Consider the following 67260-nt stretch of genomic DNA (forward strand, 5'->3'; position numbering starts at 1 on the left):
ATAAGAAATGTCAAAAACAAATATATGCTGATCTACAAATTTAAGTATGCCATGAAGAGAAAACTAATAATTACAACTTACACATGTTAAAGCAAACATATGAGGAGAAAGTACTCTTCAAATTGCTAATCTCACATTTTCCACTAAGCTAACCACAATAAACTCTTCTACCACAATTCTTAGCCTGCACGTATGAATAAAGGTTAGAATTCACATCTTATTGTAAACAGAAATATACAGTGATTCTGCTGAATTGTGAACTGAGAGAGACAAATACATAGATGTAGGAAAAGAATGATAAGACCTTCAAAAATGTAAAATTAAAAAAAAAAGAAAAAAGAAAAAGAAAAAAAAAAGGGTAATCATCCTTTTATAAATGCTTTATTATACTTTGTACCTCATATTTTCAATACAAATTTAACTTTTGGTCTCAAATCTTTCATTGGCAACCATTTTTTTTTCTTCCAAAGGTTGTACTGCAGTAACGTATTTCAAAATATCTTGCAATTTGACAATTAGCTTTGTAAGATTTGTTTAAAATGTTTAAAAAACGTTGATAAGCACATGTTGTCAATAGTTTGGGAACCGAGAAAATAAAACTGAGATCATAGAATCTGTTGATAAACAAATGAGCGGCTAGTAAGACAATTTTGTGTGATGTTTTACTTCGCCTGTATAGAAATGTGTGATCTCATAAACAAATCCATGTTTTATCTTTGGAGCAACTAAAAATATAATCATCTTTCTACATGATTGAATGAAAAAGGAAAAAGTTAGCAACAAATAGATTATCAAGTTAAAAGACTGGCGTCATGTTTGAGATTGCTTACAAAATGGCTCAAAGCTTTTTTTATTGACGAAAAGCGATTCTAACAATATTTCACAGAAAAACTTAAAAACTCGACCAGTTTTCTAACCTGAGAAAGAATTATAGGACCTCCTTGAGTTTGAAACAGCTTCTCTGCCTTTATCATAACAGATAATTAGAAATTAAATTTAGCTTCAAAATTATTTATTAAAAAAATTAAATTGCATTGGAGTAAACGGAAGATTTATAATATCCTACCTTGAAAGGTTCATTGTCCTTCGCTGGGAATCCCCTGTTTCAGAAACAGAACAAAAAACAGAGTAATGAATATAAGCATAATTACATAAGATCAAAAAAAAAAAAAAAAAAAAAAAATCACAAAATATTCTTAACAAAAATAATTACCCGAAGTTCCATTGAGCGCAAACATAAAGGCCAATCTGGAGACTAACAAATAGACCTGCTTGTTGCACCAGCTTGTTGAACTTGACCAAATCATATTCGTCCCTCAAAATAATACTGCAAATTTGAAAAAAATAAAAAACCAACGAATTAGCAAAAATATATTTACATTAGAGAGGGCAAAGAAAATGCAAATTTTAAATGTGAATTGCTGATTGCATTACTTTTCCCGGAGAATGTTCATGGCCATTCCAAAACACAAAGGATGACAATCCCAAAACACAGAAGAAAAAAACCCTAATACACAATCCTAAATTTCTAGTTGGGGTTTATCAGAAATTTGTCAAATTCAAATTCCTATCCAAACTCAATAACCAGACAACCAATAAACGTTTGATCGTATCCTCTCTTCCTGCAATCAAAAATCAAAACACATAAGAGAAGCACAAATTATGACGTTGGCTCTCTCCCGCTTGGGGAGACCATAGGCAGGCACCCCTTCTAAGTGCAATCTCACCGACTAGCCCAAATACGTGCCTTCTTGATTAACCATTGACCCCGTCCCAGTAAGTATATGTTGTTTCGTGCTTTCGAGCAAGGAGAGGGCTTACCAAAGAGGCGGTCAAGTCTCAAGTCTCTCTGATTTAAATTGTACTTCATCCTACATAATGAAATGCATGTAAAAGTGGATGCGGCCTAATTACAGATGAGCAGCTTAAACATCACTCATGCTACGCGCGCGCGTGATTACAATTTACAGCTTGATTTTGTGTGTGATTGCAAAAAAAATTTACTGCTTGAGGTTGGCCTCAAACCAATTGGTAATATCCTTCAAGTTAGCAGCGTGCAAATGTAGATGTTGCAATTTAAAGTTTTTCTATCGTGAGGTGGGTGGGTCGGGCCTTGTGTTAAATCACGAAGATTGCAATGTATCTTTTATATTTCATCCCTTTTTGTGTAGACGTGTTGCTTTTTCTTCATTCTTTTTTTTTTTAGCTTGTTGCTCAACAAATATTTATTTTGCTTTTGGAATTTTCCTAGTCCTATTTGAAGAAAAGACCCCCATAATTCTTTCGTTACAAATTGGATGATTATATTATTCAATTGGGGTCGTGCCTTTCTTTTTTTGACCTTTGGTCTAAATTTTAAAATTTTATTTGAGAGGAAAAGATAATATTTGTATTTCCCATCAAACTATTCCCTTGTTTTTTGTGTCAATTGTTCAAATTATCGGGCTTGATCATGAGATTTTAACCTTGCCCTGGTGTATCAATGTCCAAGTTTATGAAATAAAAGAGGAATTTCAAGATGCCACAGAACTTGTAATAAAGTTTTAAAAACTAGAGAAGAATTAAATGGGTTTGTTGGACCTTGTCTTGAACGGACTAGGATTCTCTCCCCTCCTCTTTCCATCTCCTCCTCTCACATTCTCTATTTTGTCTTTCTCTTTCTATAAAGACTAATATAAGATATTGACTATGGATGCAAATTTCTTCCTCCTTGTTCTTGGACAAAATTGCACCTAGAAACAAATAACACCTTACGTCAAGGCTAAGAGCTTCACGCACCCACGATGAATGAGGAGGGGCTTTGGGCGAAGAACCTTTGATACCAAAATTAGAATTTAGAGAGAAAAAAATGTTTGGAGAATTTTAAGTATTTAGCAAGAGTGTAGACCTAGGTTTTTAGAGAAAATGGGGTAGTATATATAGGGCATGGGGGAGAAGATGGCCGGCCCTTTGTGGTGTTTTTGAGTGTATTTTGTAGTTAACTGGTAGTTTAATTAGCTATTAATAGATTAATTAGGTAATAAATCTATTAATTAGCTAATTAACATAATTTAAAAGGAATGTTTTGGGGGTTACCTTATGGAGAAGATGGATGAAATAGATTTTGAATCTATTTGAATAAATACCTATTTTGGGCACTTTTGACTTGATTATGGGATGATTGTCCACTGCTCGCGCGTGAGAATTTCGGTGCTCCTCAAGGGTAATTTTGTCCTTTCTGCCCAAAAATCCACGTCTCGTCTCTTGATTATTTTTGGCTCCACATTGACGTGGCTTAACCGTGACCGTTGAAATAGGAGGGGAGGGAAGGGGAGGAAAAAAAAGAGGGGGAGAGAATCCTACTTCGTCTTGGAAAAATGATGCCTTGAGACTATTAACTTGGAGTCGGTGCATAGAATTTTATTCAAAATCATGCTTTATATCACTACACCCAAATAAATTTTATTCAAAATCATGTTTGGGCCGAGAATGGGCTAACCAAAGTTGAAAGCCATAATTCTTGGCTCAATAATGATTCCTCAACCCGATGGGCTTTCAGCCCACAAAAGGACCTCTTTCGCCTAAAGAAGTCTTTAGCTTCTAGCAAAGTGAAGTGTTGAATAATCGGTTACTCTCAAGAACCACGTTCACCATAAAAACAACGCTCATCTTGTTTGAGTACTTGTGCCCTTACAACTTGATACCAATTCGGCACACCAATACTTGCGTTGTAGTGGCCGAACCTGGTGTATTAGATCTTGAATTTTGCAATGAACTAAGCAACGTTGTCTTCAAGTTTTAGAATCCAATTACAAGTCTTGTTCTTTGCTCGATCGAAGTCACTCAAGTGCAAAAGCTAGTAACACATTCCACACCACCACCGCCATATCTATTATACTCGCCCAGCTGAGCTTAATCACGAGTTGTCACAACCTCATTCACAATATAAACATAATTAGTTCATTTACTCAGCCGATAAACATTCTAATTTTTAGGGCAACACCTATTAAACCCAATACTAGTTTTTAAATTAACTTTTCACGCCCAAATTTTATTCGATGTGTATTCCGACGAGCCAATTTGGACCGTGATGGCCGGATTAGTAGCAATGAAGCCGTCGCTCTCTTCCAGGGCTCCGGTTTCCCCAAACAGGTCCTTGCGCAGGTACTCTCTATCTGTATATATGTATATTCTTGAATATATGTGTATAATTGTATGTGTATGATTATATTTGTGCAAATATAGTGGTTGATCGGGATTTGATGCTGGTGGAAATGTGTGCGAAATCAGATTGATTTGAATTTTAAGTCTAATTGTTGGTGAAGTGGTTAATGTGAGCTCGGGATGTCGTAATTTTCTGATCCGAGCTGAGCTTTTTATTTCGTGTTATTATAAATGTGGAATTCATGTTCATTTATTTGAAACTTAATAGTTTGATGGAAACAAATGGTATAAAATAAGTAGATGAATGATTTATACTACAGTTAGTGAGGGTTAAGAGAGCTATGTTATCCGGTCCATCTTTGGTGGTAAGAAGACTTCAGAATGGTGATACATGGCATTACAATAATGTAGTAATGAAAACCTACAGCATAAGACGACTATGGAATAGTTAGGATTGTAGCATATGAGGGATATTTGTTTGGGTTATGATCATATTGACAAGTAGGTTTTTGAAGCTGTATATTTGTTTGCTGAAGGAATTTCCGTAGAAGATGATAACCGAGGGCATAAGATATTAAATACTGATTAAATGAAAGAATTTTCTCATTATGTTTTGTAACATAAGTTTGGATGCCCAACCCACCAGGGTGTTGCTTCACAAGGCTTTCCCAGGGCAGGTTCAGTGGTTGAGCTTCATCCACAAAACTTGAACATTTCAAACGATTGGGTCGGTGGAGCAACGACCGGGGTTCCCTCGCAAGTTGTAAACAAGGGGATCACTCCCTCTGCAATGCAAGATGTACTTGGCCTCGCAACATCAGGACCAACAACTTCCCTACCACCTAGACCACAGGCAGGTTTTGGAATCAGACCATCAAGACCACCAGCTAAGGATTCCAAACCATTAAATATATCTGGGAATGGCTTTGCTCCTGACTCATCTCTTGGAGATGATGTTTTTCTGCAACTCCATCTCAACCAAAGCAAAATTTTCCTCCTAGCAGCGTCCCAGTCTCATCAGCCATTGTGCCAGTATCAGCTGGGATCCAGTCTTCAACTAGCCCAAGACACAGGTTGGTCGCCAGCCTCCGCAGGCCCAGTCATTTAAAAACCCAAACCAACAAGTCTCAGCTCAGACTAGCCCTTCTGGAGTTTCACTAGGAGCTGGGAACTCTGCTTCTAGTTAGTCCCATATGAGATGGCCTAGGATGACTTGAACTGATGTTCAGAATTACACCAATATCTTTGTGAAAGTTGACACAGACATAGATGGGAAAATCACTGGTGAACAAGCCCGCAACCTATTTCTGAAATGGGGACTACCAAGAGGTAGGACAATTTTCTTTGAATTCATCTTTTGGCTTGTGTTTTACAGTTACAGGTGCCATGTGGTTTATTGAAGCTCTTTTCTTTTGTTTGTTTCTCTTCTATGTTAGCTTGTATCTGAACTGGTGCATCTTTGCACAAGTTGTATTATCCCTATCCCGGAGTTAAAGTTGTTTAATTTTCCTCTTCAGGGTGGTGGCACTGGACGACTCACAATGTTTAGTTGATGGCATTTAGCATGAATTCCTGAACATAACAGGCTAGATCAAGCATATTGGGAGATGCTTTGCTACTGGATGTTCCTTTTTTGCTTGATGTGTTGGTAATTTGATGTAAAAACTTACTTTATGCCATCGATATTTTGTAGATATAAACATTTGTAATTGGGAGTAATTTTTTGCTGGACAATTGACATACAAACATCCATAAATACTATAAAATTGAGTCATGTCTGAATGTGCAGTCTAGATTGATAGAATGCATGACATTCATTACACTTTTTTTTTAAAGTTCACGATCAGTTCTTTAATATTAGCAATTTTAATGATTGGCATTTACATGTTTTTAACGCATGGCATTCATCACACTTTCTTTTTGATATAGCATTCATTATAATTGTTCAGCTTCTCTTTCTTCAACAGTTCAACTTTTTGACGTGATCCTCTTTTTTTGATGTGATTCTGTTTGTTCCTTGCAGGTAGAAGAACTGGGGAAAGAAATTTTGGATGCTAGGGAGAAAATTGAATATTTCCGAGTCAAAGGCAGGAACTTGTGAGTATCTCTTGTTCGTTTCTGACCTTTTTGTGCATATTGAACATTGTACAGTAGTTTTACATTTTTACGTTTGAATATAATTGTTCTACGAGTGATAGATTTTTGGATGTCATAATCATTTGTTGCTTTTAAATAATCTGCACTTCTTACTATTTGATTTTGCAGTGTTGTAAGATTTTTTTTTTTTTTTTTAAAATTTTTTTTAATTTTGGATTTTTGTGGTCTGAATTGGTATTGATACTTGAATCCACAAGTACTACTGGGAGAAAGTGCAGATCATCTGTTTTATCATTGTCCTGTAGAATTAAATGTGGCTGAGATTGTTTAAGGAAGGAAATGTAAGTTGGGTAATTCAGGCGGGGTACATAAGTAGTTTTGTGGTGATTTAATGGCTTTTCTGATGGTGCAGTATGCCAGCAATGTATTTTGTTCACCGTGTTTTCTCAAAACTTTGGCTCCGTAGTTATGGAATAAAGTTGGATTTTGTTCTCCACTTTGGCTCCGTATTTTCTCAAAACTATATTTCTTGGCCATATTCTTTGATTGGAAAGATGCTGTTTTTGGATATTCTAGTTTATGTTGAAGGTCCTGTATGTAGGAAGAAATTGTATTGTTCTTGCAGTTTAGTTTTCATAGTTTAGTTGAAGGTCCTTTGCTCAACTTGTGTAAGATAATCCCAACTGAAATTTTCAGGATCCTGTTGATCGCATCCATTTGGATCTTGATGGGCTTGTGAAAACTCTCAATGAGCGCTGCAAGAAGTACGGATTATGCGGAAAGCCTACAACATTAGCTGAGCTACATTGCATTTTATTTGAATTCTATGTAGTGTTTCTTGAGTGCATCATTTTATTTTTCGTTATTGTTCACTGCTGTGGTATTTGTGCTACATTGCATTTTATTCGAATTCTATGTAGCGTTCCTTGAGTGCGTCATTTTATTTTTCGTTATTGTTCACTGCTGTGGTATTTGTGCTATATTGCATTTTGTAATCTAAAATTTTATTTTGTTCTTATAGAGGCTGGTAACCTGGCATCCAAGAAGGAGCCGCTGACTTGGATGTGGATTGGGATAAGTTTGAAGACGAATGTATGCCAAAAATGAGTTTTTATAGATCCAGTATTGTCTCTGAGATAATAAATTTCTGGTAGCACTTAAATTCTTTTTTCCTTTTCACCTTGAGGTAAATGGAGCATATTGCCTGCTGCTTATAGTTCCTTTGTCGTCTGGTGGTGGATTCCCACTATGTTCAGGAGTTTTAACTATTCGATGTGGCTGATTTAGAAGTTTACTTTTCAGGATTCGTTTTTGTCAAGAGCTCACTTTTGATGTGTCAAATGTCTTGGCGCCTCCAAAACAGAAATCATCATCAGTTCAGAAAGAAAAGCTCCCCCAGTTGAGAGTCCAGCTGCTTCTTCTCCTAAAGTTGATGTTAAGTCAGAGAAGCCTTAGTGCAGATGACAAGGTTGTTAAAAATAGAGCAGCATAAGATAAAAATGAAGAGGATTCAGCAAAATGTGCTCCCAACAGTCCATTTGCCAGCAGTAATGTCGGAAGCCCATCTAGAGAATTTTCAGATTCTAACTATGGAAGGACAACTGGCACAGGTGCCTCACCCCGTGATATTGAATCTCAAAGGTATAATTTAGATCTGCAATTTTCTACATATTTAAGATCACCCTAATACCTGCAAAAATTGTTGAAATTCTAAACTTTCATGTGCAGTGATGATCACGGGGGTGCTGTGTCTGTTTTCTGGCAACAAGGGTTTTGATGAACCAGCATGGGGGACATTTGACACTAATGATGACGTTGACTTGGTGTGGGGTTTCAATGCAGTTAGTACCACCAAGGTAAGCTGATATTGTACATTCAATATTCTTTATTATTTTATGGAACTCAATTCTTTGACCTTGTGTTTATGCTAACCGGATCTTGCTCCATGATTGCTGTTAATACCACCAAGTTGTTTGCGGCGGTGATCATGTATCCTTTGTTTCAAGAGTAGCCTCAAGTGTCCTCATGCTTGCTGCGTTTAGTTATCAGAGAAGGATCTAAAGAATTTTAACAATAATAGTTTCTATCTTCACCAAGTTTCCAATTCTGATGGTTTCATCATGTAAATTCGTTAGTAGTACGGATCTTTCGACCAAATATGACGAAATCGAGCTTCCTGATTTTAGTCTTGGTTCACGGTAGGTATAAAAAGAAGGGGATGTGGAATTGTTCTTGGTGCAATTAATTTCACATTGAAGGGGACTCTGGTTTTGGCGTTAGGTCTTGGTTAATCAAGACCATTTTTATGTTTACATTGACAACAGAGGGTGCTGTATTGCACATGGAACATTTTGTAGTCGATGGAACGTTTCCATTATCTTGCACCTTTTAAGTAGGCATGGATTCTAGGTTCCACTGAATCCACTTTCTTTTCTAATAGCTTGGTTGCGTAGCACTTTCAAGCTTTCTGTTTTTGCGGTTTTATATTTGTTGTTATTACTGGCATGCTGGACTGTCCGATAACTGCTCTTAATCATGTGTGATGTAGGATATGGATTGGGAGAGTAATAAGGATCACTATTTTTCTGGCCCTGGGGAGTTTAGGTCTCAACCCTATCAGGACTGGGCCATCAGAAGGAGGTAGCTTTTCCCAGAAGAGCCGCCCCTTTGCTTTTGATGATTCTGTTCCCAGCACACCAATGTCTGCCTTCAATTCAGGATATTCACCCCCAAGGTACAAGGATAGTTCAGAACCTTCATTCGACACCTTCTCCAGGTTTGATTCGATTAGAAGCACCCAAGATACTGGATACTTCCCTCAACCAGAAATGCTTGGAAGATTTGATTCTATGCGCAGCAGTAGAGATTTTGATCAGGGTCATGGATTTCCAACATTTGAAGACATCCCAGACACTTTCGGCTCTTCAGCGCCATTTAGGCCATCACTGGACAATCAAACTCCAAGAAGAGACTCGGACCCCCTTGGATCTTCAGGGTCATTTTGGAAGTCACTTGACGTCAAACCCCAAGAAGAGAATCAGATTTTTTCGAGGCTTCAGCAGCTCCATTTAGGACATCATTCGACAGTCAAACTCCAAGAGGAGACTCGGACGCATTTGGGTCTTCTCCATTTAGGGCATCATTCAACAGTCAAACTCCTTGACGAGACTCGGACCCAATTGGGTCTTCAGGGCCTTTCCAGACGTTAATGGAGACTCCGAGAAAAGACTCTGCTCATTGGAGTGCATTTTATGCCGTTGGTTGGGCATATTGAACATTCTACAGTAGTTTTACTGTTTGCATTTAAATATAACTGTTCTACGAGTGATGGATTTTGGACGTCCTAATCATTTGTTGCTTTTAAATAACCTGCAGACTTCTTACTATTTGACTTTTGCAGTGGTGTAAAATGTTTTATTTTTTGAACATGTGGATGTTTGTTGTCTGAATCAGTATTCGTTCTTGAATTGACAAGTACTACTGGGAGAAAGTGCAGATCATCTGTTTTATCATTGTCCTATAGCTTTAAATGTGGGAGAAAGGTCACAGCTTATGCTGTATTTCAAGGTGGCTTCATTATGTTATTGTAGGCTCGGAATATTTTAAAAGGCATTAGACTAAAAATTGTAGCAATTTTACATCTACTTACTAATATAAGAAATGATTGTTTTTAACTTTCAGCTTTTGAATTCTAATTCGCATCATTGTGAATGCTAGTGCTTTATTTTAGATCTCACACATATAGGGTGTGGTGTTGAAACTGTGATGTATGCTTCTACCTTGTTATATTTGCTCTGATCTATTTTCCTTTTTGGTATAAGGTCTTGTACAAGAGTAGTTGTGACAATCGCCTTAATGAGATCACAGAAGGGGCATCTGCTGATAGACGTGAGGTATGCTGTAGGATACTTGAGCCTAAGCGCATATTTTCATTAATCTTTAGCAACTGTCTTGGCTTAATGAGTACTACATAAATCTAGGCTGAGTCCCTGGCTAAGAAATATGAAGAGAAATACAAACAAGCTGGAGATGTAGCTTCCAAGTTGACTATTGAAGAAGCCACGTTTCGTGATTTACAGGTACCTTTCACCACATAGAAATTGTGGTCAATTAGTGGCCCATGTGTGTGTTTGCTTTTGCTCATTCGAAGATCAAAGTGTCAACTGCTTGCTGTTCGTTTTGTTCATCTGAGTCGCAATTACCTGTACTTGTGAGATGGCATGCCTTTATTTTTTATATTTTAACTTTAAGTATTACATTCTGGAGAAAGTAGGGTGGGAAAATAGAATCAGTTGAATGGTCATACCCCTAGTGGTGTATTCTTTTTATTATCACCGGACTGATTGTCTTATGTGATTTATATGCAGGAGAAGAAAATGGAGCTATACAGGGCAATTGTCAAGATGGAGCAAGAAGGTGATGCTGATGGCACCGATACCTTTTGCTCAACCTTGTTGTTTAAAACATACTTTTGCTCAACTTGTCTAAGATCATTTCCAACTGAAATTTTCAGGATCACGTTGATCGCATCCAATTGGATCTTGATGGGCTTGTGAAAACTCTCAATGAACGCTGCAAGAAGTATGGATTACGCGGAAAGCTTGCAACATTAACTGAGCTTCCCTTTGGTAAGCTGATCTCATTTGTTGCTAATTTCTTGGGAATCTAAGAATCTTGTATGAATAATGATACGAGTACTTCCATGAGCTTATTCTTTATCAAACTATCTGATGGATTTTACATTTTTTTATTTTTTTATGGACTTTGGCTTTGGGTAGTCAATTTATTAATAGCGTTGCCTTTCTAGAAGCTGAAAGTCATTCTGTTGTTAAATCATGAAAATCCTACAGAGAAACCCTTGTTTTCACCATTGTAATCTTTTCCTGATCACTCTGCTTTGTTTGATTTTATCATTTGAATTCTGTGCAGCGTTTCTTGAGTGCGTCATTTTATTTTTCGTTATTGTTCACTGCTGTGGTATTTGTGCCACAATGCATTTTGTAATCTGAAATTTTATTTTGTTTTTATATAGGCTGGTAACCTGGCATCCAAGAAGGAGCTGCTGACTGGGATGAGGATTGGGATAAGTTTGAAGACGAATGTATATGCCAAAAATGAGTTTTATAGATCCAATATTGGTTCTGAGATGATAAATTTCTGGTAGCACTTAAATTCTTTTTTCCTTTTCACCTTGTGGTAAATGGAGCATATTGCCTGCTGTTTGTAGTTCCTTTGTCGTCTGGTGGTGGTTTCCCAATCTGTTCAGGAGTTTTAACTATTCGATGTGACTGATTCAGAAGTTTTACTTTTCAGGATTCACTTTTGTCAAGGAGCTCACTCTTGATGTGTCAAATGTCTTGGCGTCTCCAAAACAGAAATCATCATCAGTTCGAAAAGAAGAAGCTCATCCAGTTGAGAGTCCAACTGCTTCTTCACCTAAAGTTGATGTCAAGTCAGAAAAGCCTCAAAGTGCGGATGACAAGGTTGCTGAAAATGGAGCAGCATATGATAAAAATGAAGAGGAGTCCGCAAAAAGTGCTCCGAACAGTCCATTTACCAGCAGTACCGTTGGAAGCCCATCTAGAGAATTTTCAGATTCTAACTATGGAAGGACAACAGGCACAGAGGCCTCGCCCCGTGATAAGGAATCTTAAATGTATAGTTTTAGATCTGTAGTTTTCTAACTACATATTTAAGATCACCATGATACCTGCAAAAATTGTTGAAATTCTGAACTTTGATGTGCAGTGATGATCATGGGGGTGCTGGGTCTGTGTTTTCCAGTGACAAGGGTTTCGATGAACCAGCATGGGGGACATTTGACACTAATGATGATGTTGACTCGGTGTGGGGTTTCAATCCAATTAGTATCACCAAGGTAAGCCGATATTGTACATTCAATATTCTTTATTATTTTATAGAACTAAATTCTTTGGCCTTGTGTTCATACTGACCGAGTAGTGCTCCATGATTGCTGTTAATGCCACCTATTTGTTTGTGGCTGTGATCATGTATCCTTTGTTTCAATAGTAGCCTCAAGTGCCCTAATGCTTGCCGTGTTTAGTTATTAGAGAAGGTTCTGTGAATTTTATCAATAATAGTTTCTATCTTCACCAAGTTTCCAGTTCTGATGGTTTCATCATGTAAATCAGTTAGTAGTAGTATGGGTCTTTCAACCAAATATGACAAAACCGAGTTTCCTGATTTCAGTCTTGGGTCACTGTAGATATAAAAAGAAGGGGATGTGGAATTGTTCTTAGTACAATTAATTGCGCGTTGAAGGGGACTCTGGTTTTGGCATTAGGTCTAGGTTAATCAAGACTATTTATGTTTACATTGACAACAGAGGGTGCTGCATTGCACATGGAACATTTTGTAGCCGATGGAAAGTTTCCATTATTTTGCACCTTTTAAGTAGGCATGGATTCTATGTTCCAGTGAATCCACTTTCTTTTCTAATATAGCTTGTTGGTTATGTAGCACTTTCAAGCTTTCAGTTTTTTGCAGTTTTATATTTGTTGTTATTACTGGCATGCTGGATTGTGCGATAACTGCTCTTAATCATGTGTGATGTAGGATATGGATCAGGAGAGTAATAAGGATCACTACTTTTCTGGCCCTGGGGAGTTCGGCCTCAACCCTATCAGGACTGGGTCATCAGAAGGAGGTAGCTTTTCCTAGAAGAACCGCCCTTTTGCTTTCGACGATTCTGTTCCCAGCACATCAATGTCTGCCTTCAATTCAGGATATTCACCACCAAGATACAAGGATAGTTTAGAACCTTCATTCGACACCTTCTCCAGGTTTGATTCGTTTAGAAGCACCCAAGATACTAGATACTTCCCTCAACCTGAAACGCTTGGCAGATTTGATTATATGCACATCAGTGGAGATTTTGATCAGGGTCAATGATTTCCAACATTTGATGACATCCCAGACCCTTTTGGATCTTCAGCGCCATTTAGGCCATCACTGGACGGTCAAACTCCAAGAAGAGACTCGGACCCCTTTGGATCTTTAGGGTCATTTTGGATGTCGCTGGACAGTCAAACCCCAAGAAAAGAATCAGATTTTTTTGGGCATTCAGGACATCATTCGACAGTCAAACTCCAAAAGGAGACTCGGACGCATTTGGGTCTTCTCCATTGAGGACATTATTCAACAGTCAAACTCCGAGACGAGACTCGGACCCATTTGGGTCTTCAGGGCCTTTCCAGACGTCAATGGAGACTCTGAGAAAAGACTGATCATTGGAGTGCATTTTAGCCGGTTAGTTGTGCTTCATTTTGTGTTTGCTATTCAATCGCCGTTCAAAGCCTTTCTATTGTGGCGTGGTGGGACGGGCCTTGTGTTTTATGCTTTGAAATCACTGAGCCTGTAATGTATCTTTTGTATTTCATCCTTTTTTGTGTATGCAGGTTGCCATTTCTTCATTATTTTTCCCTTTAGCTTGTTGCGCAACATATATTTCCTCCTGAATTTTGGAATTTTCCTAGTCCTATTGAAGCGAAGACCCCCATAGTTTTTTCGTTTGTTACAAATTGATGATCGTATTATTAAACTTAAGGACTTATTTTGTTGTAATTTCCATTTCCATCTCAAATAAATTTTGTGTTTGCTGATTTTGTTGTTCAGTTCAAACGAGAACACAAGATTTGGCATTTTTAGTCCAACTAGGTCATTCATATCTTTTGCTCATTGCAGTTGAGCTATGGAACTATTTGAGTTTTTATTCTTTTGTCGAATGTTCAATGTCAACTACGTGACTCGTCACTTCCACTTTCACGACGTCACATTCAACTACGTGACACAGCCGCGGGGTCTACCACCAAGAACTGAAGCTTAAGAACCTCCACCTCGATGAGGACGGCAACTTGAAGGTCACCGCTATCGGAGTCAGTGCTTTCTCAGCACACTTGAAGCAGGGTCTCACCTTTGTCGCGGACCCCTTTGAGCTGGGGACTTGTTTGCTCTTGGTGGTTTGGTGGATTTTCTGATTTTTGAGCTATTTTATTAGGTACTTTCAGAGTTAATTGAGCTGATTTTGTGGGTTTAATTGTGTGTTTCTTAATTTTATTTACTTGATTATGGAACTGGGCATGCAGATGAACTTAATTTGGTAGACGGATTAAGCAGGTCGAAGATCTCGAACAGGGGAGGTGGAGAAAAAGCAGGTTTTGACTTCTTCTTTTCTGATTATTATGGCTGGAACTTTGGAAAGAAGAACTTATTTTTGCATTTACCAAACATTTTACACTGGTGATTTTTTCATAGCTGTTTTTACAAAATGTTAAAGCAATCCCAAACCCGTACTGGGCTTAGGCAACAAAGCCTACATATCCAAAGGGAATAGACAAATTCAAAATGATGTGGCACTCAGGCAAAAAGACCCATTCAGCCAAAAGGATCCTTCGGCTTCTGACTCATCATCACTTTCATTTAACTCAAACTGATCATAACTTTATTCACTGGCTTCTGAATCATCATCACTTTCATTTGCTTTATTCTTATAACTTGATCCACTGGGAGCTCTGGTAATGATTGAAGCCGCTTGCACCCAATTAAGCTTAGTCTATGCAACTGAGAAGCTTGTTTGATGCTTGCAGGTATGCTCCTGATCGTGCTTCTACTTAGATCCAAATCTTGCAATGAGGTTGAGCCAACGAGACCATCAGGGATTTCTGATATGCGGGTGCCATGGAGGTCTAGAACTTTCAAAGATAGCAAATGAATAGAGCCAGACGGAAATTCTTTGATTTCGTGACAGCAACAAAATCTGAGAGTTTTAAGGTTGGTTAAACTGTAGATACTTCTTGGGACAACATCAAGGTTCCTGCACATATCAAGATCTAATGTTTCAAGCCCAATTAGATTTCCAATAGACGAAGGGAGCTCTTTGACCGCTGTCTTTTTCAAACTAAGAAAGTTCAGATGTTCCATTGGCTCCAAGATTTGAGGGAATTCCTAAAATGCAGAGCAACCTTTGAGATTAAGTGTGCCAAGAGATTTCAACTTATAGATGCTCTCTGGGATACTTGAAAGCCTTGTGCAAAGTTGTAGTTGAATGCTTGTTAGAGCAGGGAGAAACTCGATTGATGAGTGTAGCTCTTTAACCTCTATTCCACTAAATGTAAAGACTTCAAATGTTCCATTGGCTCCAAGATCTCTAGGAAGTATTCAAGGTTAGAGCACCCAGAGAGATTGAGTTCCTTTAGAGATTTCAACTTACAAATGCCCTTTGGGATACTTGATAGCCTTTTGCAAACATGTAGTTGAATGCTTGTTAGAGCAGGGAGAAACTCGATTGATGAGTGTAGCTCTTTAACCTCTGTTCCATTTAAATTTAAAGCCTTCAAATGTTCCATTGGCTCCAAGATCTCTGGGAAGTATTCAAGCAGCATGAAGATGGCTGGTAATACCAAGGCGGGAGTCCTCACCTCTGAAACTGATGAACACATCATACTTTTCCTGATGAGGGGGGATATCAACATCTTCAGCATCACCAGCTGCAGGATCAACAGCAGTAGACGACGACGAAGATGAAAATGTTAAGGATCTGCAGCACATCTGCAAGAGAGTACTGATGCACTCCATCTGAGTGCAAGATAATAATATATCAAAGAAAGAGAATGAAGCGAGTGCTTGATACTATATCGAAGAAAGAGAATGGATATATCAGAATGAATGAGATTTGCTGAGTTGCAATTGAGAAGAAAATCCAATTAAGCAAATCAAGACAGAGAGAGCTTGAAAGTGGGAAGCAAGCAAGAGAAGAGAGAGCAGTAGCCCGCAGAGACTCAATCAGATTTTAGTTCAGCAATTGTACTTGTTGACTTGACTGAGTTGACTACTTACCCAGCTCATTCACCTTACCTTCCAAGAACAAAAATTTGTTACGGATCTCTTCAACCAAAACCATAAATTAAGTGATTTGGATTGATTTAAATTTTTGAAATTTGATACAACGGATTACTTAATTTAGTGGTTTTGATCTCTTCCTCAAAAATTTAAAGCGTTCAGACACATTGAAAATGACAGATGAAGGGCACATCATCACATGGCAATGGCATCATCAGTTCACACCTTTTATTAATATAGCTGATTACTCACAAGAGACACAACTCACCAGTCACTAGTGCATGGTAGCGGCAAACACACAGTAGCCAATAGGCCCCCCTTCATGGCCTTACGCGCTTTATGTACAAATTTAACTTTGATGCTGCGTCCACTGATTTCATATTTCATCAGCAAATGCAATTTAATTTCTACAAGGACTAAACTAAGTTGAAAATGTACACGATGAAGAATTGAAATATAAAACTTTATTAATTGAAACTACATAACTGCCAAGAAGGCTATATACATTAAAAGGACTACATCTTCACTGACTTGTTATTCAATAAGTTACAAAGCAACCTATTTATAGAGAAAACGAATTCAAACCCTAATCTCTAACGGACAAGTAATCATAAACTTAACAGGCAAAAAAACCTAATCCTTGGCCCACAAGAAAACCCTGTTAAAATAACAATAATACTAAAAGTAATTTTCCAACAACCCACACCAGCACGTCATGTTATGTCGTGACCGTAACATCTAAGTGATATACTTACTAATGCATTATTAGTCTAGGATTTCATGGTGGCAATACTAGGTGTAAGTAAGTCTTCAATTGAAGATAAAACCAATCTAATGCATTTGAATTTTTAAATCAACGAGCGCAATAGCTTGAAATAGAGAACGCCCACCTCCAAATCGGTTTTGGTCGAGTCTGATTTTGAAAAGCAAGGTCCTCTCCATTGAATAGACATGTTTTCAGGAGTCATCGACCCAATAAAGGAAGAGTAAAGTGAAGAAAGAGAGAGATCAGGGTGAGGCTGTCAGTGTGAGGACATGAGTTGGCTGGGTCATGGCTGCTGGCCTTCCAAGCTGTTTTTGTTTTTTTGGTCGAAATGATTTTTGTTTTTTGATATAAGCAATATTGGAGGAGAAGGAAATTAGACATGTTCATAGATATAATTCATGTTAGTGACCATACAAGCAATATTTGAGTATAATAATTGTACTTGATTTTCACAGTTTCTTGGTTATGTTACCAAATTATATTTATATATATTAAAACATAAATTTAAAAAACACTGTTCATTAATAGTGAAAGGACGGACATACCCTCGGGTTTCTTCTTTGTATAACGACTGTTTCATATTTTCTACAGATAAACGTCAAGTTTGCCCTTCCCGGCCACGCGTCTTTCATCGTTTCTTTCTTCCTCTGCTTCCACCGCATCGTTTTAACTTTACCTTTAATAAAGAAATTATCTTGTCTGGAAGGTGGGGAAAGGAAAGAGAAGAGGGATAGTGGCTGGAGTATTTTATTTTCATTCTAAAAAGGCAGATGTGGCTAGAAGAAATAAAGGTTTGTGGGTCGGGAGAAGGAAGAAAACGCCACCCTGTGCCTTTTTTCACCATCTACTTTTTCTGCACGTAGGCAAAACAAGTGCAGCTTTTCAATTGTGATGAAGAAATATTCTGGCACCCTTAGTGTTCTGATTTTTTTTTTTTTAGAAAGTTTTGACGAAAAATTCACAGTACTGTACACTTTAACGAAAAATCATATTTTTATATTAAAAAGTTAATCTTGATACTATTCATTTTACCCTTTATTTTATCTTTATCATTAAAACTCAAAATTTTCAAAACATTTTTATTAATTTTTCTTTTTTTCTTAAGCAGGACAAAATATGAAAAATAAAAAGAGGGAGAAAGTGAAGGATAAAAATAGGAAATCGACAGCAAAAGGGCATCCGTCTACCACCACCAAAGAGGTGCAGAGCCATGTACGAATGTCGATGTTAAATAGAGAAGTTTTGTCGTGGAAGGTGATGACTGGGGTCCAGGCTTTACTTATCATCCCACCCAACCGCCAAAATCCACCACTATCACCAATTCACCATGGTCCATGACTGATATCCAACGAACGATTTGAATAACGTTAAGGTCATTTTCAATCGATGGCTAATCAGAGAGCTTGTTTTAGTCCTCTCGTCTTTTAAGATATTAATATTTTAATAACCAGTACAGAGCCACATTTGCCTCCGTCTCTAACCGAGAGCCAAAGGATCATATGGCTCGTTTTAGACCTGTCACAAAAAATCGTCTCCAACCGAGGACCAAGAGGCCAAACATAATTTATTATTTAAAAAACTACAACGTAAATTCAAATTGTTTAATGTTTTTTCATGTTACTTAATTTAATTTAATATTGTATAATGGCTTAGGAAGTTATAGGAAAAAAATATGAAACAAATTTTGTGAAATAGAAGTTATAGGAAAAAAAATATAATTTAAAAAAAAATCTGAAACAAATTTTATGAAATAAAAGTTATAGGAAAAAAATAAAATTTAAAATAAAATGAAACGAATTTTGTGAAATAGAAGTTATAGGAAACAATGGAATTTAAAAAAAAATATGAAACAAATTTTGTAAAATAAAAGTTATAGGAAAAAGATAAAATTTTAAAAAAATATATATGAAAAATAGAAGTTATAGGAAAATTTTGTAAATAAAAAATAATAGGGTAAAGTACAAAAAACTACCTCAACTATTGGGGTCACATTAGTTTCATACCTCATCTTTTAAAATTGACAATGTCATACCGCATCTTACGAATTTGTGACAATGTCATACCTCCGTCAATTTTTCTGTTAGTTTTTCTGTTAAGTGCTGATGTGGCAAGAGACAAGAACCACTCACTAATCCAGCTGGATTAAAAAATAATTAAATATTTAAAAAATTAAAAATAAAAAAACAAAACAAAAAAAAATTCCTACAGGTGCGGGGACCCTTTTCCCCTCTCCTTCTTCTTCTTCTTCCTTCTTCTGGGTTCTTTTTTTTTTTTTTTTTTTTTTTTTTTTTTTTTTTTTTTTTTTTTTTTTTTTTTTTTTTTTTTTTTATTTTGGGACCACTATGTTGCCATTGATAGATGATATTGATTGATATGTTTCCTGTTTTCTTGAGATTTTCTGTGATCTCTGATTTTTTTGTATAATTAAATCATTCATTTTATGTATTTCTTATATAGCAATTATACTTGTAAATCAAGCTATTATACTCATGTAATTCAATGATAATTCACCCTCAAGACCATCGAGGTATTTAGCCACTTACCTACCAAAGCATGTTGTCTTGCGTGTGAGGTCCAATGACTACAAGTGCTCTAAGTCATCCGATTTGTGCCGTACACGTGTTAGGCTTGTAAATTCATCACATGTTAGGGGGCGTATTGAAAGTATCAATCCCACGTCGGGAAAACAAAAGACCTTGCATGCACTTATAAGTCATTTGGCTACTCCTCATATTGCCATTGGTTTTATTGTGAAATCTCAACTTTCTTTGTCCACAAGCTAGTGATAAGTCAGACCATGACATTGTTTCCATTTGAATGGCTTGGGTTGAATGCTTTAAAGGTTTCAACGTTTTGCGACTTTCTTGCTTGATTGGTTACATTCATCTATAATCAACCACTCGTTCCACTTCATTCTCTTTTTTAATTATACTCACAAACCGTATCAGGTTATTAGCTTGTGCGTTGGGAGGAACAACAAAAGACATGGAGTGTATCATGACTCTGTTGTCTATGTGCCGTAGATCATTAACATTTACTTCTTCTTCATCTTCTGCCACTACTGCCGATGCTGACGCTGGTGGTGATGTTGATATCTCTCCTCATCGGGAAAAGTATGATGTGTTTATAAGTTTCAGAGGCGAGGACACCCGACTTGGAATTACCAGCCATCTTCACGAAGCCTTACTTCGGAAGAAAATCGAAACCTACATAGATTACTGGCTTGTGAGGGGAGAAGAAATTGGACCTTCCCTGCGAAAAGCGATCGAGAAATCTAAGATTTCGGTGATCATATTCTCACAAAACTATGCTTCTTCAACATGGTGTCTGGATGAACTTGTACATATACTAAGATGCAAGGAAGCATATGGCCAGCTGGTTATACCCGTATTCTATGACATCAGTCCATCAGATGTACAAAAACAACAGGGGAGCTATGCAGTTGCATTTGCTCAACTTGAAAAACGTTTCAAGAACAGTATCGACAAGGTGCACAAGTGGAGGGCTGCTTTGACAACTATAGCCAATCTATCTGGGTTTGATAATTCAAACAAAACTGGGTAATTAAGTAACTCCATAATTTGTATAAATTTTTTTTCTACTTGTTATCATTTGATTCATACAAAATTAGTTTAGGCATACTTATTACTAACTATTGTTTGTCCTTCATAATCATATTATACTTGCCAGGACAGAAGCCGATTTAGTCAAGAAAGTGGTTGACGATATTTGGAACAAATTGATTCGTGAATCATCATGTGATTTAAAGGGCCTGGTTGGAATTGAAAGACGCATTGAGCAAATAGAATCTTTGTTATGCATTCATTCACCAGATGCTTGCATCACTGTAGGAATTTGGGGGATGGGTGGTATTGGGAAGACCACCCTTTCTGAAACTGTATTTCACAGACTTTCTTCCAAATTCGAAGCCAGTTGTTTTCTTAGAAATGTTAGGGAGAACTCAGAACAAACAGATGGACTATATCGCTTGCAAAATAAACTTCTAAAAGAGATATTAAAGGAAGAAGGTCTATCCATAGGGTCAACTTTTGTTAGGGAAAGCCTCAGTCGTACAAAGGTCCTCATTGTTCTTGATGATGTGAGTGATTCAATGCAAATTGAACATTTAGCTGGCATTCGTCTTCAGTATGGCACTGGAAGTAGAATCATTATCACTAGTAGAGATAGGAGCACACTTAGGCAAACTGTTGAAGAGGATAAGATCTACAAGGTTGAGGGATTAAAACCGGATGATGCTCTTCAGCTTTTCTGTTCGCGTGCTTTCAAGAATAACAGTACTCGTAGAACAGATTATAAGGAGTTGGCAGACAAGGCGGTGGATTATGTTGGAGGCATTCCTTTAGCTCTTGTACTTTTGGGGTCCTCATTCCTAAATTGTAAGAGCAAAGAAGAATGGGAAGATGAATTGAACAAATTGAAACAATTTCCCAATGAAAATATCCAGAGAGTGTTGAGACTAAGTTATGATGGATTGGGAAGAAATGAGAAGGAGATATTTTTGGACATAGCTTGTTTTCATAAAGGGAAGCATGTGGATTATGTAAAAAAAATGTTAGCTATTCGTGGATTCTTTGCAGGGGCTGGAATTAGAGTTCTCGTTGATATGTCTCTTATATCAATTCATTCAACAAAGAAAACCATAGAGATGCATGATTTGCTTCAAGAAATTGGAAGCACAATTGTTCATGAACAATGTATTGACGATCCCGCTAAACGTAATAGGTTGTTCAATGATGTCGATATCTATCATCTACTAAAAAGTAACACGGTAAGGGCCAAATGAATTCAATTTCCTGTTCTTTTTATTTCCTTTTTTAAGTAAAAGCAAATAGAGAAACTTTAGATGAAAACACACAAAAGAAAAGCTCATTTATATAAAGACGTCAGATTACTACAAATTTAATTATTAATTGAATTTTGTTGTACATGCATTTAAACTTCACTCTTATTGTCAGGGAACTCCAATTGTTCAAGCCATATTGGTTAACTGGTTTAAGATTGAAGAGCAAACATTGAAACGTGCAAACTTCAAAGTGATGTCTAACCTAATGATGCTAATTGTGGTTAACTCTGAAAAGTTTGGCACTTACTGGAAATTAACCGCTTCTCTTGATCTTCCCAATTCTCTTCGTTATCTTTACTGGCGTGGATATCCTTTGAAATCTTTGCCGTTAAATTTTTCTCCTGAAAATCTAGTTGAGCTTCATATGCCTGAAAGCCAAGTTAAGGAGCTTTGGAATGAACCCCAGGTATATATATACTTATTTTTGTTCTTGTAAAGAATGCAGTGTAGGAAGTCTTGCTTATTAATTCTCTGTAGTTTTCTTTACTTTTGTTACAGAGACTTGTGAACTTAGAAGTGATCAATCTACAATACTCTAAATATCTAACAGAAGTTCCGAATCTCTCTTGGAGTCTAAAAATTGTGGACATAAATCTTTGTGGCTGTGAAAGTTTGGTTGAAATTCCCTGGTGCTTTCAACGTCTCCACAAACTTACTCATCTTGATCTTGCAAGATGCACAAGTCTTAAGTATCTTCCAGAGATGCCAGAGAATATTGAAATCTTAGATTTATATCGTAGTGGTATACAGGAATTGCCTGAATCAGTTTGGTCTCACGAAAAAATTTCTTACATGGATATAACAGATTGTAGAGACCTCAAGAAACTTCCAAGCAACAGGTGTAAGCTGAAAGTCTCTGGTTGTTTTGATCTACAGGGCTGCACATCTCTTGGCCAGGTTTCTGAGCTTCCCAGGGATATAAGTAAATTATCATTGGTTGGTTGCAAGAGCCTTGTGAGTCTCCCAACCAACATTTGTAAGTTGAAATATCTCAGGGAACTCGATCTCTCTAGCTGCTCTAAACTTGAAACCTTCCCAGAGATCTTGGAGCCGATGGAATATTTGGAATATCTTTGCTTAAGTCGAACAGCTGTTCTAGAGCTACACTCATCAATCGAATTTCTCCCTGCTCTCAAAAACATTCAACTAAGAGACTGCAAAAGGCTTTCAAGTATCCCGAGGAGCATTTGTAACTTGAAATCTCTTGAGAGACTTGATCTCACCGGTTGCTCTGCTTTTTACGAATTCCCTCCAATCTTGGAGCCAATGGAACATCTGAACTTTCTTAGTTTGAAAGAGACAGCGCTCGAAAAACTTCCTTCGTCTATTGGAAGTCTGATTGGGCTTGAAACATTAGATCTTGATATGTGCAAGAACCTTAACGTTGTCCCAAGAAGCATCTACAGTTTAACCAACCTTAAAACTCTCAGTTTTCGTGACTGTCGAGGACTCAAAGAGTTGCCATCCGGTTCTGTTGGTTTGCTCTCTTTGCAAGTTCTTGACCTCCGTCGCACCCGCATATCAGAAATCCCTGATGGTCTCGTTGGCTCAATCTCATTGCAAGATTTAATTTTGAGTGAAACCAGGATTAGGAGCATACCTGCAGGCATCAGACAAGCTTCTCGGTTGCATAGACTAAGCATAATTGGGTGCAAGCGGCTTCAATCATTACCAGAGCTCCCAGTGGTATGTGACCTTGAAGCACATGGATGCACGTCGCTGAGTACAGTGTCAAGTTCATGGACAGCACTCATACAAGGTTGGGATAAATACGACTCTTTTGGGAAACTTGATTTTTCTGATTGCCGAAAATTGGATCATAATGCAAGGAGCAACATAATGGATGAAGCACATATTAGAATTATGCGAGTGGCAACTGAGCCATTAAAGAACCCTTATGGGAACCCTTGTGTTAGCATTGTATGTCCTGGAAAAGAAATTCCAAATTGGTTCAGCTTCGGCTATCAAAGTGAGGGATCTTCAGTTCATATCAAGCTTCCTCCAGATTGGTTTCGAACAGGTTTATCAGGTTTCGCTCTCTCTGTCGTTGTTTCTTGTGTTTCCAACTGCCAGGGAGACTTAAGGGTAAGAGCTAGTTTCAATGTTAAATTACTGGGTGAAAGCCATGAACTGTTCACTTCTTTATTCTACATCCCAATTCGGAGATTGAATGGCTACTGTTACGACCGACATCACGTGTATGTGTGGAATAAGGCCTTTATAAGTGAAGAGGTAGCAAAAAAATGCTCCCCTGATGTTTACAAACTTGCCAATGAGGCCTCTGTTGAGTTCTACCTGCCAAAGTTTTACGAACAACACACTCCCGGTGCGAAGGTGGAAAAGTGTGGTATATGCCCGTTTTATGTTGAAGATGCTGAGAAATTCAAAGTTGATCATGTCTTCGTATCAGGGGAACCAAAAATACCAGAAGAAACAAGACAGGATGAAAATTTGGAAGCTTGTGGATCAAGTTATGAGAACAAAGCAAATGAAAGTGATGACGAGTCATTAGCCAGTGAATCAAGTTATGATTAGTTGGAAGCAAATGAGAGTGATGATGGTCAGAGGCCTAGTCTTTTTTGACGACTGGTGTTGCTGGAGATCACTTGGACATTAGTTCTGTCCTACACGGATTACTTTTAGCTTTGTACTATTATAAATATCAATGAACGGTGGGCTCGCTCAGTCATTGAGTTGAGATCACAAACTTTTTTATTATCTTTCACTTTTTTAGGTTTTTGTTTTCTTCTCTTTTTTGGTTTTTTTTTTTTTTTTTTGGCCTGAATGGCGCATCAAATTATTGAATTTGTCTATATCTTTGGGAGATGTAGGCTTTTTTGCCTAAGCCTTAGAGTAGAGGTTTATGCCTAGGCATGCACCTGAAGCAAATGCAAGTTAAGAGTACTATGAAGCCATCATGTTAGTGGAAGTGAACATTCGACAAAAGAGAAATACTCATGGTTTTATAGCTCAACTGCCATGAGCAAAATATATATGAATGACCTTGACACGTCCCGATTCCAGTATCCGGAAGACACTGGATTGGCCATGTGATGGTTGACACCCGATGGTGACTCAAGCCATCCCATCTAGTGACGGATCCAAAAATTCATCCGAGGATGGGCCTTTAAGCCAAATGAAAGAAATTAGAAATTTTTTTTTTTTTATAACAATACAATTAATTGGGGAACAATTAAAGGTTTTTATTTTATTTTTTTGTCTTTTCATGGAATATTTTAATCAAACAAGAGTGATGGAGGTTTAAAAATTGAACGAAATATTTGGTACTGAGATGATTATATCATAAAAACAAAGCTTGTTTACGAGCCCTTATAAAAAAAGGATTAACAAAGTAGATTCGAACAAAATTTAAGGTCATAACTCAAAACTATATATTACCATGAGATTTTTCTTTCAACTTAATTGAATCTTCTTTTAAATTGTATAGAATTGGTTTATATGAACTAACCAAAAAAAAAAAAAAAAGGGAATTGGTTTAAAATAATAAAAGGTTGTTGACATCAGAAGGCTTATATTGTGAGATAGAAGACTTTTATGATAAAATAGGAGGTTAATTATAACTTGTATGGTAAAAAAGTTAAAAGATTGTTGGGAAAAGCAAGTAGGGGTGGGCACGGGTTAGGCCGGGCCCAATTTTGAAGGGATCGGACCGGACCCGGGTGCAAAGGAAACGGGTCGGGAACAACATATTCTAATATAGGAACCGGACCTAACCTGGCCCGGTTCGGGCCGGGTCCACAATTCTTTGTTTTTGTTTTTGTTTTTTTTTTTTTTTTCTGAAACCTCTACCTTCCTCGATGTCTCCGCCTCCTTCCGCCAAGGCCACGCCATCCATCAGAGTTGAAACGGCCACGCTATGCCCAAAAGACCTCATTTTGTGAGCTCCAGTCTACAACAGCGTAGAAAGCTTCCTCTACAACTCTCGATCTTACATAGCACAAATTGAACAGCCGCCGCCCATCCTTCCACTTCTACCTTCAAAACCCTAAGGTCGCAACTCTCTCTCTCAAACCCTTTCAACTCTTGGCCCCTATTTCTCTACACACCCGTCACTCTGCGAGCTCATATTAGAAACCTAGAACCCACCTCCATCAAACCTACAACCCCCACACCTTGGAGCTAGGAAATTAAAACCCAGATAGTGAGACTGGTGTGAGCACTGTGAGGTGAGGGGAAGACGATTGAGAGTTGTAGTGGAGGGAGTCGAGGGAGAGGCGATGGAGTGGAGGCAGTCCAGAGAGTCAAGGAAGAGGCGATGGAGTGAAGGGAGTCCAAGGAGAGGCGATGGGGTCGAGGGAGAGGCAAATGAGTGATTCTGGAATCTAGAGGAAGCTAGGGTTGATCTTGAAACTAACGGTTGAGATTGGACGATAACTTATCATCCAATCTGGGCCGTTCATTATAATTAGAAACGGGTCGGTCCGGGTACCCATTTTTCTACACTTATGGAACCGGCCCGAACCTAAAGTTTCAAAGGCCTGGCCCAGCCCGCCCCGTTTCTCTTTTTGAAAATTAGGAACCGACTTGTACCCACCCCGTACCCGCATTACCTGCCCCGACCCGCGGTTCCTATACCCGTTTGCCCACCCTTAAAAGGAAGTCTTGAATTTGTTACCTACTAAAATCTTTAAATTGTATCCATCAATAAACCATATACTCTTTATTGTAAAAATTAGCACACAATACACATAAATGGGTGAAATTACAGGATGGGTCATGGCCTATTGTGGCCTCCACGTGGCTTCGTGCCCTGATCATGTCATATTTATGCTAAGAACATGTAAACAAGCATGCAAATTTTGGCCAAATAAAATAAACATAAATAAAATATGTATCTTTAATATTCAAAACATGGAAATACATGAACATGACATGCCCGACCCTGAAAATCCTCCGATCACCAGGGTAGGCACGTGCTGGCCGACACCCAAAAGTGACGAAGCCATAATTACATGCATGAGACTAACGAATATAAATTAAATACTTATAAATTTATATATAATTAATATGCAAATAAGGAACGTATTTAGAGCATACAACTGAACAGAGACACTAAAAAGAAATAATATAAAATTAAATGACCAAATGAATGGGTCCTACACCGAGATGACTCGAAGATGCCGATGCGGGAGTGCCTTGATGCCGGGATTGTATGCCTCGATTCTAAGTCTTGAGGGGGTGCAAAACAAAACATGAGTGAACCAAGTTTATATATATACACACACACACACACATAATACTAAAACAGTTATCAACATACTAACCCCCAAAATTTTATGAAAACTAATAGCATAATAGGTGATAGGTTTTCCGAAAACCATAGTATGCCAAAAAAACTTTCCAAAACATATATCACATAATGTGCTAAATAGTGGTACCCTAGTCATCCGTGGTAGCCAATAACTATCTCTCCCGGCCCGAAGCCAACAACTATATCTCTCGGCTTGAAGCCAATAACTAATTTACCGGCCCGAAGCCAACAACTATATCTTTCGGCCCAAAGCCAATATCTATATCTCTCGACCCGAAGCCAACAACTATCTTCGTTCGTAGGCAGAACAATGACCACTAGATAAGCACAAAAACATTGAATATACCATTTCCAAACATAGGTACATATATCTTAAAAACATCTTCATAGCATATAGTCATCCGTTAGATATACTATAAAGAAGTGTAAAAACATGTTCATAAATAGTATATAGTCATCCATCATATATAATACAAAGAACATAAGTTCGATAAAATATGCTATTCCAAAATATTCTCAGTAAAACATGATATTCATACAATGTAAATTCAATTTGCTTATAAAACGTAACCATTAAATCATGTTTTTCATATATGCAGTTCTAATAGTAAAATATGCATTTTAAAAGAGGTCCACTCACAAATACTTTACCGTCGAAAAGCCACGCAATCTAGCGAAGAAGGGAACTCCACAATAAATGCACATAAGTACATAAAAGGTCTAATTAATAAAAATCTACTGTAACGATTGAATTTCAGAAATTAGACGTCATAAATAGATTCAGGACGTCAGAAAACATAAAAGGGACCTCGGGTACTCCGTGCGCCATCGTACGCGCCCTCACGCTGCAGGGGAATCGTCAATTTAATTTTTGTTTGGTGGTTTATCCAGCTCACTTCTTCCCTAGGTTAAAAATAAAGGATTTGGATCCTCTCCTGAGTTGATGGAGAAGATCCTCTTGATCCATCATCGTGAGCCGTTGAATTTTTATCTAACGGTTACAATTATTATAATTTTAAAAGAACCCCCTGTTTGTAGTCGTTGGATAAAAACTCAATGGCCCATGATGATGGGTCAGCGCCAAATCAACCCTGCCATGCAAACCCATCAAGCTTATGCCATATTTTCAGAGTCCATGAGGCAGACAAAATCATAATAGCCACAGTAGACAACACCAGAAGATGGAGACCAAACCCGGCAAATCGAAAATAAGTTGGGAGATTGGGAGGTGAGGCGAGGAGGGAGACGGGGAGAGCAGGAGGCAGGCAGAGAAAAGGTGAACCCAGTCTAAAATGGTGGGGAAGCATCCAGAGAAAAGGTGGGTCAAGATAATAAAACGGTGAGGGAAGAAGGAATTCAGAAATGAAGTAAAAGACTAAAGACTAAAGCAGGGGTAAAAAGAAAATCACATTGTAGAATGAACATTGACCATAGAAATAAGGAAGGGGCAAAAATGAAAAAACACTGTAGAATAAACAGTATTTTGAACGTTTTTCTCTTTCAGTATATATCAGAGGAAAATTCCAGAGATCCAGCTAGAGGGCACAACAATGAAGAAAAAGGGTTAAGTGAATTAGTGGGGGTGTAATAAGGGTTGAGTGAATTAGTGGGGGTGTAATGGTGAGTCAGATGGATTAGATGAGTGAGAGAAATCAAAGGAAAATTTCAGATGGAGACAATAAGTATTATTGTTAATGAAGACCATGTAGACAAATATTTGCATAAAATAATTGAACATAAAATTATTGACAAAGACATCGTTGTCTCAATGCCTTAAGACCATCTCCAACTGAAGGATCTAGAGGGTTAGAGGGTCGAAAATAGCCCGAAAATCGTCTTCAACCGAGAGTTAGGCCAGATGACTCGTGGAATCTGAGAGGGCCCCACGGAATCTAAAAGAGCCAAAGGCCCACGGAATCTAAAATTCAAATGCAACGGCTAGCTTGCATTTTTTTTTTTTTTACAGTTTTATTATTATTTTGGATAAAGTACAAAAAACTACCTCAACTATTGGGGTCACGACAGTTTCATACCTTATCTTTTAAAATTGACAATGTCATACCGCATCTTACAAATTTGTGACAATGTCATACCTCTGTCAAATTTTCTATTAGTTTTTCTGTTAAGTGCTAACGTGGCAATAGACTGAGACCACTTTCTATTAAAAACTTAATAAAATATTATTAAAAACAAAAAAAAATATTTAATATTTTTTAAATATTAAAATAATAAATAAAAGTAAAATTTTAAATTTTAAATTAAAAAATAAAAAAAATAAAAAAACCTTAGTCGTCCCTTCCCCCCTCCCCCTCTCTCTCTTCCCCATCTTCATCTTCTTCTGCTTAATCTTTAACTAAAAAAAAATAAAAAAAAAATAAAAAATTGAAAGCCTAACTCCACCCACCCTCTAGGAGAAGGAGGAAGAACCAAAGAAGAAGAAGAAGGAGGAAGAAGAGGAGGAGGAAAAAAAATAATAATAATAATAAAATTTGAAAACCCAACCCAACCCCAGCCGCCCCCCCCCAGGAGAAGGTGGAAAAACCAAAGAAGAAGAAGAAGAAAGAGGAAGAAGAGGGGGAGGAAAAAAAAAAAACATTTGAAAACCCAACCCCCCCCCCCCCCAGGAGAAGGAGGAAGAACCGAAGAAGAAGAAGAAGGAGGAGGGAAAAAAAAAAAAATGGAAACTGCAACCATAGGCATAATCTCATCGTGCAAGCAAGATCATATCCTAGCTCTAGGTAGTGATCACCTATCGCGGATATACCAATCATGATTACTCCTAGAATATGTATGGTCCCCATCGCAGATATACCAAGCAGAACCACATGTGTAGTCTAATAATGTAGGCAGTGATCACCCATCGCGGATGTACCAAGTATGATCACCCCTAATAGTCCCCCATCGCGGATATACCAAGTAGGACTGTATCCTATAGCTCTAGGTAGTGATCACAGATATACCAAGCATGATCACTCCAAGAATGCGTATAGTCCCCCATCGTGGATATACCAAGCAGAACCATAAGCATAGTCTAATCGTGCAGGCGATGATCACCCATCGCGGATGTACCAAGCATGATCACCCTTGAAATACGCATGGTCCCCCATCGCGAATATACCAAGCAGGACCACTGCTACATGGTGTAGTAAATTCAACACACAACCTACTCATACCTCAACCCCTATAAGTTACAACGTAGGCACCTACACTATCAACTTTTCATGGTCATTAACTGACTTGTCACACAAGCATATAAGTTCTACATGATACTTCTATCTCACATTGTCAAAACAGTTATCATACATATCATTCTTGTTATCGAGAAAATAACTACACATATATATAACAATAAGACATCCCATATACGTGAACCGAGGTATATATATTAACTGGGATAACTCACTAACCAATATAGGCCCACTAAGCCCCACATAGTCTCTAGTAATGCTGATTTTAATATTTAATCAATTCATAACATATTAACCAAAAGTCAAGTCTCTGTCAACGGTAGGGTCCATAATCCTAGTAATCTAAACCAAAGATTCGCCTATCAGATTTATGATCCGTAACTTCCCAAGAGTCTCACTACTCTTCTAGAACAACATACTAAAATTTCATTATAATACATCAGTTGGATCTCCGCCAATCGCAAATTCAAGTGGCGGTCAACGTTTGATTTTACGAACTTAGAAATCCAATTCAAGAAGATCCTTGTGTCAAATTCCCAATATGTAAGTTCCTAATGTACTCAAATATTATTTACTATTACATATTTAATTTTGGTGCCGATCCAACGGTCAGATCATCAATTCACATAATGACCCAGTGACGACCAACTAGATGGTCAACTACGAAACTATATTAAAAACTCAGAATTTCACTAAAAAAATGTCAAATATGAAATTGGGGCATCAAAATTTTCCTAGGATGGTCAGGTGGGGTCTCAGCCCACGTGACCACGCCATGCGCCACCCCGACTCGTCGGAAAATTCAACTATTTCAAAAAATTACCAAATTTTTCAGGCATGTAGATCTTAATGAGGGGAGTAATTTTCATACCTGTGGATAAGGCCAATTTGGCCGGGAAAAGCTCCAATTTCCCTCGAACTCGCCGGAAACCCTAAAAAGGGTGTGCCTTGATCTGTCACCTCCGGTGCTCTGCTGCCCCCAAACCTGTTTGGGCTTTGTTCCTAGCCTCTGGAGGATTGTTTTGGTGGTGGTAATTGAAGGATTTAGCTTTAGGATTTTAGGAATTGCAGCCACGAACTCGTTGCACCTACTGTAGGTTTTTCACAAAATTGAAGCCAATTTTCGTTGGTTTTTTTAGTGGAATTGGAATAGGAGAGGTAGCTAGGTTGATTCTAGGGGTGGGTGGCTTCAATTTACAGGAAAATTTCCGTAAAAGGTGTCGAGATTACCTTGCAGCGACTGGGTCTGGTCATAGGGGAAACCGGGTCAAGGGGATCTGGAAGAGTTCCCCTCCTTCTCCTTTCTCTCCTTTCTCTTGCCTCTCACTGGTCTGTCCCCCTTTTTCTTTGATTGGGCAGCCAATGCACTCCCTCATCTCTCTCCTGCACCTCTTCTTCTTGCTCTCTCACTTGCTGCCATCAGGCTTCTAGCCTTTCTTTTTTTTTTTTCTTTTTTTCTTTTTTTTTCATTTTTTGAGATTTCCCCCCTCTTATTGGTCCCTTCCCAAATTAATAGGAACCCCTAAAAATATTAAATCCCTATTTTATTTAAGAAACTTCTAACGTGCGTAACTTTTCTTTTCTCGTCCCGATTCACAAATGGCCTTCGCCTATGTGCTTGTGGGGTTAAGCTCAATTCAAAAACATTAAGAGTGACCCCTGAAGGTCTACGGATTTAAATAATTATTTTCAAAAATTCAAACTTTGTAATTAAGTAATTAAAATCTAAAAATAATTTAAATTTCCAAAAATAATATAGAATCTCCTTAATGTAAATACATAGTTTGCAATAGTGAAATCCAGGAACAGGATTTCACACGTCAATTAGTATCAGAGCAGGGATTTGCCCTATTCTAAATGCAATCAATCATGGGGGAAGATATACCTTAAGTGACGTTGATCGCAAGGTTGTTACAATAAATGCGGTGTGCACACGGGGAATTGCCCTGACCCAACCTCTTCTAGTTGATGTTGAAGATATTCCTATTTTCTTGGGAAGTGATTGCATTGAAGGTTTTCTCTTGTAGGTTTAGGATGTAGAGAAACTTTTCAAGACAACTAATTCCAGATTGCTTCTTGTTTAGATGGTGACGTGTGTTTATGGTGGGATCAAATGCAAGAGTCTACGCGACAACAAGGTAAAAATCATATCCAAACTTGACGTTGGTTGAAGCGCCTAATTGTTAAGCAATTCTTTCCTGATCTCTACAAATTGTATTTGGTAAGAATGGGTCAAGCAACCATTAGAAAAGAAGCTACAATGATGAAGACTGAATTTTCATTTTGCCAAGAAACCATGGAGGTCAAGGTGGAAGAAAAAGAACAAGAAATTTTGCTTTTTAAGAATCATGTTGAAGACTACCTCTCGAAACATGAGAACTCACAAGTGGAGACTCAAGAAATTCAAGGTATGGGTGATTCTGAAATTGTTATTGTTACATCCCACATCGATCAACAGAGAGGGGGTGATGTGCCTTATATGTACATGTCCACCTCCATATAGCACAAGGTCTTTTGGGAACTCATTGGCTTCTGATTCCATCGGAACTCCGAAGTTAAGCGTGTTCGGGTGAGAGCAATCCTAGTATGGGTGACCCACTAGGAAGTTCTCGTCGGAGTTCCCAAAACAAAACCGTGAGGGCGTGGCCCAAAGCGGACAGTATTGTGCTACGGCGGAGTTGGTCTGGGATGTGACAGAATGGTATCAGAGTTTGAATTATTACTATTTTTCCTATAACCCGTGTTCTTTATAGAATATCTGATGGATGATGATATACTAATTAGAATATGTTTTCATACACTTCTTTATAGTAAAGATGATGGATGACTTTATACTATGAAGATGATTTTGAGATATATGTACCTATGTTTTAGAAAGATTATGTTCAACGTTTTGTGCATACCTAGTGGTCACTATATGCCTGTTTGGCAAATGACACTGATATGCCTGCTTGGCAAATGATATACATGCATGTTTGGCAAATGATATTGTTATGCCTGTTTGGCAAGTGATAGATATGCCTGTTTGGCAAATGAAGGGTTCTGATATTGTTACTAATACTGATACCACTAGTTAGCACACTATATACGAGATATGTTTTATGGCATGCTAAGGTTTTCGGAAAAACCTTTTACATATTATGTTATTGTTTTCATAAAACTTTGGGGGTTAGTATGTTGATAACGGTTTTATTATATATGTATATCAACTTGGTCCACTCATGTTTGTTTTGAGCCCCCTTCAGGACTTAGAAATGAGGCGTACAATTTCGACGTCAAGGCACTTCCGCATCGGCATCTTCGAGTCCTCTCAGCGTGGGACCCATTCTTTTATTCATTCAATTTTATATTATTTCCTTTAGTGTTCTAGTTAGTTATATGTTCTGAACATGTTCCTCATTTACATAATATTTATAATTAAATTTCTATTATCTTATTCGTATTTTTAATTCTCATGCATTCTAAATGGCTTGCGTCACCTTCGGCTGTTAGCCAGCACGTGCCTAACCTGATGTATGGAGAAAATCAGGATCAGGGCGTGTCAGTTATGACTTTGGAGAATCATCAATCTATTAAATTGGAGTTAAATTTCATTGTGGATCAAACAAGAAAATTAGAGGAGGAAAAATATTTTGATTATTGTTTGCCATATTTTAATTTTGTTTATGGAATTAACTTCATGATTATTCCACCTAAGAACATTGAAGGTTCGGCTTCTCGAGTTGAAGAATTTGTGCTTAACAAGGAAGTTATCTGCTAGCTATCAAGATCGTTTCAAGGAGAACTCGAGGTCAAGTTCTTTTCAAGTGAAGGAGTCTAATGTAGGACAAAAATTCGATTATTACGCTTGCAATAAAATTAAAAGAAGGAAGAGGGGAGCAAGAAAGAAAAGTAGCTTGGATGACCGCTACCTTCATTTCTGATGCGGTCGTAGAAGAGGGGTTCAATTCTCCCACAAAAGTAGCTTGAGCCATCTTTTGCAAAAATTCGTCAAAACAATAGTCTATCTGTTTACTTAAGCCATTTGTCTTCTCGTTTGTAACCATCTTTCCAATCTTTCAATCAATTAGTCAAACTATCCTTTTGGGATTTCTATCTAACTGGTGGACTCCAGACTTTGTTCTACAAGGATTTACACTGGTAATCCTTCTTAGCTTCATGCTGCATCACAAAGCTTTTCTTCTGTGGTCTCAAACTTGAAGTCGAAGGTATTGACACCATTGTAGATGCCATCATCCATGTTGTTGGTAATTAATTCCCCACTAGTAAGACTGTCACGCTGGGTCTAGAAGGGAACATCACATCAGGCCACCGTTGCTAGTTGCCTCACCATCACCCTAGTCATTGCCGGCAACACAACCTTACAAACAGTATCTTTTTCACTACTTGTGATTGTTTGGGTGACGGTATACCTCGTGCAGAAATTATTGTTGTTCCTGTTGAGATTGTTGCTGACCTGGATGTGCCAAAACAAGGTGTGTCAGTCGTTGCTAGTGGAGTCATCGGAGTCGGTGACGATCCAATCATCCTTACTAAACCTCCACAATTTGCCCGAGGAATTGGACTTTATGCGGATGCTCCCGTCCGCATTGGTGAAGACCTGGTTCCCCAGCATTTGATCTCTAATTTTGGTGGTTGAAACTGCAGATATGAGTGTCCGTCGTTCAAGCGGGCGCTGAGGTAGTTACCATTGTGGCCTTTGAACGCCACATGTTTGGGAAGTGTCACGAACAGTGATTCCCAATCGAGGATTGCGAACACACTAGCCACATCTTTTGAGATACGCTCTGGGGGTGGTCACACGAATATGATACCCCTGAATGCTGAGTTACTCGTCAAAATACTTACATAGTTTCCGAATTGGACACGGCGAAATTGGAGTAATATACTGTTAATACTTTTAGCATAGTCATCTAATTGGTCGACAGGCTCGAACAAGGTACATGAGGTTTTGGATTTGTCTTCCTCTGGTTTGTCAGCCCCAGCAAAAATCCCCATGCCAGTATACGAACTTACAAGGGGTGCGGCAAGCTTACCCAGTATTTATTGTTGTAACAGCTTCTAATGTGGACGAGCCCCTCGTTCCCACCACTCTGCTTTCTCCACTTCAAACTTTGTGAAGTCACTCCATGCCTCCTCTCCGATGACTTTCAAAAACCCTGCTGCCACGTTCTCATTTTCTTCATGTATGATGTAATGTCGCACAAATATTTGTTGTTGTGGTTTGATTTCAGCACAACAAACCTCGGCAGAGTTGGCATTTTAATTCTCTCTTTCTAGTTTCTATCCCGTTCGTTCTCATACAAGTCACTTCAATTTTTGTTTGTGCAAGATGTATTCTATGTTTAACGTACTTTACCAGCGAAAGCACACGCAACAGAAGAACAATGAGGATTCATAAACAACAAATGAAACATACCATTCCAAAACCAGAAAAAGCTCCCAAATCAAAAACTCACATTTTCCGTGATAAATGACAATGCAAGCCCTTCATTAGATAGTGGTAAATTTCTTTGAACATCAGACCTTTACAGGTTTTGAATAATGATGCAATCAAACTGTGATGATAAATCTTTTAGTCATACAAATAAAATCATTCAATCTATGCTAATCAAAATACACATCAACTCGTATAACCCTCCTATACTTTGGCAGCAAATATCTCCTGGAGAGCAGACCAAGTTCCTGAAACTGCAAGAACAACTCCCAACACCAAAATGCTGACATTAGAGCACCATTGCCCCCACCCCATCTTACTCTTGAACACGATCAGATGAAATAAGTCGGCACCACAAACCCTAATGCACAGCACACACCACTCCCCACCAACGACATGAAATCTGCGAAATTGGGGACCAACAATATATGCCACCAAGATCGGTGCCAAAACCAGCATCCATCTCATCCACAAGCAATACCTCCCTCCCCAAAACCTCCTTTCGACAATCTCATACACCGGGTTCATCATTATAGGCAATGTGAAGAACAGATTCACCACAAAGCCAAGCTTCACTAGGGTACTAATCAATCATGCACCGTAATTAACCGAGATCATATCCTTGGTTTGGTCCCCAAATGCAAAATAACCAAGACCGGAACTCAGGGGAGCACATTTCTGCTTCCTCTTCACTTATAACGCTTTCATACCCCACGTACACGTGATCTTGTCCGTCGTCATAGCAGTCATTCAATCTCCAGCCGTCGACAAAAATTGCAGAATCGAACAGTCCATGGCTTTCACCCAGGGATTTGAAATTGCACCTAGCTTTTATTACAAACTCTTTATCGCAGTTGGAAACACAAGAAACAACAATAGAGAAAGCGAAACCCAAAAAACCTGTTCGAAAAAAATCTGGAGGAAGCTTAATATGGACTGAAGATCCCTCTCTTTGATAGCTGAAGCTGAACCACTTTGGAATTTCTTTTCCCGGACATACAATGACAAACCAAGGGTTCCCATAAGATTTGTTTGATGAATTAGTTGCCACTCGCAAAATTCTAAGTTGTGCTTCATCCATCATGTTGCTCCTTGCATTATGATCCAATTTTTGGCAATTAAAAAAATTACGGTTCCCAAAATATGTGTATTTATCCCAACCTTGTGTGAGTGCTGTCCTTGAACTTGACACTGTCTTCAGCGATGTGCAGCCTTTAGCTTCAAGATCACATTGCACTGGGAGCTCTGGTAATGATTGAAGCTTATCGCACCTGATTAAGCTTAGTCTATGCAACCGAGAAGCTTGTTTGATGCTTGCAGGTATGCTGCTAATCAGGCTTCCAGTCAGAACCAAATCTTGCAATGAGGTTGAGCCAACGAGACCATCAGGGATTTCTGATATGCGGGTGCCTAGGAGGTCTAGAATTTCCAAAGATAGTAAATGAACAGAGCTGGACGGCAACTCTTTGAGTTCCCGACAGTAACGAAACCTAAGAGTTTTAAGGTTTGTTAAACAGTAGATACTACTCGGGACAACACTTAGGTTCCTACACGTACCAAGATCTAATGTTTCAAGCCCAATTACATTTCCAATAAACGAAGGAAGCTTTTCAACCGCTGTCCCTTTCAAACTAAGAAAGTTGAGATGTTCCATTGGCTCCAAGATCTCCGAGAAGTTTTCAAGTTCAGAGCACCCATAGATATTGAGTGTCTTGAGAGATTTCAACTTACAAATGTCGGTTGGGAGACTCACAAGTCTCTTACAACCAACCAATGATAATTCACTTATATCCCTGGGAAGCTCAGAAACCTGGCCAAGAGATGTGCAGCACTGTAGATCAAAACAACCAGAGACTTTCAGGTTACACCTGTTGCTTGGAAGTTTCTTGAGGTCTCTACAATCTGTTGTATCCAAGTAAGAAATTTTTTCGTGAGACCAAACTGATTCAGGCAACTCATGTATACCGCTGCGATGTAAATCTAAGATTTCAATATTCTCTGGCATCTCTGGAAGATACTTGAGACTCTTGCAATATGCAAGATCAAGATGAGTAAGCTTGTCAAGAGGTTGAAAACACCCAGGAATTTCAACCAAACTGACACAACCACCAAGAATTATGTGCACAATTTCTCGACTCCCAGAGAGATTTGGAACTTCAGTTAAATTTACAAACCACTTCAGATTGATCAATTTTAAGTTCACAAGTCTCTGTAACAAAAGCAAAGAAAAATACAAAGAATTAATAAGGGAGACTTTCGACACTGCATTTTTATACAAGAACTAAAATAGGCATATATACCTGCTCTTCATTCCATAGCTTTTTAACTTGGCTTCCGGGCATATGAAGCTCAACTAGATTTTCAGGAGAAAAACTTGACAGCAAAGATTTCAAAGGATATCCTTCCCACCTAAGATAACGAAGATAATTGAGAAGATCTAGAGAAGAGGTTAATTTACAGTAAGCGTCAACCATTCTAGAGTTAACCACAATTAGCATCATTAGGTTAGACATCACTTTGAAGTCTGCACGTTTCCATTTTTGCTCTTCAATCTTATACGAGTGAACCAATATGGCTTGAACAATTGGACTTCCCTGACAATAAGAGCAAATTTTAAATGTGAATGTTCCCTGACAATAAGAGCAAATTTTAAATGTGAATATACATACAACAAAATTCAATCTATAATTAAATTTTATAGACGAGCTTTTCTTTGGTGTGTTATCATCTAAAATTCGTTATTTGTTTTTATTAAAAAAGAAACGAAAGAAATTGAATACGCTTAGCTCTTACCGTGTTATTTTGCAGTACACGATGGACATCCTTATACTTGAACAACCTACTCCGTTGACAAGGATCTTCAATACACTATTCAAGTATAATTATGCTTCCCATTTCTTGTAGCAGATCGTGCATCTCTATTCTTTTCTTTGTTGAATGAATTGATATGAGAGACATATCAATGAGAACTCCGCCTGCTGCAGAGAATCCACGAATATCGAACATTCGTTTTACCTCGTCCACATCCTTCCCTTTATGAAAACAAGCTATATCCAAAAATATCTCCTTCTCATTTCTTCCCAATCCATCATAACTTTGTCTCAACACTTTATGGATATTTTCATTGGGAAATTCTTTCAATTTGTTCAATTCATCTTCCCATTCTTCTTTGCTCTTGCAATTTAGGAATGAGGACCCCAGAAGTACGAGAGCTAAAGGAATGCCTCCAGCATAATCCAGCGCCTTTTCTGCCAACCCCTTATAATTTGTCCTAGGAGTACTGTTATTCTTGAAAGCATGTGAATAGAAGAGCTGAAGAGCGTCATCTGGTTTTAATCCCTCAACCTCGTAGATCTTATCCTCTTCAATAGTTGGCCTAAGCATCCTCCTATCTCTACTCGTGATAATGATTCTACTTCCAATGCCATATTGAAGACGATTGCCAGCTAAATATTTCATTTGCATTGAATCACTCACATCATCAAAAACAATGAGGACCTTTGTACGACTGAGGCTTTCTTTAACAAAAGTCGATCCTATGGATAGATCTTCTTTCTTTAATATCTCTTTAAGAAGTTTTTTTTCCAAGCGATCTCGTCCATCTGTTTGTTCTGAGTTCTCCCTAACATTTTCAAACCTTTTCAAGAGGATAATTGCACAGACTCTTTGATCTGGAGGGACTCTGTGGAAATTTAAGTACGAAATCCGCCTATGCCTTAGTCGGTTGATTTGTATATGGACTACGTATTAATATATATATATATATATTTTTTTTTGTTGGGGATTTTGGGTATAGAGGCTGTGTGTGGAACCAGTGATGCAAGGGCGAGATATGATCAGTCGAGCTCAACCTGGAAGGGGGAAAACTCATGCTTTTGGGATTCTCATATTGAATAAAATCTATAAACACAACGTCACCTACGCCCACATATATGCGATTTATGTTTGATTATATATGGCCGTGGATGGTGGTCTTTCCAATATCACCCATGCAAACACCTTTCCAATCATTAATACTTAATAACGATTCAATTTGCTCGATGGACTTTTAATTCCAACCATTCGCAATGCAAGGAATTTAAATTTGATCAAATCAACTCAACTCTTGCAAAGACTCGTTTTACTCAATTTTTTTTTTTTTTGACGTCCTCCCCTTGTCTTGACTAATTGGGCTTCGTTTGGAAGTCGGCCCAAAGTGACCTTGAATATGCCAGGGTCAGGGCGAGTCGGGTTGTAAGACAGAAATGAGTTGCGACAAGTGGCAGAAAATCTTAGTCCACTTTGGAGAATGACATGGCAACACGGAGCTCATACGCTGACGGACAGACAGAGAGAGGGCTTTGAAAATGGCAATGGCTTGGAGGCTTCCCACACTGCTGGCAACACCAGGAAACCTCCATCACCATGACTCCGAAACGCTTTCGTTCCAAGCCTCGCTGTCATGATGCCGGACTTTAGCTCCAGACCATCTCCTTCCTTTGTCATCTTCTTCCACCTCTACCGCCACTCTTTCGTCTCCTCCCTTCAACAGGAAAGCTTTCATTTTTCCATTTTTATTCACAAATCGCAAAAAAAATCCCATATTTTTGTTTACAAACTTGAAAAGAACCCATATTTGTTTTCAAATTTGAAAAGAACTGAATTTTCAATTTTTGATTTGTGTGTGCAGGGACCAATACGTGGCGTTTCATGAAATGTACGGCCAGGGCGGGAGCTGGGGCTGTGAATCTTGCTCGGAGGACACCCGTCCAGCATACTGGTGGTCGGCGCCACCGAGACTTTGGGGAGGCAGATTGTGAGGAGAGCACTTGATGAGGGACATGATGTTAGGTGCTTGGTTAGGCCGAGACCAACCCCTGACGATTTTCTAAGAGATTGGCGTGCTACTGTTGTCAATGTAATTCCAATTCACTAACTCTTATAAATTTTAAAGAGCCCATAAAAATGTGAGTTTTAATGCCCAACTGTTGAAGCTATCATTGAAAAGCAGAACGAGCAGTTCATTCGTTAAATGATCAGTTCATCCATTAAAGCATATTTTTGTCTAATTTTGGTTTCCTACCTTTTTGTGTATTTAAAAAATAGGAATAAATTAGAAAAGGTCTATGGATTGTTCAACATTTAAAAAAAATGCTGCGATTCAATTTAGAGATTCGTGTATCCATCTAAGATCATGAAGTTATTTTATATGTTGCAGTAAACATTACCGGACTTACTAATGTGTCCTGCGTGCATTTTTGGTCTTATCTAACCATTTTCTCCATTTAGGTAGATTGGGAAGGAAAAGTTGCTCTTACACAATGAAGTTATTTTATTTGTTTTCTATTCCATCCACAACTGTGACAAGCATCCCGAAGTTCCACTTATGGAGATCAAGTATTGCACTGAAAAGTTTCTCCAGGATTCATGCATAAATTAAATCACGTCATAATTCGTTTATGTGGATTCATGGAAGTAGGTTTCACTTAAACTTCCTCTCTTACTATCTTGTTACTGGCATATCCAGATTTGTGCTTCACTGTCAGCTTGATGTTTCAAATTAATTTCCGTATCTTCTTATTGTTCTTATTCTCATGTAGCACTCCTCCAACCCCCATTCACTTTCTTTATAAGAACAACAATTAAACCAGATAGAGATATAAGAAGTTGCATGTTTAAAAATCATTCAAAACACAGGCATGCATCTAAGCACACACACCCTGAAAAGGTATGCATATGCGTGGAGAATGATCATATGTTCGGAAACGAATCTTTCCAAGGACATGATTTCATAGAACAATCAATAATTATGTATGCTAGTTATCCTTCTGTCATTACAGTTTCTTGTGTTTCGTTGTGAGATGGATATCTATTTTGATGTTAGTTTTAGCTACGAAGTGAAAGGGCTTATCTTTACATTTTATTCTCAGGGGATTATTGGACAGTATGCAGTATTGCAGTGCCTATATTAGAAGAGAAATCAGTATGGGGAACAGATGGCCCCACAAGAATTGCATACATGGACACCCAGTTTAATCATGCATTGACCGTTTCCCTGGTTGATTTTAGAAATACCTTCTTTTTGTTTACCTCTCGTTATGGTATCTGAACACTTTTTATTTTTGGTATTAGGATGTAGCTCCTCTGACCTTTATAGGTTTAAGAAATGAGAAAGTCAGTGGGAAGCTTCTCACATTTGCTGGCCCTCGCGCTTGGACAACCCAAGAGGTGAGCGAGGCTGTTTACCACCAGAGGCCCTTCATTGTCCTTTCAGCTTGCAAGTGTTGCTTGGAAGTTCCTTGAGTTTTTCACAATGGTCAATATCCAAGTAAGAAATTCTTTCATGAGACCAACTGATGACGGCAACTCCTTTATGCCAGTGTTGCTTAAACTTAAGAATTCAATATTGTCTGGCATCTCTGGAAGATACTCGAGACTCTTGCACTTTGAAAGATTAAGATAAGTAAGTTTGTCAAGATTTTTAAAATGCTGAGGAATTTTAACCAAACTTTCACATCCAGAAAGATTCATGTGCTCAATACTGTCTGGCATCTCTGGAAGGTACTCGAGACTCTTGCACTGTGAAAGATTAAGATGAGTAAGTTTGTCAAGATTTTTAAAATGCTGAGGAATTTCAACCAAACTTTCACATCCAGAAAGATTCATGTGCTCAGTACTATCTGGCATCTCTGGAAGGTACTCGAGACTCTTGCACTGTGAAAGATTAAGATGAGTAAGTTTGTCAAGATTTTTAAAATGCTGAGGAATTTCAACCAAACTTTCACATCCAGAAAGATCCATGTCCTCAATATTGTCTGGCATCTCTGGAAGGTACTTGAGACTCTTGCACCATGAAAGATTAATATGAGTAAGTTTGTCAAGATTTTTAAAATGCTGAGGAATTTCAACCAAACTTTCACATCCAGAAAGATCCATGCGCTCAGTATTTGGACTCCCCAAGAGATTTGGAAGTGCAGTTAGACGTGTGCATTCCCCAAGGTTGATCACTTTTAAGTTCTTAGGATTCTGTAACAAATCAAAGAGAAAAGGTAAGAATTAACAACTTAGTCTGAATAAGTTTCTGCACTACATCTTACGCAAAAAAAGAAAAACTATAACAAGCACATATACCTGGCCTCCATCCCAAAGTTGCGTGACTTTGCTGCAGGGCATGTGAAGCTCAACAAGATTTTCAGGAGAAAATTCTGGGGGCAAAGATTTCAAAGGATATCCCCCCCAGTCAAGATAACGAAGAGAATTGGGAAGAAAGAGAGTTTTAAGGTTCAATATTTCGCTCATCCCATAACCAATTTGGAGCAATCTCATATTATACATCTTTTTGAAGTCTGCACGATCCAAGTTTTGCTCTCCAATCCTTGACCCCCGGGGAAACTTTATGGCTTGAACCTTTTCAGTTCCCTGACAACCAACAGCAAAGTACAAATGTGAACACACTAACACACAACAAAATTTAATCAAAACTACATCTGTAGGAATATGACTTATTTTTTGTAAATGAGTTTTCTCTAGCTGTCTTCTCATAGCAAGTACACAGTATTTTATCGATCTATTTCTTTTCTTTATTGTTTAAAAAAATTGTGAATCCACTTGCAGCTCTTACCGTGTTATTTTTCAATACATGATAGATATCCTCAGTAGTGAACAACCTACTGCGTCTTCCGGGCTCTTCAATACATTGTTCGCGAACAATTGACCAACCCATTTCTTGTACCAAATCATGCATATCTATGGTTCCCCGTTCCGAAGCAATCGATATGAGAGACCTATTACGGAGAACTGTAATTCCATCTGCCGCACATGAACCACCATGCCATTGGCCAAAGTCTACCATCTTTTTTACATATTCAATATGATACCCTTTATAAAAGCATGCTATATCAAGAAATACCTCCTGCGCATTTCTTGGTAATCTATTATAGCTTACTCTCAACGTATTTTGAATTTCTTCATTGGGATAATTTCTCAGTGTGCTCCATGCTTCTTCCCACTCGTGTTTGCTCTCACGTTCAAAGAATAAGGAACCCAAAACTTCAAGAGCCAGTGGAATGCCTCCAGCATATTCTACCACCCTTTCTGACAACTCTGTATATTCTTCTCTAGGAGAGTTATCCTTGAAAGCATGAAGTTGAAAGAGCCGAAGAGCGTCATCAGTTTTTATTTTCTGAACCTCATATATATATTTTTCATCACTAACAGCTTTCTTGAGTACGCCCCTTTCTCTACTTGTTACGATGATTCTACTTCCATTGTCGTAGTCTCCAGCTAGATCTTTTATTTGCCTCCAGTCACTAACATCATCAAAAACAATGAGAACCTTTGTACGGCCGAGCCTTTCTTTAACATTCTTCTTATCTAAGGAGAGATATTCTTCCTTTAAGATCTGTCTAAGAAGTGTATTTTGCAATTGATCGGCTCCGTCTGTTTGCTCTGATTTCTCCCTAACATTTTTAAGAAAACAACAAGCTTCGAACTCAGAAGAGAGTCTGTTGAACACAGCCTTAGCAAGGGTGGTCTTTCCAATACCACCCATACCCCAAATGCCTACAGTGCAAACACCTTGCCAATCATTAGTGCTTAATAACGATTCAACTTGTTCGATGCGGCTTTCAATTCCAACCATGCCCTTTAAATCACGTGAGGATTCACGTTTCAATTTCGTTGAAATAACTTCCACAACTTCCTTAATGAAATCAGCCTCCGTCCTGCAAAATAGGGTTACAAATGATAAGCGATATATAGTAAGTAATGCTTTAACTAGTCTAGTAAACCCAGTTCAAAGACACTGTTCACGCATAGTGTTGATGTTTTTGCCTTGCGCTGTTTCATTTCCTTTGTATTTTTTATTTTTGCATAGTAGAATTACTAATATGCCCTTTGGCCCAGCTGTTGTCAAATTTTCCCACGTGTTGGTCATCTGAGATTGCTTTCCTCAGGTGTCGTTCCCTCTCTTCGACATCATTATTCCTCTTTGCGATTAGGAGAATAAGGAATTAGGACGAGTAGAAGCCGATTTAGTAGCAGCAGCAAAACTATAGAGCAAGATTTGTTCATGAAGGAAAGAGATTTAGTCCCTCTGTATGCGAACAAGGTAAAACCCACCACTCCACCCTGCTCAATCTCAAAGTTTCATGGATTTGAGCTAATTCGCACACCCATTTGTTTGCTTAGCGAGAAAGTTCGCATGAATTACAAGTTCTGCTTCAGCTGGGATAAGCTGTGTATTGTGTTTATACAAGTATATAAGGCAACGATGACCTTTATTCTTATTCTTATTCTTATTCTTATTATTATTATTATTATTATTATTATTATTATTATGTGCTGAATGTTTATCAACATTCACGTTACTTATCAGCGTTCACGTTACTTAGGAAATGGTGAAGGCGGAGGACCAAAAGGCATTGTCTGTTGGCATAATTGGTGTCCCGAATGCCGGAAAGTCTGCACTCACTAATTATATGGTTTGTTGTTTTCGATTTTGTGGTTTAAAGGTGTTTAATTTGACCCCCTTTTTTTTTATTTTTATGAATGTTGAATATGGTGTTGGTTTAGCTAATTATATTGAGTGTGGTTTATGGTTTTATGGTTATGGTATTAAGTATTAAGTAGTTTTTTTCATTTGAATAACAGTTTGCTTGGTGATGTGGTGATTCATTTTCGAAAAAAGATGTTTTTGTGATGGGGTTTTCGGTAAGGTACACACACGTTAGTATAGTGAAGTATTGGAGGGAAAGATATGGGGTAAAGTTTCATGTTGTGTAAGTTTGGTGAATTGGTCATGGTTTAGAATTTTATGTCAAATATGGTTAATTTGTGTTTCTCAGTGTTATATTTGTATTGATTATGAATAAGGTTCAATTTACCTAATAAAAATTTGAAGTCTATGTAATGAATATCCTTTCCTATAAACAATAAAAATAAAAATTTGAAAAGAAATAATCACAAGTAGAAATTGATGCAAGTTACAAAGTTAGTTACCCTTTTTTGTTTGAATAATCAAACCCAGATAAACCGGTTGCTTCCACCAAAGCAGCTTTCCACTCGATCACCTTATCCATACCGTCCTTGAAACGATTTTCAAGTTCAGCAAATGCATCTGCATAACTCCCCTCTTGTTTTCGTACTTCTGATGGACTGATGTCGTAAAAAATGGGTAAAACCATCTGGCCATTTTTCTTTTTGCATTCGAGTATATACACGAGTTCATTCAAGCACCATGTGGAAGACGCATAGTTTTTGGAGAAAATGATCACCGAAAGCCTTGATTTCTCTATTGCTTCTCGTAGGGCGGGTTCAATTTCGTCTCCTCTCTCCAGCCTGTAGTCCATGTAGGTTTCGATTTTCTTGCCACGCAAGGCAGCATGAAGATGGCTGGTAAAAGTAAGACGGGTGTCCTCACCTCTGAAACTAATAAACACATCATACTTTTCTCGAAGAGGGGGGATATTAACATCATCATCAACAGCAGTAACAGAATCAGCAGCACCAGAAGAAGAAGTCCCAATCACCTCCATCTCTCTATCTCTTAGAAAGACAAGAGAATGAAGCGATCCAAGGAAGTATTTGATTACAGAGAGAAGATAGAGAATCTGAACAATAGTTGCACCTGAAACTAGATCAGATTTTAGTACAACGAAATAAAAAATTGTACTTTATTATGTGGACTAAGTTACAAATGCCAGGGAGGACAAAAATTCAAAATTTAGAGAGACAAGGAAATTATCAAAGATTAGACCAAAAAGAAACCATAAAAAATAAAAAGACGAAATTGCTCATCAGCACATTCCGCGTAGAAATTGTGTGCATTCAAAGAGAAGAAAAGTGAAAGAAAGAGGTGTAAAGTTAAGAATGAACCCCCACCTCCTCCTCCTCCTGATGCGAGGAAGTTTCCTAGTTCTTACTGAGCATGTGCACAAAGTTACAAACACTCCAGAGAGGACAAAAATTAAATTTGAAGAGACAAGGTTTAGTCAACCAAAAAATATTTGATAATGCTACTGCTTAAAAGTTTTCTTTTAAATATGCTTAATTAAAAGAAACAAAAATGAAAAAAAAAAAAAATTCATTCACTCATAATGACATGTTTTATAATTTTCGTGAAAGGGTCAACTCTAAAATCCTACATCATTATCCTTAAGCTTTAAATTTATAGATCTTTTAGACATATTGCAAACAAATTGTTATGACCAATTGAAAAACAAACAGCTGCAAACAAATTGGGAAAAAGGAAAAAAATTAACAAAGATGCAACACGCATATTAAAACAACACATATAACATTAAATGCAAACAAACTACTAAAATTAAAATTTCAATTTGAGTATAATAAAACCTAAACAGAATATGAAACTTTCTTCTAATTGTACAAAATAAAAACCAGATGGTATAAATTTGAACTCAATAATTTTAGAAGTTTTAAATCACTTGCCTTTTGTGTAGAGAATCTTGCAACGCAAACAAAACTAACTTGATGTTAAATAATGCCACGTTCTCAAACCCTATGAAAAAACAACACAAATATTATTGAACAATAAATTTATTAAACTGTGAAGTAACAAAATCGTTAACCACCACCAAAGATGTTTTACCCTATAAAAGAAAAGAAAAAAAAAAACTGAACCGCACTACAAAAGACATAAACAGAAATACAAATGTAACATTGAATGACATTTGATATACCAAAATTTTTTAAAGAATGAGACAAATACCAAGACACATTTATATTGTATAAACAATCATCAATATAACTAGCATATGGGCACACACAAAGTGTGTGAGAAAATTTTTAATTTTTGTTTTTGAAATAGAAGGAGAGAGGAAGAGAATGATAGAGAATGAGGGAGTGGGAAGGGTTTTTTTTTTTTGTTTTTTTTTTTTTTTTTTAATTAGGGATATGTTAAGATTACATGTAGGTGAGGTTTTGAAAAAAAACACCAAAATTTGGTTGTGTGAAATTAAATTTCTACCTCATATTTCTTATTCATGTTCTGTTTTAATTAGAGGGTCAAACTAGTAATTTCCTAGAGTTTTGGTTGATAATGAGTGTTTTATTAATTAGTAGAGATTAAAAAAATTTGTAAATTCTAAATTTGACATTACTTGTCAGCTCACCCTTTTTTTTTCTTTCCAATTTCAGCAAAGGCACTTTGTAGCTTATATAAATTGTTGTGGCACTAATCTGCAATAGAAAACGTAGTCATAAATAAGATGTACAAAATAATAACACTATAACAATTTTTTTTTTCATTCAAAGCAATGGCAACACACACACACACACATATATATAAACATTTATCAAAATGATTAATAGAAATTTGTAAATTCCAAACTTAACGGCACTTAGTAGCCGGACTCACCTTTTTTTTTTTTTTTTTTTTTTTTTCAATCTCAACAAGAGCACTCTTTAGTTATATAAATTGCCCTGACAATGATCTGCAATATAAAATACAGTTACAAATCAGATACACAAAGGACCAATATTACAATGAATATTTTTTTTTTTCATTCAAAGCACTAATAACTGATAAATCACTATCTAGGCACAGTAATTTTTCTTCCTCTTTATTCTTAAGCTCTGTTTCTAAGAAAGATTAAAAAAAATTTACAAAGCTCATTCATAAAACACACTCCATTTTTGATCCAACACAAATATACACCTTAAATTATAATTTGAATGTAGCTGAACGATGTAATTAAAAAATAGGAACAAAGAGAAAACGTTATCTACATCATCCTTGACTTTGTAACCATAATGACAAACTTGCTTTACAACAATGAGTGCCTATACTGTTATCTACATCATCCTGACTTTGTAACCACAATTTAAGCATTCATAGTCATGACTACATCGTAGCCCTAGCTAAGGAAAATTAGTTCTGATAAATATACATCGAAAAAGCCATCAAAATCGCCTAAATTCGCTATTTTTTATTACCAGAGCTCAAGAATACTGAATTCCACAAAACCGCAGCATCAGTAAACACCAAGCCCTGAAACAAAATTCAAAAGCAACAAGAAATGAACCCAAATTAGACCAATATACTCAAAAGTTTTACAATATTTTAGCTTTAATTAACCCCAAATTTGAAAACAAATTATGAAAACAACACAGGAAGCAAAACCCAATTCATCATCTCTCTACCAAAAGATGAAGAAACAGGTGTACCAAGCAGCAATTTAACTAATGAAAACAAGCATATTCAATATTCACAAAATACAAACTAGAACAAACACATATCGAGCTCAAAAAGCTGACTTGATCCAAATGAGTTGACCCAAGTCTCCTTAAACATACAAAAATCCAGCTAAAGTTCAAAGCTCTGGGAAAATTTCAAAATACTCACCTGAGATAATTCCCTTGCAGAAAACACAGATGAATCAAAGATCCCGGAGAAGGGTTCTTGAATCCACAGCAAAGCTTCCTTCTTTTTCCACAAAGACAGACTTTCCCGGTCAACAAAAAAACAAGTGCAACCTACGATTTATATAAAAATACTTGCCCATTAATTTTTTCCGGGAAAATTGTAAAAAGGTGTGTGAATGGAGATGGATTTTTTTTCCACAAAGACAAAGACTTTCCCCGGTCAACAAAAAAACAAGTGCAACATACTATTTATATAAAAATACTTGCCCAATAATTTTTCTGGGAAAATTGTAAAAAGGTGTGTGAATGGAGATGGATTTTTTTCCACAAAGACAAAGACTTTCCCGGTCGACAAAAAAACAAGTGCAACATACGATTTATATAAAAATACTTGCCCAATAATTTTTTCTGGGAAAATTGTAAAAATGTGTGTGAATGGAGATGGATTTTTGCAGAAAAAAACGTTTGGATGGGATTGCAGAAGAAAAGAGAGGAAAAGAGAGAGGGTCGACGGGCCAAAGAAGGCCGGCCATTTTTGTCCAACTTAGCGACGACTTGAGAACTGCAATTTAGTGATATTGGCTCAATAGACTCTTTACCTTGAGGGAGTGCTTGACCGGCTTTTTATTGGTTTCTTTTTCCACGGATTTGGATCCTCACCTCTCCTGAGCTAATGGGGAGGATCTTTATGATCAATCATCGTGGGTCGTTGAATTTTTATCTAACGGTTGCAAACAGGAGGTTCCTTTAAAGTTATAATGATTGTAGTCATTGGATAAAAATCCAACGGTCCATGATGATTGATCAAGAGGATTCTCTCCATTAGCTCAGGAGAGGATCCAAATCTTTTTTCCGCGAGATGGGAAGGTTTTTTTAATATTTTTACTGTTAAAAGTGTGTTTCTATTGAGATTTGGATCCTCTCCTGAGCTAATGGAGAGGATCCTCCTGACCCAACATCGTGGGTCGTTGGATTTTTATCCAAGGGCTACAATTATTATAATTTTAAAAGGATTCCCTATTTGTAGCCGTTGGATAAAAATCTAATAGTCCACAATGATAGGTCAAGAGAATCCTCTCCATTAGCTCAGGAGAGGATCCAAATCCTTTCTATTGGTCTATGAACAGTTACCACTACGAAAAGCTCCGGTCTTTTATGTGCTTTTGGGTATAAACACTCCTTTTTTTTTTCTTTTTTTTTTCTTTTTTTGTTTTTTCCTCTTCTTCTCCATGATAAAACTATGAAAGGCTTTGATCCAGAAAGAGAGATTTTTTGGTGTGACGGCCATTTGACGGTATGTTATGTTATTGAGTTATGAGTTAAACAAATTTACATGAGTATTTATTTTATTTTTTTTCATATTTAGTGAATTTAAGCAAGTGTCACTATCATAAGGATGTTAATCTTGTATCGTAAAAGACAAACATTATATACTATGTGTTATAAGATGAGTGGATCAATAAGGGTACATGTCAAAGTGGTGATGACAACGAAAAATTACTCATTAGGCTCTTACAAGAAAAATGCTAAGGTTACTCTAAAAAATGATACTCTCTAACGACTATTTGCCACCTCACAGTGTAACGTCAATTCTTGTACCAACATTATAATATATTGTGCCAAAAATATGAGGTGTAATATACTCCATAGGGCTTTGAACTTTTAGCTCAGGTGAGTATTTTGAAATTGGGGTTTTTGAACTTTAATCATTCATGAAGATTAAAATTTAATAAAAACCTGATGTTAGATTAAATATTCATTTTAATCCCTTAATGTGTACTTAATTCAAATTCATATTATTATTTTTTATATTTAATAGATAACTTATTTAATGTTATTACAAAAAATTTTAAATTTATTATTATACACATTTTAATTCATTAATTTTATTTAACTTTTTCTAATTAGTGTACCGAAATGCTCGTACCTAAATATATTGTGGTGAATTATTAACACATAAGAAAATATGTAAAAACATAAGTGTACCAAAAATTCTATACGTAATTATATGATATTAAATTAGCATACCGAAATGTTGGTACCTAAATATATTATACTAAACTAATGTACCGAAATGTCCGTATCTAAATGTATTATACTAACACAATGTACCGAAATTTTCGTACTTAAATATATTGTAATGAATTAGTGGCAGATAAGAAAATATGCAAAAACATAAATGTACCGAAAAATCTATACGAAAATATTTTCTTGTATAAGATGCTTACCATAATGAGAATTAAAATTTATAATATTTTCATAAAATTTTAAATTCATAAAATTATATAAAAAAAAAAAAGATATTGAATACATATGCTGACATTAAATAGAGTCTAGGGACTAAAATCAAGTTTTAATCTTGTATAAGACATTTTTCTAAACTTCATCTTATTTAAGGATTAAAATCTAGTTTTCTATTTGAAAGGTTCCCAGAGCTTTGAACTTTTAGCTGGATTTTTGTATGTTTAGGGAGACTTGGGTCAACTCAATTGGATCAAGTCAGTTTTTTGAGCTTGATATGTGTTTGTTCTAGTTTGTCTTTTGCGAATATTGAATATGCTTGTTTTCATTAGTTAAATTGCTGCTTGGTACACCTGTTTCTGCATCTTTTGGTAGAGAGATGATGAATTGGGTTTTTCTTTCTGTGTTGTTTCCATAATTTGTTTTCAAATTTGGGGTGAATTAAAGCTATAAAATATTGTAAAACTTTTGAGTGTTTATTGGTCTAATTTGGGTTCATTTTTTGTTGCTTTTGAATTTTTTTTCCACCTGCTTGTCTGCTCCAGATGAATTGGCCATTGGATCTGTTCACCCCCATATCCCATTAATCGCACCCCATCTTCAATCTGCTTCCCTGTTCCCCCTGTATCCTTGAGCGTTTTCTTTGTAATCAACTCAGACGAATCAATCTTTCCTGCGTTTATAATACTTTGTAACCATAATAGACAAACTTACTTCATAACTTTTTCCATGCATTGATAACACAATATTTTTACATTTATATTACCCATATTTCCTAAGTTTTATGCTATGTCTTCTTGTGAAATTGGTTGTGTGATGGAGTGGTGCGTATTTTGTAGATAATGGACTGTAGAGAAGACTTTGGAGTCTTTTGGTGATTTTACGGCAAAAAAGGATCAAAGTTGGAAAGAACTGAAGTCAAGAAGTATTCCAACGTTCATCAGATGCTAATTTGTTCAATTCGTAATTTAATGGATGGTGTTTGGGAATTATAACTGGAGCTGGAAGGTGCTGCGTAGAATTGTCATTTTCATTGGGACGTTGCAAATTCATCGGGACGAACTGGGTGTCGTGCCGCATATGTATGGAAAGCTCTGGATGTTTAGTTCGGGTAAGTTTGGGTAAACTTTTACAAATCATGATTATGATACTTCTAGAAGAAGTTATACCTGTTTTAGTGCTGTAAGGTCAATTCAAGAATTCTAGGCGGAAGTGGAGTCCAGATTGAATCAAGAAACATGTTGGGATTTCTGTTTGGGTTGGGATTCAATAATTGCGGCAAAGCAAAGCCTAACCTAAACCTACCTATATATTCCTTGAACGGTTGTAAAAAAAAGGGTAGAGCAGCAACGTGGAAAGGAAGAAAGAGACGCACTTCATCAGATTGCTCGACGATTGACTTAAGGAGAAGCCAAACTCAAGGGGTCCTCCAAGGGTTTTCTTTTACATCTTTTCAGACTTTGTGATTATGATGGTCATGATTATGTCTTGCTATCATTTGATGGCCATGAGTAGCTAAATTCCTTGTTAGGGATCTGATGTAGCCTTCATGATAATTCTATGTCTTAGTTAACTTTACTCTTTTATCAATTAAAGGGTTTCTAGTTTCATTCATTATGCTTAAATCATTTTTTAAGTTCATGTTATTGATTAGCTACCTTTAATATGAATTTTTAGATGTATGAGACAAGGTTATAGCAGACGCCATATGCTTAGCCTTGAGATAGCTCTCTTGGATGAATGAATTGTTGTTGATGCAGACGCTATGCTAAGACACTTTTTGGTTTTCTTTGTTCTTCTTGCACTTAATGGATTTTTTATTATTGACTTATACTAGACGCACTTAATGGATTTTTTTATTGGGAATACCCTATGGATAGGCCTTCTTCCTTTAATATCTCTTTTAGAAGTTTATTTTGCAAGCGATATAGTCCATTTGTTTGTTCTGAGTTCTCCCTAACATTTCTAAGGAAACAACTGGCTTCGAATTTGGAAGAAAGTCTGTGAAATACAGTTTCAGAAAGGATGGTCTTGCCAATACTACCCATCCCCCAAATTCCTACAGTGATACAAGCGTCTGGTGAATGAATGCATAACAAAGATTCGATTTGCTTGATCCGTCTTTCAATTCCAACCAGGCCCTTTAAATCACATGATGATTCACGAATCAATTTGTTCCAAATATCATCAACCACTTTCTTGACTAAATCGGCTTCCGTCCTGGCAAGTATAATATGATTATGATGGACAAACAATAGTTAGTAATAAGTATGCCCAAACTAATTTTGTATGAATCAAATGATAACAAGTAGAAAAAAAATTATACAAATTATGGAGTTACTTAATAACCCAGTTTTGTTTGAATTATCAAACCCAGATAGATTGGCTATAGTTGTCAAAGCAGCCCTCCACTTGTGCACCTTGTCGATACTGTTCTTGAAACATTTTTCAAGTTGAGCAAATGCAACTGCATAGCCCCCCTGTTGTTTTTGTACATCTAATGGACTGATGTCATAGAAGACGGGTATAACCAGCTGGCCATATGCTTCCTTGCATCTTAGTATATGTACAAGTTCATCCAGACAACATGTGGAAGAAACATAGTTTTGTGAGAATCTGATCACCGAAATCTTAGATTTCTCGATCGCTTTTCGCAGGGAAGGTCCAATTTCTTCTCCCCCTCACAAGTCAGTAATCTATGTAGGTTTCGATTTTCTCCCGAAGTAAGGCATCGTGAAGATGGCTGGTAATTCCAAGTCGGGTGTCCTCGCCTCTGAAACTTATAAACACATCATACTTTTCCCGATGAGGAGAGATATCAACATCACCGCCAACGTCAGCAGCGACAGCAATGGCAAAAGATGAAGAAGAAGTAAATGTTAATGATCTGAGGCACATAGACAACAGAGTCATGATACACTCCATGTCTTTCGCTGTTCCTCCCAACGCACAAGCTAATAGCCTGATACGGTTTGTGAGTATAATTAAAAAAGAGAATGAAGTGGAACGAGTGGTTGATTATAGATGAATGTAACCAATCAAGCAAGAAAGTCGCAAAACGTTGAAACCTTTAAAGCATTCAAGCCAAGCCATTCAAAAGGAAACAATGGCAATATGAGGAGTAGCCAAATGACTTATAAGTGCATGCAAGGTCTCTTGTTTTCCCGACGTGAGATTGATACTTTCAATATGCCCCCTAACATGTGATGAATTTACAAACCTAACACGTGTACAACACCAATCGGGTGACGTAGAACATGTGTCGTCATTGAACCTCACATGCAAGACAACATGCTCTGGTAGGTAAGTGGCAAAGTACCTCGATGGTCTTGAGGGTGAATTATCATTGAATTAGATGAGTATAATAGCTTGATTTACAAGAATAATTGCTATATAAGAAATACATAAAATGAATGATTTAATTATACAAAAAAATCAGAGATCACAGAGATTCTCAAGGAAACAGGAGACATATCAATCAATATCATCTATCAATGGCAACATAGTGGTCCCAAAATGACCTTTCCTATATATATATAGGGGTTGTATTGGTAGGATTACCGTACCAATACTCACGTATTAATTACCTTATCAAATTTTTGGTATAACAAAATCTATTACCATTACCGTGCCAAACTTTTGGTATACCAAATTTCGACATGCCAAATAGTTCGGTTGGCATGATATAATAATGGTATTTACCACTTTGTTTTGGATCACTATTTTGGGCCAAAATTTGGTTTTTTTCCAACCCAATTCAAGGCCCAAACATGTTTTGGCCACTCTCTTTGGGTTTTTAAATTTTTTTTTAATTAATTATGAGAATTTTATAGAGATTCATTTAAGAAAAAGAAGTAAATAGATGAAAGAATTGCTAAAAGAACTCAACATCCCAAAAAAAAAAGTACAAAGATTCATAAATTTCATCTCTACATTCTTTAAAATTGTACAAAAATTAACTTGATATATGAAGTCTGGGAGAAAGACAACCCAATTTGATGAAGGAGAAGATGAGATGGACTACGAAGAGAGATAGTCGCCTGAACAAGAGTAACAGAGATGAAGCCCATGGCAAGATGAGTGAAAATATGAAGTTGCAACAGAGAAGGTTTAGGTTTTTTTTATTGGAAAAGTAGAGGTTAGAGGGTAAGATGATGGTTTTGGATAATGATTGGGAAAAAAATTATAGAAGTGCATATATAATGATAATAATATATAATTACATATATAATGCCAAATTCGAGGTGTGACAATATGGTATCAAAACAATAGGTTACCCTTTCTAGTGGCCTTAAAAAGAAACATCTATTTGTTCACCACTGGTTACTTTGTATGACTTATAAGTTCAGATTTGTTGGTTTTGCAGTTGGCTTGCTTTAGTTGGTGCATCTTGTAGAGTAAACAATCAGTTGAAGATACGTGTTTAGAGGACAAGCTTCCGTTTTAAGGAGGAAAGATTGTAAAATCCAGCTCTTTTGAGGCCCTAGTGTAATTTGCCAAACTTTTTGCACGAAACAGACATATTTTGACCCTTAAAACTACAAATCATCTGTAAAGTTAAGTTGCCAACTTGCATAAAGCTAACCTTCACTTGATGTGATATGCCGTCCCAACTTTTAGTGATTTATTTTGTATTTAAAGTATTTCAGAGATTTAATTAAAGTTAGTTCATTAAATTCTTTGATTTTGATAAAAAAGTGAATTGAGGGGTATTTTGAGTTTGTTATTAGATCTTGATCCCACGAGCGCGCAGGCGCAAACAAATCCTAATTCCGAGGTAGAACGAAAAAGTTAGAAGCGTTTTAAGTTGGAGGGCATTTTGGTAAGAGTGCTATAAATTGAGGGAAACTCCCGGAAAGTTTCAAAAGCTTCAAAAAAGGGAAGTCTGATTGCAGACCCGTTTTAGCGGGAGTGATCTTGATGTCTATGGAAAGCTCTCAACAAGCACAATGTCCTGGTGGTGTTAGATTTCTCAAGGAAAAATTAGGTTCTCATCCCTCTTTCTTTTATTCTATTGATTAAAACCTTATTTATTTGCAATTTTTTATCAAGGTTCTTAGGTTTTAATGAATGTCATTATTTCAATAATAAAATATTTACATATTAGCATAATTATATAATTTTCTAAAATATATTAATTTAGTATTATAAATGTTACATTTGGTATATTTATATTTATCGCAAAATTTTGTATCATATATTTTTATTTTTAGTTTGTACCCAATTTTAATTTGCAACCTTTTTTTTTAAATTTGTACTAAATTTCTTTTTAGTTTTAAATTGTTCCCATATATTAATTTCTTTTTGTGCCCTTTTCTTTAAAAGATTTATTTGTAATCTAGTTTTTTTTTATTATTTAATTATTTGTACCCGTAATTTATCCATAATGTACCCATTCTACTTTATAAATGTACCACTTCTTTATATGTAAAATGTACCCTTTTTTTTTTTTTTTTTTGGGTAAATGTACCCTTTTTTTTTAATGTAAAATCTATAAATGTACCCCTTTTTCAATTTCAAATGTACTCTTATTTAAAAATATAAAATAAAACATTTTATTTTGTGAAAAACTAAAAAATCTGAAAAGTGTAAGAAGAATTATCACTCTTTGAAAGATTATAGGGAGGAATTAATACTAAAATTTAATATTTTGTCTTTTAAGTAAAGTATTCAAATGAATAAATTTATTCTAAGATTTTGGTATAATAAAATTTCAATCAAAATAATGTATCCATATGAATTTTTGGGTACATTACTAAATAGCTTATTTACAATTTTTTAACATAACGGATACATTCTTTTGCTATTTATGATTTCATATTATTACATTGTTTTTATTCATTTATTCAATAAAATTTTTTGAAAACTTTTTTATAGCCGTTTCATATTATTACATTGTAATATAACGAGGGACTTTAAATCTAGGATTTACATGCCACATTATCTACACACACAATATGGGATTATGAATCTCATAAATGTCAAACATATAGAAATATACATGTTAATATTGATATAATGAGGTTTTCAAAATCAAGGGACTTTGATCAAAAATTGAATACCATTAAGGTTTTAGTTAAAGAGTGCTAGTCACTAGGGACCGAATCCAAAGTCTCCCATTTCCCAATTTATCACTACAGAGTACGAGTTCAATTCACTGTAGTACACAACTTCACATGCATATAAGCAACTAATTTTATGAATTAAATCAATAGATACTTAGAAACAAATTAAATGGATTATTTGAATCCTGCTAGGCTTTAGGGGGTGTTTGTTTGCCCTCACTAAGTGTCATTGGGCTAGACTTGACTAGACTAACTATTAGTCTAGCCCTGTGTTTGTTCCGTAATGGTATTATGTTTAATGAGATTAAAGGGGACTCGCATGGACAAACTCCTTCATTAGGAGTTCTTAACGAGACATCCCAATACCCATGGGATTGCTAAGACCTCGTCTGCTCCGTCTTCGTATGCTCCCTCTCATCCTTTCTCTGCCCTCTGTTCTCTTGAGAACCGACAGCCACCATTACACCATAACTCGCCAACTTTAGTGAGATCACACTACCACTCTCTCCCTCTCTCCTCACCCTGAACCTATAATTTCGAACTAAGGAAGATCTCGCTCTTACCGTCGTCCGTCCAACTCTAGTCGTCTGCTTCGTTGCGCTTCAAACTCAACCTCGGACTTGTCAGCTTCACACGATTGATGGGATCTTGTTAACCCAGTTGTGGGTGAGCTACCCAATGCACTTGAAGGAATATGGGAGGCCAAAAACGCCGGAGCCTACGACGGTGATAAAGACATTGGCTGGATTAGGGACGACAACGGTGTGTTCTCTGCCAAGGGCAGCGGCTTGGGAATCTTGTTTTCATTTGGTTTTGATTTAAATTGGGTTTTGATTTTGAACTGCTTTTAATGTGATTTGGAATTGACATTTGATTTGCTCTGCAATTGTTTGAATGATCTACAGGTGTGGAATGAATTTTCGGGAGAGAAGAAGAGAATTTAGAAAAAAGAAAAATAGATTAAATAATAAAATATTAATATATATTGGATTAAATAATTATATTAGAATCTGTTATTATCCAGTTTCTTAGTCCGACACTGCACCAAACGTTTCATTAAGTTAGTTGTTTCTGGGCTAAAACCTAAATTTTTTGGGCTAAAAATTTTAGGTTTTAGCCCAAAGGTTGGAGATGGTCTAACCCACTGTAGATTAGTCTAGAATATTTCTTGTAATTAAAAAAAAATAAAAGCAAGATGCTTCCCATTCATCAATTGACGTGTTTACATTAGACCTGGCATTTTGGATCCGACCCGTTAATATTAGTATTTAGGTGGATGCTTAACGGGTCGGGTCGCTAATGGGTGAACCCGTTAACAACCCGTTAAATAACAGGTCAATTTGGGTCAACCCGTTAGATCCGTTGGCACCCGTTAGTTGAGGATATTTTAGTAATTTCAATAAAGTCTTAACAACAAAAAATAAACTCTATGCAAAAATAATAATAATAATAATAATTGTTAACGGGTGTTAACGAGTGAAACGGGTGATTTGTTAGCTTAACGGATCGGGTTCGGGTGATTCATTAACTTAACGGGTCGGATTGAACCCGACCCAAACCCAATAAAACCTACCCGTTTACCGGTCTAGTTTACATAAAACTTATTACCCACGAGGTTTTCAATTTTTCCAATTTAGTGACCAACTAGAAATTGCTGCTCGCCTGTTGCGGTGGGATTAAAATTATAAGAATGATTAAGTTTGAAAGATATAAAAGATTGGCCCTAGAAGAGTATTTTCGGACTATTTTCGATCCTTTGACCCTCTCTGAACCTTCGGTTGAAGATGACCTTGCATCCTTGAATCATCAGCTCATACCTTTTATTAAAGCTAGGTAAGTCACAAGTCAAAAGTGCACGGTAGTGGCAAACACCAAGTAGCCAAGAGGCCCCTCATCCTTGGCCTTACGCGCTTTACGTACAAATTGAACTTTGTTGCTCCACCGACTTATTTCATCTTTTGATGAGCACAGCATCCAATGCAATTTAATTTCTACGAGGACTAATTTAAGTTGAAAATCAGACTACACAACGAATAAATAAAATATAAAAATTTATTTCAAGAAGATTACATAATTTAAAGAGACTACAGCCTAGTTTGGGATTGCTGTGTTTTTTTTATTTATTAAATTGTTTCTGCTGTGCTATAAAAATAAATAACTTTGTGAAAAAAGCAAATACGTATTTGGTAAACTATAATGCTAAAAGTGCTTTTAACATAAAAAAGAGGAAGGTATGACTGTGAATAAGTTTCATTAATTGGTATTGTTCACTTGCTTCCAATGAAAAACATCGCTTTTTAGAAGACTACGTATAAAGCTACTTCTATTTTTGCTATTTTGCACCCATGACTTTTAAAAGAAAAACTTTTTTTTTTTCATTTACCAAACACAATTAAAGCCCCATCTTTTTTAAGAAGTAGCTTTTAAAAAATTTAAGCAATTCCAAAACAGCTTTACATCTTTAACCTATTTATACAAAAAACTAAATCAAACCCTAATCTTTAGCGGGCAAGTGATCATAAACTTAACAAGCAAGAAAACATAATCCTTGGCCCACAAGAAAAACATATTAAAAAACAATAAAACTAAAACTAATTTTCCAACGACCTACACCGGCCCATTGTTGTAACATCTAAGTGACGAACTTGCTAATGCATTATTAGTCTAGAATTTCATGGTGACAATGCCATGTGTAAATAAAACGAATCTAACGCATTTCAATTTTTAAATCAACAGGCGCCATACCTTGAAATTGAGAACGCCCACCTCCATATCGGTTTTGGTCCGGTCCGATTTTGAAACGCAAGGTCCTTCCCATTCAATAGACTTGTTTTCAGGACTCATTGACCCAATAAAAGAAGAGTAAAGTGAAGGAAGAGAGAGATCAAGGGGGAGGTTGGCAATGTGAGGAGAGGACTTGGCTGGGTCATTGCTGCTGGTTTTCCATATATTTTTTTTTTCGGTCGAAATGGTTTATATGGTTTTTGTTTGGGGTGTGATATCCACATACCCCATTTTACTTCTCACACACCTTTTTAATTTTCGGCCGTTGGATCGGATGAATTGAAGAAGATCAATGGACAGAAATTAAGGGGTGTGTGAGAAGTAAAATGAGATATGTGAATAGCACATCCCTTTTGTTTTTGATGAAGCAATATTGGAGGAGAGGGAAATTCGACACCAGACTTTGTCCACAGATGTAATTCATGTTTGTGAAAGAAACATAGCGGATGAAATAATTGAATTGGGGTTTGAGTATAATAATTGTATTTGGTTTTCACAGTTTCTTAGTTATATTACCAAATACATGTACTATGACTACGTGTCCATTAAGATCCCTTAAGGAATAGTTATTGTGATTACAACTTGTTCAAAAAACAAATTTATGGAAGAAACAACATCGTAAGTACAATTGTCCACGAACAATATCATCTAAACAAGTTTGAGCACCTTGGTCTAATGATTTTTCAAGCTTATACCCGGCTCTACTCTGCTCGTTTGTAAACCGAAATCTAGATTTTGGTAGGTTGGCTCAGCTCAATTTTTAGATGAGCTCGAACTTATGTTTTGCTTGACTTAATAAAAATTAGGTCAAATTTTTTTCGTGATCCTTGTGGTGATACCCTACTTTTAAATTGACCCCCGTGATGAAAAAGCTATTAATTGTAATCATGTGGTGAAATTCGTTATCAATCATATTCCAAATGGATTTTCCTCATTTTTCTGTCATTTGTAGGGGCAAAAGAGTTATTTTTGTTTTTATTGATTGCATCAACCAATCATAAAGCACCATATGAACATAATTTTCTTTAAAATTTTGAAACTTTTAGAACTACAATAAAAAAATAAATAAACAATAAAATTACAAAGTTCATACTATCAGACTTTCCCATTTCAAGAACGCCAAGAGTCCAAAATCAAGATTTAAAAAATCACAAAGTACCTTACCGCATTTAGGTTAGAATATTAGTTATTATGCGGACATTGAATTTAGTTTCATTTTAAAAAGAACAGTGATGGGCAGGATGATCGGGGTTATGTGAAAGAGAGGGGGGGAAGGTGGTGGTTGGTGGTCGCTGTGGCAGTGTGGCTGATAAGGGTAGAGATTGGGGAGGGATTTTTTTTTTTTTTTTTTACCCTTCTATTTTTGTTGATTATAAAAAAGAATGAAATGATCCTGTTACCCTTGCATGTGGATGAGATTTGACAATAATTTCAATTTGGATTACGATTGATAACAAACTTCACCACATGATTAAGATTAACACTTTTTTCACCACAAAGGTTGATTTAAAAGTAGTGTCTCACTATAGGGATCATGAGAAAAATTTTGCCTAAAAATTAAAAAATAATAAATAACCAAAATAACAAACCATTGATATTTTGAAATTTTTCTTGGTACAATTACTTGCACATTGAAAGGAACTGCGGTTTAGGCATTAGGTCTTGAATGGTTAATCAATATCACTTTTTGTGTGGATAATACTTGCATTCCTCCTTTTGGGGGATGTTATCATTTTTCCGCTTGTAAATAACGCGTGCATCTTTACCGTAAAAACTTTATGATCAAAAGCGTTTGATCTTTTAATCTTCATTTGAAGATAATTCCACACAAAATTATACGAAACATCATTTAGTCATCCAAATGTTTTAAATAAACCAGCGATGTAGGTACCAAATAACATATTTATACTTTTCTTGATGAGAAGGGATATTAACATCATCAGCATCACCAGCTGCAGGATCAGCAGCAAAGGACGAAGAAGAAGAGGAAATGCTAATGATCCGCAGCACATTTGCAAGAGAGTCGTGATGCACTCCATCTCTCTCTCTCTAGGCAGTAGGCAGTAAGCAAAGACAGATAGAGCTCAAGGGAGAAGCTAGGTTGCACGGACACTCTAAAACTCTAGAGTGTCAGTGTATTGGACACCCCAACACGTCTTGGACACGCTCCAGACACGGTTTGGACACGATCAAGACATTGCATGAACTTTTTTGTAAATTTAAAAAACATTTTGGGACATTTTTAGAAATATTGAAACTAAAACCTAAAAGTGTCCCTGACCCGCGGTTCTCTCTCTTTTTAGTTCCTTAGCCACTTCGTTCCACATCCAATGCGCAACCTCTAGCATCTAGCATAAGTATTTTGTTATATTATGAATTCGAAGTATTTTTTTTCTTTAGATGTAATATTTATTATATTTTAATTGTCGCGTTCTAATTGTGTACATGTTCCTGTTTTTTTAAGATTTATCGTATCGTTGTATCTGTGTTCGTGTCGGTGCAACATAGGGGAGAAGCGAGCAATTGCCAGGAGAGACTATATCAGTTTTGAGTTCAGCAGTTGTACTAGTTAACTTGACTTGCACAAAGTTACCAAAAATTCTATGATGCGGAGTATCCTAAAGAAAATCTCCAAGAAAATCATCAAAGAAATGAAAATAAAAAGTAGAAAATCACCCAACTCAAGCACCTTTCGCGAAAAAATCATAGCGTTCACACATGAAGAAAGACAAATTAAGGGCAAATCATCATTCATACCTTTTGCTAAAGCTAGCTGACTACTCACAACTCACAGGTGGGTGTAGTGCCTAGCCGTGCCAATAGGTGGGACGCGCTTTTACGTACAATGTTGTTGTTGTTTTATTTTATTTTATTTTATTTTATTTTAAGGATCCAAAGAAATTTAACCTGACAAATACAACTAATCTACAACCAACGGATCACCGTAGCACCCACTTGTTGCTTTGTTATTAGTTTAAGATGTTACGATACAAGATTTTAGGTTCGAATTTTGTAAATGGTGAATTTCGATTCCAAATTAGACGACCCATTATGTGGCTTAACCGAACTTCTACTCCTTTTAGTGTAAAATATATCGTTGTACTAAAAAAAAAAGATGTTACAATAGCGTATCGAGTATAAGCAACTCTTCAATTAAAGATAAAAGCAAACATTAGAAAACAAGTGGTGGATTGCTCTTATGGTTAGGCATTTCTCTTTAAGACCAAACTCAACCCTGAGCTAAATGCTATTTTTAGATTTTATTCCCCCTCCAAACTCAACCCAACTCATGCTAAATGTGTGGGCTAAAAGCTAAAAACCAAACAAAAGCCAAATTCCCCCCAAGATTTAGCCCAGAAAATAGTGTGGCCACCACCAGCGGGACCCCACCCACATAGGCATGTCTCCCAGGATTTATTGAATCCAACAGCTGAGATCGCATATAATCAAATCTAATGGTAAAAAAAAAGATCTAATAGCCCAAATTTAAATCTAACGGCTAAAATAATTAAAAAAATTATTTAACTCAAAATTCACTCAAATTTAGTGATTTTTCAATATTTATCGGAATTTAAATATTTTTAGTTTAAAATGTTCATAAAATTAAATTATGATAATGTATATAATTTTTTTTAAATTACTTAAAAAAAAAGCTTAAATTTATTCTTTAATAATCTCGGGTTAAAAAATTTAGGCTAGAAGGGTTGTAGCAGAAAAGCTGTTTCTGGGCTAAAACCTAAATTTTTTGGGCTAAAAATTTTAGGTTTTAGCCCAAATGTTGGAGATGGTCTAACCCACTGTAGATCAGTCTAGAATATTGCTTGTAATTAAAAATAAAATAAAAGCAAGATGCTTCCCATTCATCAATTGACGCGTTTACATTAGACCTGGCATTTTGGACCTGACCCGTTAATTTTAGTATTTGGGTGGATGCTTAACGGGTTGGGTCGCTAATGGGTGAACCCGTTAACAACCCGTTAAATAACAGGTCAATTTGGGTCAACCCGTTAGACCCGTTGGCACCCTTTAGTTGAGGATATTTTAGTAATTTCAATAAAGTCTCAACAACAAAAAATAAACTCTATGCAAATAATAATAATAATAATAATAATTGTTAACGGGTGTTCACGAGTGAAACGGGTGACCCATTAGCTTAACGGATCGGGTTCGGGTGACCCGTTAACTTAACGGGTCGGATTGAACCCGACCCAAACCCAATAAACCCTACTCATTTACATGTCTAGTTTACATAACACTTACTGCCTACGAGGTTTTCAATTTTTCCAGTTTAGTGACCAACTAGAAATTGCTGCTCGCTTGTTGCGGTGGGATTAAAATTATAAGAATGATTATGTTTGAAAGATATAAAAGACTGGCCCTAGAAGATTAGTATTATTTACTTTGAAAACAATAGAAAGATTTTTTTCATACAAAAGATATAATTGATACAGTCCACATGAAAAAATCGTAGAAACTTTTGACTATCTACATAAAACAAAATAGATCGAAACGTTTTTGAGTAGTTTATGTGGTTTTCGATCAATAGTAGAACTTATATACAAAAGATTATGAAATGTTTGGTTGTTTACATGCAAAAAGTATTAGGAAATATTGTTTGATTTACATTGAGAAAATATGACAAAAGTTGTTTATCGGAGCACAAAAGTTCCACTCTACTACTCTTGATTGTCAAGAAAGTAGAAAAAATGAAATATTAAAATACATGCAATTAATTTATACATCAACAAATTTTTACGACGAGGGGTTATAAAGTTTTCGAAAAGGTTTATACAAAATTTTAATTTTAGGCCCACTCACCTTTATTTTTCGCCCCTCCATGTTTTAGTAGCTGAGTTTTCCCGTCGACGAGGATTCTTAGCAAATCTCCTTATAGGTGGTTACCTTTGACGGTATAATTCTCATCCCACTTTACTGTAATTTACTAATGCTTCTACATCATGTGTGAAATGAGTTCATTCCCGCTCACAAACGCATTCTTATATTTAGGCACTTTTAGGTTTAAATTTACTCACATTCTCCGCATCACTACACTTTTTGGCTTCGTCGAGTGTCAGCTAGCACAACTCAATTCGGAGTGCAAGTGGACATTCTGAGTCAGGGTGTGTCACAACTGAACTAACCCATGGGAATTCTGGGCTAAATTTGCTCCAGAAATGAATTTTGGGTTAAAAACTCATATTTGCCCCCAACAAGTTGGAGTAAGTTTAAAACCTAAAATTTGAGTTTTACTCCATGTCACATCCCCGCCCGGGGCAGAACACTTCCCGGGCCCGCTCCACCACCGTAGCACGATATTGTCCGCTTTGGGCTTACCATTCCCTCACGGTTTTGTTTTTGGGAACTCACGAGCAGCTTCCCAGTGGGTCACCCATCATGGGATTGCTATAGCCCCCTTCTCGCTTAACTTCGGAGTTCCCATGGAACCCGAAGCCAGTGAGCTCCCAAAAGGCCTCACGCTAGGTAGAGATGAGAATATACATTTAAGGATCACTCCCCTGGGTGATGTGGGATGCCACAATCCACCCCCCTTAGGGGCCCGACGTCCTCGTCGGCACACACACAACCAGGGTTAGGCTCTGATACCAAATTGTCACATCCCGGCCCGGGGCGGAACACTTCCCGGACCCGCTCCACCACCGTAGCACGATATTGTCCGCTTTGGGCTTACCATTCCTTCACGGTTTTGTTTTTGGGAACTCACGAGCAACTTCCCAGTGGGTCACCCATCATGGGATTGCTCTAACCCCCTTCTCGCTTAACTTCGGAGTTCACATGGAACCTGAAGCCAATGAGCTCCCAAAAGGCCTCGCGCTAGGTAGAGATGGGAATATACATTTAAGGATCACTCCCCTAGGCGATGTGGGATGTCACACTCCAAGGGTTGTAGGTCTAACAAAGTACCGTGCAAAGTCATAAGTGTGAAAACTCCTCTAAAAAAATTTCATTATTTGTCAAAATATTTTATAAGAGCATTTCTTGAAAACAATTTTTTTAAGACTCAAAAACTTGTTTGGTATGAGATTTAAAATTGTTTTTAAATCTTAAAACTTAAGCTGGACATAGAGATCTAAAGAGAGAGGGTCGCAGGAGAGGGAGAAAGAGGAGAGATGAGGAAAGAAAGAAAGAGAGGATCAGATGGGAGAGAAAGACGAGAGAGGATTAGAGGAGATAGAGAGGAGGAGAGAGAAAGAAGAAATATGAGAGAGAATGAAGAAAGCAGATCGGAAGAGAGAGAAGGCGGAGAGAGAGAGAAGAAAAAAAGAGAGAGATAGATTCAGAGTTCGAAGGGAGGGGAGAGAGAAAAGAAAGGAGTGGATTTTAAGTTTAAAATTAAACTCTAAAATCTCACTTTTGGTGTTTTTTAGAAAATATACTATTTTTAAGTTAGTCTTGAGTTTAGTTTTCAAAATAGTCTTATCAAATAAGTTTTTATGGCCCTTGACAAAAAAAAAAAAAAAAAAAAAAAGTTTTTAAGGCCTAAAACTTGAAAAGTGTTTTTACGTTTAAAAAGTTAGATTCAAGTAGAAAACCAAACAAATCCTTATAGTTGCTATGCGTATTACATTTTTGTGCAAGAAATCACTTCACACAACATTTCAAAGTACCAAATACAAATTGAATGAATTTATGGTTAACTAAAGCGGTCAACACTATTCCTTTCCTATTAATTGGATACCCCACTATTGCCTCCTCGTTTTGCTAATTGAAATTGAATCATGCATGCTTTAGATATTCTATTGCTTTGTGCTTATTCTGGATGATTGTAGCATAATTCAAAAGAGGAACGGAGGCAATGTTCAATGCATTAGATCAACAAAAAAAACATCAAAACACGTTATTTCAACATACATGGGGTTTTTTATTTCTGAAATTTCTAAACCATGTGAAATACAATAAACCATATCATGCCAGCAAACTAGTGCTGTTGAAGATAGCTTGAGCAAAAAAGAAACAGAATATCACGGTCAGACGTAAATATTATGCATCACAGATGGAAGCCAGATAGTTTTAAGAATTCGAGGAATAGAACATGTTATTAATTGTTGCTGATATTTTTTATGGATGACCTAATTATCCAGAACAGAGAGTGCTTCAGCAACTAGTATAGATATATTAAGGATATGTTTTGGCCTGATACTGCGTGCATATGTCAGCGAAAACA

The 67260-nt window shown here is 36.8% G+C and overlaps 3 protein-coding genes and 2 pseudogenes across 8 annotated transcripts; 2 read left to right on the forward strand and 3 right to left on the reverse strand.

The window, feature by feature from the left end:
• Positions 1 to 4008: 4008 nt before the first annotated feature.
• On the forward strand, positions 4009 to 13862 carry LOC137728308 (uncharacterized; annotated as a pseudogene). Its single transcript, XR_015952448.1, has 18 exons — positions 4009 to 4143; positions 4790 to 5472; positions 5519 to 5613; positions 5729 to 5791; positions 6167 to 6240; positions 6653 to 6833; positions 6937 to 7120; positions 7262 to 7318; positions 7681 to 7881; positions 7969 to 8096; positions 10062 to 10133; positions 10221 to 10319; positions 10608 to 10674; positions 10749 to 10868; positions 11273 to 11341; positions 11554 to 11896; positions 11989 to 12118; positions 12817 to 13862. The product of XR_015952448.1 is annotated as an uncharacterized LOC137728308 (transcript).
• Positions 13863 to 19849: 5987 nt separating this feature from the next.
• On the forward strand, positions 19850 to 24414 carry LOC137727691 (disease resistance protein RML1B-like). The gene is made up of 4 exons (XM_088678642.1): positions 19850 to 20424; positions 20555 to 21653; positions 21841 to 22134; positions 22227 to 24414. The coding sequence occupies exons 1-4, from the start codon at positions 19850 to 19852 to the stop codon at positions 24261 to 24263; spliced, it is 4005 nt and encodes a 1334-aa protein (XP_088534768.1). The 3' UTR covers positions 24264 to 24414.
• An 11415-nt stretch (positions 24415 to 35829) lies between these two features.
• Positions 35830 to 37988, reverse strand: LOC137728309 (disease resistance-like protein DSC1). The gene is made up of 2 exons (XM_088678076.1): positions 36276 to 37988; positions 35830 to 36208 (listed from the first exon to the last, which is right to left on the reverse strand). Exons 1-2 carry the CDS (start codon positions 37628 to 37630, stop codon positions 35830 to 35832), a joined length of 1734 nt encoding a protein of 577 aa, XP_088534202.1. The 5' UTR covers positions 37631 to 37988.
• On the reverse strand, positions 37782 to 39496 carry LOC137728297 (disease resistance protein RUN1-like; annotated as a pseudogene).
• A 60-nt stretch (positions 39497 to 39556) lies between these two features.
• Positions 39557 to 49589, reverse strand: LOC137727695 (TMV resistance protein N). Of its 5 annotated transcripts, none has more exons than XM_088678637.1 (9): positions 48968 to 49589; positions 48559 to 48613; positions 47981 to 48056; positions 47736 to 47802; positions 47053 to 47122; positions 45604 to 46231; positions 43226 to 44327; positions 42736 to 43023; positions 39557 to 42630 (listed from the first exon to the last, which is right to left on the reverse strand). In XM_088678637.1, exons 6-9 carry the CDS (start codon positions 46137 to 46139, stop codon positions 41875 to 41877), a joined length of 2682 nt encoding a protein of 893 aa, XP_088534763.1. In that variant the 5' UTR covers positions 46140 to 46231; positions 47053 to 47122; positions 47736 to 47802; positions 47981 to 48056; positions 48559 to 48613; positions 48968 to 49589; the 3' UTR covers positions 39557 to 41874. The 5 variants fall into 5 exon arrangements, with proteins under 5 accessions (XP_088534763.1, XP_088534764.1, XP_088534765.1 ...); XM_088678638.1 differs by having other exon boundaries at positions 45604 to 46237; XM_088678639.1 differs by having other exon boundaries at positions 47724 to 47802.
• Between the last annotated feature and the right edge of the window lie 17671 nt (positions 49590 to 67260).

Source organism: Pyrus communis, chromosome 10 (genome assembly GCF_041283825.1).
Source record: "Pyrus communis isolate YQ-2024b chromosome 10, ASM4128382v1, whole genome shotgun sequence".
Classification (NCBI taxonomy): Eukaryota; Viridiplantae; Streptophyta; class Magnoliopsida; order Rosales; family Rosaceae; genus Pyrus; species Pyrus communis.

What these genes read in the sequence shown, in the direction of transcription:
- LOC137727691 (XM_088678642.1), top strand. Translation starts at nt 19,850, where the DNA reads ATGGAGTGTATCATGACTCTGTTGTCTATGTGCCGTAGATCATTAACA. An exon ending in ATCTACTAAAAAGTAACACG is followed by an intron (nt 21,654 to 21,840) that starts GTAAGGGCCAAA and finishes TCTTATTGTCAG; the next exon opens with GGAACTCCAATTGTTCAAGC. An exon ending in AGCTTTGGAATGAACCCCAG is followed by an intron (nt 22,135 to 22,226) that starts GTATATATATAC and finishes CTTTTGTTACAG; the next exon opens with AGACTTGTGAACTTAGAAGT.
- LOC137728309 (XM_088678076.1), bottom strand. Translation starts at nt 37,630, where the DNA reads ATGCCAGAGAATATTGAAATCTTAGATTTACATCGCAGCGGTATACAT. An exon ending in TCCCCTGAGTTCCGGTCTTG is followed by an intron (nt 36,209 to 36,275) that starts GTTATTTTGCAT and finishes ATGATTGATTAG; the next exon opens with TACCCTAGTGAAGCTTGGCT.
- LOC137727695 (XM_088678640.1), bottom strand. Translation starts at nt 46,139, where the DNA reads ATGGAGGTGATTGGGACTTCTTCTTCTGGTGCTGCTGATTCTGTTACT. An exon ending in GATTATTCAAACAAAAAAGG is followed by an intron (nt 44,328 to 45,603) that starts GTAACTAACTTT and finishes CCTATTTTGCAG; the next exon opens with GACGGAGGCTGATTTCATTA. An exon ending in ATGTATTGAAAAATAACACG is followed by an intron (nt 43,024 to 43,225) that starts GTAAGAGCTGCA and finishes GTTGGTTGTCAG; the next exon opens with GGAACTGAAAAGGTTCAAGC.